Below are 72,089 nucleotides of genomic sequence, written 5' to 3' on the forward strand. Positions count from 1 at the left end.
GTTTTTATTGATACATGTATTCCAAAAATTTAAAATACTTTTCCTTTTTCTGTTCACTCTTGTTAAGTTTTTAGGGATAGAAGTAGGGGTCCAGCTCCCATCTAGTTTAAATATCTCCCATTCTCTCCATTTTTTACACTAATGAAGAACCTGTGGCAAGGGGAAAATCTAATGCTTAAAAATTAACCATCACAACATAATTAATTCCTCACTTTTTCATACCTTTAGGCATCAACAATTCAACACTCACAACCCTTACACCAATGCCTTTAGTAGTAAATGGCAAGGATTGGTCGGAATTAGTTCCAGAGACTCCACCAAAGTTTGGGAACTGTTGCCAGCAACACAATCACAAACTCACTTAACCAACCTGCTCTCTCCCTTTAGTCCCAAACTTAGAATCTCAACCACTTTAATTTGTTGCTCTTTCTATTTTATTTCTGTAAATTTTTTGAGATATGAGTTTGTGATTTTAAGCAAAAAAGAGAAAGTCTTTAATCAGTTTTTAACGATCAATATTTTTTTTTCTTTGTTGTTTCTACAAAAGTTTTCGAAGCTTTTGCAACAAACCCATTTGATTTTTTACCAATCTTAAGCTTATTCCCTACTCAAAATTTCAATCTTTAATTTTTTTCCCTTTAATTGTTGTTTTTGCATAACTTTTAAGCCATGAGTTTTGTGATATTAACTATTAAGTAGAAAAATGAATTGGGATTCATAACTCAAACCAGAAATTTTGGGAAACTTCTAGATTTGGGTCTCATCGTTAACCCCACACTTGCACATAAAATCACCTCCACAAACAAAAAGACAATGGGCTCCTACCACGACTTCAGCTCACTGGAGAGCAAACTCAGTTGGTGCATGGATGGTGGTTTTTCTAAGGAGCTTGTTGATAAGGGTTGAGAAAGAGAGGAGAAAATTATGCGAGTGTTGAACTGTTGATGCATGAATGTGTGAAAAAGTGAGGAATTAATTATGTTGTGGTGGTTAATTTTTAAGCGTTAGATATTTAAACGGGAAGGGACTTGAACCCCAAAAGTAAAAAATAAACTATATGTCATTGGCCGCAGTAGCCTATTGGCACCCAGGTACCCTTGTGACCTGTTGCTCGGGGGTTCTAGCCCCCGCAATCACCTAGCAAAAAAAAAAATAAACTATATTATTTTCATGAAAAGAAAAGAAAAGAAAAGAAAAGAAAAAGACATTAAATAAATGATACTCCCTAAAATATATAGTTTTGGTTGTATTGTCTTTAGTAAATTATGATGGCAAAAGCTTAGTGAAAATGGAAAAAATAACAAAAATGATTGACATTTTGGATTTTAAGAACAAAAATATAATTTTGTTTTAAAAATTTAGAGAGAAAAAGAGAATGTAAAGAGAATAAAATATATTTGCTAAATTGTTTCAAGAAGTTATTATGATGGAAATTGGAAACAATTTTAGAAATTATTTTGGAAGTTTGTTATTTATTTATTTTTTGATAGGATAGAAGTTTGTTATTTATTTATTTTAGATACAATAAAATTTCAACTTATATGGGTCATAAAACTAAAACACATTAACTAGTTTTTGATATATGAATGTGAGTTTGAAACCGAAGTCTTTAACTTTTTATTGACCTCTCTAGAGTTTGCCACGTCATTATCGTTTTTTTTTTAAATAAAATTATTTTTGTTTAGTCCAAACTTAACAAGGAGTAAAACTTTATCTCTTTAACAAGTCCAACTTAAACTCAAACTCATCATTATCATTTTTTTTAAACAAAATTATTTTTGTTGAGTCTAAACTTAATAAGAAGTGAAACTCTATCTCTCTAACAAGTCCAACTTAAAGTCAAATTCAACCGTTGATAATTTATCTTAAAATTTGCGAGGTTAATCATGAACATTATAAAAGGAAGGCAAATTCCAATATATTTTTTTGGGTAAACTACGTAATTGGTCCCTATCCTATACATTATATTTCAATTTGATCCCTAACCTTTCAATTGTGCCAATTTGGTCCCTAACCTTTTAGCATCGTGTCAATTTAGTCCCTAACGACATCTTTTGAATGAAAATTTATGACGTGTCTAATGGTCAAAACAAAAAATTAGCTTACGTTGATAAGACAATAAACTTAAATTTTATTTTGGCCGTTTGTCATGTTAGCAATTTTCATCTAAGATATAACATTAGGGACTAGATTGACACGACATTGAAAGGTTAGGAATCAAATTGACATAATTGAAAGGTTATGGACCAAATTGAAATATGGTGTAAAGGTTAGGGACCAAATATGTCGTTTAGCCAATTTTTTTTAAAGCCAAGTAGAGGTATGAGCTCTTCTTCTGTTATTTTCTTCTCCTCTATTTTGTTAACAAAAAAAAAAAAATTATTTTATGGTTTTTCATGTATTTTTTAAAAAGTAATTTTCATGCATAAATCACTAAATTCTCTTTAGCCATTTTTGAATGTAACCCATTTTTCTCTTATATATCTCTATTGTTTAGTCATATATATTTTGTTTTATTTCAATAAATTCTAAGCAGTGAATCATCTGATTTTTTAAATATTTTTTGGTCTTTTAGAAGTTTTAAATATGAATTTTGAGTTATTTTTTTGTAGTATTTGAAACTATTTGACAATTTTTTTTGTAAGTCATTGCACGTTTTAGTAATGGCTTATTTATCAAATTGTAATACAAATTAAAGTCATATAAGAGCAAATTATGCAATAGTGTAGTTTATAGGAAAAAATTGCAAATTAACACTAACCCTAAACAATTTCGTTAATTAGCAACGTTTCCAAATTATTTAGGAAATTAACATATTGAGCCTAAGAAACTCAATTTTACTCTTAGAACTCGAGCGTAAGAGATTCGATTTCTTTGTTTTTCCGCCTAGTTGCAATTTTTTCCTTTGCTTTGCTTTCCTTCTTCCTTCATTCTTTTTTTTTTCTTTCTCCATCTTTTTGCTCCTGCCATCCAACTACTCTTCTCCTTTCTTAAACATCCAGCATGTTCTTCTTCTTCCACTCTCCTTTCTCAAAATTCCAAAACCCCAAGAACAAAACCCAAAACAAAAACTGATCCTTTCAAGCCCCAAGAACAAAACCCAATCAAAAACCCCAAAATTGATCGAATCAGCAACGAGTATCACCGGAGTAGCGGTGAGCATCTACGCAACTTGGGTTTATGATTGGGTTTTCTAGGTTTTTGTTTCGACTTTACTTTCTTAAGCTTGCTTGGGTTTGTCTTAGGTTTTGATTTATGGTTTTTCTTTTGTGGAACTTGAGTTCAATCTAAATTTTCATAGAAATTGAGTTTTTGATACTCGAGTTACTACATAAACTCGAGTCTAGATATTATTTTCCTAAATAGTTTGTAAACGATACTAACTAATAAAATTGTTTGAAAATTAGTGTTATTTTGAAAAAAATATCTTAATTTTTATCTCATAAATAGTAAGGTTTCCATGCATAGCATTGTTAGTGTAAAAAAAGAAAAAAAAAAAAAAAAAGAAGAAGATGTTACTTGTTAGTATTATATTATTTCATTGAGAGGGAAATTGTTGGTGCTGTAAAAATTACAAGCGAAGCTCTGGGAACCAAAAAAAAAAAAAAAAAAAAAAAAAAAAAAAACAAATAGTATATATTTGTAGTCAGGTTGGGTCTGTTGCTATTTTACAACACAACACAAGAGATGCTTGGAGTCCCGCCGATTTCCAGTTTCCAATAAAAAGTAAAAAATCTCTCTCTCAGTCCCTCCATTTTCATGCTTCTATTACAGTATACATTGTATTGTGAAGAAGAAGAAGAAGAAGAAGAATAAAGAAAGAAAGATGAGCACTGTGGATAAGATGCTAATCAAAGGCATCCGGAGTTTCGACCCGGAGAACAAGCTCGTTATCACCTTCTTCAAACCCTTAACCCTAATCGTCGGCCCCAACGGAGCTGGCAAAACAGTAATTTTTTTTTTCACTTTCTCAATCCATTATAAAATAATTTTTTTTTGTTAATAAATAAATTAATTAATGTGCTGCAGACTATTATAGAGTGCTTAAAGCTTTCGTGCACAGGAGAATTGCCTCCCAATGCGCGTTCAGGGCACAGTTTCATACATGACCCCAAGGTATAAGAAGAAGGTGTAAGAATAGTGGAGTAATAATAATAATAAAAAAATTTGTGTTTTGATTGAGATGAGATTGTAGGTCGCGGGGGAAACAGAGACAAAAGGACAGATTAAGCTCCGATTCAAGACTGCAGCTGGCAAGGATGTGGTGTGCATAAGGTCGTTTCAGCTGACGCAGAAGGCCTCCAAGATGGAGTATAAGGCCATCGAGAGTGTTCTTCAAACAATTAATCCTCACTCTGGTGAAAAAGTTTGCCTTAGCTATCGATGTGCTGACATGGACCGAGAGATCCCTGCTTTAATGGGCGTCTCTAAGGCTGTTCTCGAAAATGTCATTTTTGTACACCAAGATGAAGCTAATTGGCCTTTGCAAGACCCTTCCACACTTAAAAAGAAGTTTGACGATATCTTCTCCGCTACCCGGTATTTTACGTCCTATGCACTATTATCTTTTACTTTAGCCTCTACTCAATTTTTACACTAATCTAAATGTTGGGCAAATTATTATCAAATTAAGGTTTTGAAGTTTTCAGGGTGCATATTGCAAAAATCCCCCTACAGATTAAAGAGTATTTCAAATAGCCTGTTTCCATGATTTTGAGTTCCTTGACCAAAAATGCTCTCTGTTATAACCTTCATGTATGCTATATTCAATTTGTCATTGCAATTTTTCTTTCTGTATTTTTTTTAATATGTTGGTGCTAATGTCTTGAAGTAAGTTATAATACTTGGTCATGTACTATGAAGCAGATATACAAAGGCATTGGAGGTCATAAAAAAACTTCACAAGGATCAGGCTCAAGAAATAAAGACCTACAAACTCAAATTGGAGAATCTTCAAACTTTGAAAGATGCTGCATATAAGGTTTTTTCCTCTTATCCCCCTTGTACTGAGATAATTTTATACGTGCACACACACACATATATATACTTGTGTGTGGTCAGCTGAGCTTCCTGAGGAAGAGATTGTAGTCACATTGATTTATTCAGTTTTACTTTTTTTTTTTTTTTTTTTTTGGGAAGGGGGGGGGGGGGGGTGTGTTTGGCAAGGTGGCTTCTAGAAGCGTCTTGAAGTGCTAATGCACTGTCTTTTTGACTTGCTTGAGTTGTTACGAAACTTGATTCGTATTTCAGTTGTACCAATTATACATGAAAATTTTGATGACATGCTATCTACCTAGACTTATTTAATAGAGTTATTTCATTGATTCCTACAGCTTCGGGAAAGCATTGCTCAAGATCAAGAGAAAGAAGAATCTGTGAAAATTCAAATGCAGGAATTGGAGGGAAGCATCCAAAACGTGGATGCCAAAGTTCACCACACTGAAACAACTCTGAAAGATTTGCGGAAACTACAGGAACAGATAGCAAACAAGACTGTTGAAAGAAGCACTTTGTTTAAGGAGCAGCAGAAACAGTATGCTGCTCTTGCTGAGGAGAATGAAGGTTTGAATTTTTAGCAAAATCAGGATATTCTGTCTCATTCTTGCATTTTTTTTTTCTTTGTTGGGTGTTCTCATATTTTTTCATCTTGTTTTGGTCAGACACTGATGAAGAGTTGAATGAATGGAAAACCAAGTTTGAAGAAAGGATTGCACTTTTGGAATCTAAAATAAGCAAGTTGGAGAGGGAAATGAATGACACAGAGACTAAAAGTTCTTTTCTTAAGCAGGCAATTAATGAATATATCTGGGAGATTAGCAAGCTTCAAACTGAAGCTGAAGTAAGTGAAACTATGCATATTTTGACAGTCAAAAAGTCTTACAAATTCATGTGGATCATTTTCCTAATAATCTCTTTTGCTTTTGGCTTCAGGCTCATATGTCCTTGAAGTTCGAACGAGATACCACCATCCAAAAACTTTTTGCAAGGCATAATCTAGGGTCTATTCTAGATATCCCCTTCAGCAATGAAGTTTCTTTGAGCCTCATAAATCGAATAAGATCAAGGTTGATGGATCTTGAGAAGGATATGGAGGATAAAAAGGTGAATTTTTTGGCTAGATGTATCTTTATTCATAGAAATGAACATGAGAAGTGCTATGATCACAATATTTTCACAACAAATAATAGGTGCTACACTGTTATTGGTTCTAATTTGAACCCATAATTGAAATTACTTTTTATTTCCACCAGTAACAGCTAATAACAACCTGCCGCTTAGGGCATGTTTGGTAACTGTTTTTTCTCCTTATTTTTTTTCCAAAAACAATTTTCTATTTTTGAGACTAAAAAACTTGTTTGGCAACCCAAAATAGACAGAAACAAAAACTGGTCTCAAAACTCAATTTGTGAAGGAAATTGAAAACATGCAAAAGACTGTTTTCAATTTCTAATTTTCAAAAGTTAATGAAAACATGTATTTAATTTAATGAATCTATCTCATTTAATGAGTTAGCATTAAAATTCAAATCCTAGTAACAACATATTTAGTAATTTCTATTTTTTTTTTCAAAAAACTATATTTTTAATTTCAACTAACCAAACATATTTTTGATTTCAAAAATACAAGAAAATTGTTTTTTCATTATATTCCCAAAAACAAGTTTTTGAAAATAGAAAACAAAAACTGTTACCAAACATAACTTTAGAATTTGTTGTAAAAATGTTGTGGACATAACATTTCTCAATGTATTTATATTAAATATATGTTCTCAATATTCTGTTGTTAAATCAGACTATCAGAGATGAGAATTTTTTTTTTTTTTCAAAATCCAAAATATATGAGCTTTCTCTCAACCATTTGTAGTAGCATTGATTGCAAGGGATGCTTTTTCAGATATCAAATGAAAATGAACTTAAGACAGCATGGACCTGTTATATGGATGCAAATGACCGTTGGAAAAATGTTGAGGCTCAGAAGCAGGCTAAATTAGAGATCAAGGTTTGTGGTTACAAAGTATGCATTTCATAAATTTTCCAATTGTCAATTCCTTCATGTTTCATGTAGGTTTTTCAATCATGATCCATGCAGAGTGGCATCTTGAAACGCATAGAAGAGAAGGATAATGAGCGTGATTCGTTCGAACTTCAAAACTCTCACGTTAATCTTTCTCACATTGATGAAAGAGAAAAGAACATGGTGAGGGTGACCCTGCTCGCCAGTCTTGTTTGGAATTCACAGCCTTAGTCTTAGCGAACACATTATGCTATATTTAAGTAACTTTAATCTTAATTGCGCAGCGTATTGAGGTTGAGAGAAAAACAAACCAGCTTGCTGAAAGAGAATTTGAATCAAACATACGTCAAAAGCAAAGTGATCTATATAGCATAGAGCAAAAGATAAAGGCTGTTAATCGAGAAAAAGACATTATGGCTGCTGATTCTGAGGATAGAGTGAAACTGTCTCTAAAGAAGGCAGAGTTGGAGAATCACAAGAAGAAACACAAAAAAATGTAAATCAGATCTCTCTTCTTTTCTTTGCTTTAGTTTTTAGTTAGCACGTATTCTTGTGTTTTGAAGCTGATGGTGTTTTGTTTCTAATTTATTTAAAGAGTTGATGAGTACAAGGACAGAATTAGAGGAGTACTGAAAGGGAGGCTTCCACCTGACAAGGATTTGAAAAAAGAAATCACTCAAGTCCTAAGGTTGTTCTATCTATTTCTTTTATTTGTAATATGACTACTCTAGAAGATGATATCTCTGCAATCAGTCCTTTGATAATTTAAAGCTGGCCTTTTGAATATATTATTCAGATCAGTATCACATAAGGTTCCTGCAGATGACTAAAATTATACTTATAACGTTTCTGTTTTCAGCGTTATTTTCCATGCTATTTTTTAAGATCCTTAAATGTGAGCATGCTGCATAATTCAAGATGGCATTTCTTTGTGTTGTTTTCTTTTTTCCTTCCCTCCAAATTGATTTCATATAGCGAGGAATATTGTGACATTTTAGTTTTAGCTTATATATCAAGGTAAAGAGCTTTAATGCTTGATAGTCTAGTCCATTAGTCTTATTTCTCAGATTTTCCTCTATATTACTCTGTTTTTATTCTGCCAGTGTTACTAAAATGCCTGTGCGACCCCCCTGATCTCCCCCCCCATGAAGCTCGACCCCCCTCCTCCCCCACCCCATCCTCATCCTCTCCACCCCACCCTCTCCCTCTCCCTCTCCCTCAACCGTCACCATCTTTTTTTCCTCTTTTGGCACCCCCACATTTTCCTTCCTCTCCCCTATGCTTCCCTCCACAGTTCGGGTTTTTCCCATATCCTTATCCCCCTCCTCCACCACTACCTTCCCCCTCCCCTACACCTTAGGGGTCTAACAATGCTTTGCCTAAACAGCCTGTACCTGCACCTTTAACCAAACTAAATTCTCCCTCCTTAGAAACCTCACAAAACATCCCTCCTAAACCTCAATCCTTTGACCTTGGGGGCAGCAAGAGGTCGTTTCACATTGATGCTAAACTTTTTTCTTTTTCTTTTGATGAGGGGCAGTCTAATTTGTATGCTATACATGAGACATGTCGGAATGTTAAGAGCTCTATTTGGGTTGGACGTAGGGGCATGGAGTGGATACTTACTTGTCTAGCAAACATACGAGATTGGGTGCCTGGTCATGTTGTACTTTGTAAGAGATTCAAGGAAAATGGGAAGTTGATAGAGTTCTGTGGGAGATCAAACAAAGCTGGTCTTTTTGTTGTTATTGCAGTATATTTTGGAGGGTCTAGGAGTGGTTGTATAATGATACCAACAAACTCCAATCGTGCTGGTTGGTCTTTGTTTCAGAAAGAGCTAAGGATTTTTTGCTTTGGTGCAAAACTGGTATCTATGGCCAAAGTATCATCCAATAATAGTGGTGGTGGTGGTGGGCAGTTTGCTGATGGTGGTCGGAGTGAGAAGTTTTTATCTGTTTATGGTAATCAGCAAAAGATCAGGAATTTTGAAAAAACTAGAACTATTTTGGGGTAGAACGTGATTCATGGAAAACCTATAGAAAATGTCCAGTTATAAAAGGCAATGTTTTAGCTTTTAATGCAGACCCATGCAGGCTTTTCAATTTAAGTTGACTCCTGCTACTTTTGCTTTGAGAGTGTGCAAGCCTGAGAATGGGAGACGTTCTGTGACTTGGCTGGGTGATAAGGAGCTCAGCTGGCCCAAGGTTTTAAGTGATGGGCCAGAAGTCACAAAACAAACAGGTGGGCTTGTTAAAGCCCAACCCGAGGTGCAAGTGTATTCTCAAAAGAAGGGCAGTTTGGTCAAGCCCAACTAATTTCTAGTGAAGTTTGATTCTCAGTCATCGTGAGTAGTAGGCGAGAGCTCGAGAGGAAGATGGGGTGGAGATCTCGAGTTGCCAGTGTTAGTAATGGTGTCGGAACTGGAACGTGGTGCCTTTGACCTCACCGTCGACCCTGTGCATGTTGTCTCGGTGGTCTCACCGTCGGTAAAAGCAATGGGTGCGACGGAGATTGCCAAGCCTGGGTTCATCGGAGAGGAGATCCAGACTCCGATGGTTGGGGAGTTCAGTGGAGGGAGGTTGACGAGGCCGAGGGGGCCTGGGAAGGTTGTTTCTTCGCCTCAATGGCATCAGGGAGCAACCCAAAGTCATTTTTCTCCTCTGTTGGGTTTGGTAGCAAGATGAACTTCTGTTTTGGGGAGATAGAAAATTCTATGGAGGTGTCAGGGGAGAAGGGAGAAAAATGGAGCAATTCGTCGAGAGATTTGGATGGGGATGAACTAGCACAGGATGGAAATGAGTTGGCACAGGATGGGTCTAAGCACGTTCTGCTTCAGTGGAAGCATAGTGAAGTTAATTCTAGAGCTTTTTCTCAAGGGGAGGAAGAGAGTGGCTTATTGGAGTGTTCACCTTTATCTAAATGGGATCCCAAGGAACATAAGGAGTTGGAAGTGATCTAGGAAGTGGATGAGGGAGAGGTTCGGGGGTCAGAGGTAAAAAACTCGAAATGGGTATGTAGCTTGATGAAAAGTTTTTGTAGAATAGTGGGTTTTCCTATTGTTAAGCATGAAGATCAATGCCTGGCTTTGTTTCGTCTCCTTGAACAAGACTGCATTGATGTTGTAAATGTTGGGACTTCTAAAGATATTGTGAGCTCAAGGCAAAAAGGGCTTAGGGAACTTAAAGGCTTGATTTCTTCAGTCAATTATGACGGGGTAGCATCTAAGGGGAGGAATAGAGATTCCTCAATAGGCATGGGGGCGATTACCTGTGTTAGATGAGTTTACGGCTTTTATCTTGGAATGTTAGGGGATTAAACAATCCTCAGAAGCGGGAAGTATGTAAAAATCTTCTCAAGGAGTAGAGTTGTGATATTGTTTGCTATCAAGAAACTAAGCTGGCTTCTATAAACTCTTCTATTGTTCGAAGCCTTTGGGGTAGTTCATTCCTAGACTGGGCTGCTCTAGATGTAGTCAACATTGCAGGGGGGGGGGGTGTTACTGGTTTGGGACAAGAAAGCTTATGAAAAAGTTGATTGTGCTATTGGTCAGTTTTCTGTTAATGTTTTACTGAAGGGGGTTGTAGATGATTTTGTATGGGCATGTTCAGGAGTGTATGGTCCTAATGATGATAGTTAGCAGGGTGCTCTGTGGGAGGAGCTTACAAGGATGCACTCTAGGTGGAATACGGCATGGTGTGTGATTGGGGATTTCAATATCATTCGATATCTAAGTGAGAGACTTGGTTGTGATGCCTTTAGCCCGGCTATGTTTGCTTTTTTAGACTTCATTGAGGCTAACTATCTTGTGGACTTACCTTTTGAAGGGGCATCATTTACTTGGTTTAGAGATTCAAGGATAGATTGTATGTCAAGAATTGATAGAACCTTGGCATTGGTGGATTGGGTAGATCATTTTGGGAACGTGTCTCAAAGGGTACTCCCTCGTGTTGTTTCTAACCATTGCCCTCTTTTGGTGGTGGCCAGTAGTGTTAATAAAGGTCGTAGTGCCTTTAAATTTGAGAATATGTGGTTGAAAGAAGAGGGTTTTGTAGAGAGGGGATCTGGCCTTTAGGAAGAAATGTCTTTTATCTGAATTGTTGGGTTTGAATGCTAGGGAGGACTTGTCAGGCCTCTCTCAGGAGGAACAAACTAGGCGAAGTCAGATTAAAAGTGAGGTTGCACATCTTGCCTCTTTGGAGATCTCTTGGAGACAAAAGTCCCGAATTTTATTTGTGAAGGAGGGGGACAATAATACTTGTTTTTTTCATCGGGTTGCTAACTCCCATAGAAGAACTAACCATATTCGGGGAATAGAGGTGGATGGTGTTCTCTATGAGGATGAGGAAGAGGTGAGGTCTAAGGTGGTTCAGTTTTATCAGAGTCTGATACTAGGCGCCCTTCTATGGATGGTTTAGAGTTTGCTAGAATTGAGGAAGATGAGCGGCTTGCTCTAGAGAGGGGTTTTTCAAAGGAGGAAGTAGTTAAGGTTCTTCAAGAGATGGAGGATGATAAAGCCCTAGGTCCTGATGGTTTCACTATGGCATTTTTTCAAAAAATGCTGGAGTGTAGTGGAAACAGATGTTATGGCATTTTTTGATCATTTCCATAGGAGCTTAGAGTTTGAACGGTCTCTGAATGCTTCTTTTCTTTCTTTGATTCCCAAGAAGAATAATGCTTTGAATATCAAAGGTTTTCGGCCTATCAACTTAGTGTGCAGTGTGTATAAGCTTAGTCGTAGAATTCTTTTGTTGGTGGCAAGCAGATTTTGGACTCGGTGCTTATTGCTAACAAATGTTTAGACAGTAGATTGAAGGGTCGTGCTCCAGGGGTAGTGTGTAAGTTAGACATTGAGAAAGCATATGATTATGTGAATTGGGACTCTTTGTTTTATCTGTTGAAGAGGATGGGTTTTGGGGGTAGATGGAGGAGTTGGTTGAAGACTTGTGTCACTACTGTTCGATTCTCAGTTTTGGTTAATGGATCTCCTGCTGGTTTCTTTGGTAGCTCTAGAGGTCTAAGACAAGGTGACCCATTGTCTCCCTTTCTTTTGATCATTGAGGTCTTAAGTCGTATCTTGAAGAAAACTGAGGAAGGTGGTCTCATTCAGGGTTTTCATGTGGGTCCTAATAATTCTACTGGTATTCGTATTTCTCACATATTATTGGCCGATGATACTATTCTTTTTTGCGATGCTTCTAGAGAGCAGATTTTTTCCATTAGGCTGGTTTTGACTTGTTTTCAAGCTTTTACTGGTTTGAAGGTGAATGTGGAGAAAAGTGAAATTGTCTCCATTGGGGAGGTGAGCAACATTCAGACCTTGGCTAATATTCTTTAGTGCAGGGTGGGCAGTTTGCCTATGATTTACTTGGGTATGCCACTGGGAACTTTGTATAAAATAGCTTCTATTTGGAATCTGATTCTTGAGAGGTTGGAAAAGAAGCTTTCAGGCTAGAAGCGGCTTTACTTGTCAAAGGGTGGTAGACTCACTTTGTTGAAAAGTACCCTTTCAAGCCATCCGACTTATTACCTTTCCCTTTTTACTATCCCTAAAGTTGTGGTGACTAGATTGGAATGTATTAAGAGGAATTTTTTGTGGGGTTATTCAGTTGAGTGTTTCAAATATCTATTGGTGGCTTGGGAAAAGGTTTGTTTACCGCGCGAGTTGGGTGGTTTGGGAATTTGGAATTTGGCGTCTTTTAATCAGGCCTTATTAGGGAAATGGCTTTGGAGGTATGGCCATGAAATCACTCATCTATGGCGGAGGGTTATAGCCATGAAATATAGGGAGGGGAAAGGGGGTCGGTGCACTAGAGTCTGCAGAAGGGCTCATGGTTGTGGTTTATGGCGGAGTATTAGTGAAGGGTGGGAAAGTTTTGCTAAGCATTTGTCTTTTGTGGTGGGGGATGGTTCTTGTATTCTTTTTTGGCATGATAAATGGACTAGGGATGTCCCTCTTAAAATTCTTTATCCCCAGCTATTTTTGTGTTCAGCCAATAAAGAAGCTTATGTTTATGAAGTGTTAAGCCTTCTAGTGGGTGATAATGACAGAGTGTGGAGTTTAGCTTTTTTAGGGATTTCAATGATTGGGAGTTAGTGGCTTCATACTCCCTACTTCAATTCATCCAAACCCGGATTCCTAGGAGTGATGGGTGTGATAGGCTTCGTTGGGGTCTTAATGGAAGTGGGAAGTTTGACATTCGGTCTTTTTATCATAAGATTCGAAATGCAGCTCGTTCCACTTTCCCTTGGAAGGGCATTTGGAAAGTCAAGATTCCTAAAAGGGTGACATTTTTTATGTGGAAGTAGCTCATGGTTAGATTCTAACTTTGGATAACCTTATGCTTTGTGGTTGTCCTTTGGCGAATCGTTGTTGTATGTGCTGTTGTAATGTGGAATTTGTGGATCACTTGTTACGTTTTTGTCCGATAGCTCATTCTTTGTGGACGTATATGCTTTGGCTGTTTGGGATTGATTGGGTCATGCCAGGTTCAGTAGCGGACTTATTATTTTGTTGGTACTATTGGCTTGGGAAGCATAGTTCCGATATTTGGAATTTGGTTCTAGGCTGTTTAATGTGGACTATTTGGACTGAACAAAATTGGCGTTCTTTTGAGGATAAGGGGAAAACTGTGGTTCAATTATTAGATTTATGCCAACGGACCCTCTTTGATTGGTCTCGTGTTGGGGTCTCTCTGATTGTTTTACCCTTATGGAATTCCTTTTGTCTATTAGTATTTCGTAGTGGCTGCTTGTGTCTTTTTGTTCACTACCGTGAACTCTTTGTATTCTCTTGTTTTTCCCCTTTTAATAATATTTTCTTCTTACTTATCAAAAAAAAAAAAAAAAAAAAAAATGCCTGTATTCATAGGTCTTTTCCCAGGCCTAATAATTAACCAAGGTTACTGTTGTTCCTATCAGTTGACAATATTTAGTCACTTCAGGAATGTGTTTGAAATATGACTTTTCAGATGTTTCTAACAATAGTTAGGTAATCAACTTTTTGATATATTTTGATTAGCTTTGAACCTCTGAAGGAGAGGATTATGTCTTTGAGTTTCCATTTTTCTTTTTACTTTCTTGTGGCTGTGTATGAATAATCTTAAGATTTTCATTCTATTAGAACTTTGGAGATTTTGTTTGGTTTAATCATTTGTTGATCTTCTAAACTGTTAAACCAAGTTAAACCTTGAATCAATTTGGAAATAGGAAAATAACATGAATAGTGAGAGAGTTGCATTGTAACCGATGTAGATTGCTAAAGTTTAAGACGGGCCAAGTTTCCTTAGCTCAAAGCATATGCTTGCATTATTGACCAGTTCATGAATGCTGGTTGTTTATCTCATGCAACCTTCTGGGCTTGGCCTTTTTGATGTGCCCTTGGGACGGTCAAGGTGAGATGTCAAATCAATGATCTATTATAGACCTGTTCAATATGTTTGTGTCTGCAGACATGAGTATAAGGTATAAACTTTTTATAATTGACCTTTTTGCTTTTAGGTTGTTTATCTAATCAATGATCTATTATTGACCTTTTTGCTTCAATGCAATCTTTTTATAATGGTGAAAAATCAAGAAGGATGGAGGTTGTTATATTCTCCTGAAGTGGGGTTAACTACCCTAACACACATTATTTGTAATAATCATTTTAGTAGATTTACCCCTAATATGTATGTACTACTATATGAGAAAATATCACATAGTAGTCAAAAGGTACAATCAAAGGAAGAACAAAACAGAAAAATTAATTACAAGAGAGGAGAAAACTTATAAACAATGGATGGGAATCACCAAATGTGAGTCCCCAAGCCTGAGATAGAACCACTGAATAAAGCAAAGCAACTGGTCTCCTAAATTGTCCACATCCTCAAATGTGCGTCTATTACGCTCCCTCCATAAACACCATATCGGACGTAACGGTACTAAGTTCCAAATGTTTGACGAGTGCTTACCTAACCAATTCCTCCAACCAAAAAGGTCTAGCGCTGTTCTTCGTAAGAACCAAGAGACCCCAAAAGATCAAAAGACAAAAAACCACAATTGATAAGCCTTCTCACAATGAAACAATAAATGATCAACTTTCTCCCCACAACATTGGCACATACAACACCGGTCAACAAAGATGAAACCCTTCCTCCTTAAATTACCACCGATGAGTATCTTTACCCAAGCCACAGTCCAAACAAAAAAAGAAACTCGCTTAGGTGCCTTAACTCACCAAATACCTTTCCAAGGAAAGATGACAGATGGGGAAATTCGTAGTGCTTTATAATGAAAGCGAATGTGAAAACCCCCGTTCTTCTTTAGCTTCCATCTCACTCGGTCCCCATTTTTTTTTTTGAAGGGGTATTGGACTCCAAGATATGAGGGAAATCCGCCACTGAACCCAACTCCCAATCATTCAAATCCCAAGAGAACTGCACATCCCAATTTGAGCTCCTGTAAAAACATATGGGATTGTAGTAACTCCATTTTCTACCCTTTTTTGAACAAGAATCCAAGATGAAGTGAAGTATGGATGTGAGTAGGGGGTGGGGGCTGGTTTTCCAACTCAATGTATGCTTCTTGCAGGGTGAGTTTGTGGAAGTATATTAGCTGAGGTTGGCCTACGTTGTCAAGATATCTCTGGTATGACATAAGGGATGGATCTAGAGTGAAGTTTTGGCAAGCTTGATGGTGTGGGGATAATTCTCTTGCTATGTGCTTTCCTGAGTTATTTATTTAGGATTTGTCGTGAAAAGAAGGCTAGTGTGGCTGATCTTATGCAATATGCTAATGGAATCCTTCATTGGGATGTAAATTTCATAAGGGCTGTGCAGGATTGGGAGTTGGAGTCTTTATCACATTTCATGGATATGATTTATGATGTTTTAGTTAGAGGCAATGGGGAGGATAAAATGTGTTGGAAACCAGATAAGAAAAAGGGATTTACATGGGTGGGTACTACCGGGTTCTACTTGGCAATTGTGATAAATCTTTCCCTTGGAAATGATTTGGAAATCCAAGATTCCTTCTAAAGTTGCTTTCTTTGTTTGGATTGCAGCTTCGGAGAATATCTTGATGATTGATAATTTATGGAGAAAGAATGTGTATGTATTGGATTGGTGCTATATGTGTAAACGTAATGGGGAATCAATAGACCACCTTTTACTTCACTGCCCTTGGGTAGCAGAGCTGTGGTCTATGGTGTTGGATTTATTTGGAGTTTATTGGGTGATGTAGAAGATAGTTGTAGAGTTGTTAGCTTGTTGGCCAAGTCCTTTTTAGCATCATTGCAATGGTATGTATGGATGGCTGCCCCACATTGTTTGATTTGGTGTCTGTGGAAGGAGAGGAATAATATGAGTTTTGAAGATACTAAAAGAATTATGCCTAATCTTAAATCATTTTTCTTTAGAACTTTGTTGGATTGGATGTCAGTTTTGTATAGTCAGTCCTTATGGTCTGTTATTGATTTGATAGATTTATGTAATTTGCATGATTGATTGAATGGCCTATTGTATACTTCTTGTATACTAGGGTGACTCTATTTTTTGATATCAATGAAATTTTACATTACTTATAAAAAATAATCCATTTTGATAATCCGTCTATATATGCTTAGTTCGCTCACGAAACACGATTTGAAGCAATATGGATTGCTACCTAGTTGTCACAATACATATTTATAGGTAACTGCACATCAAACCTTAATTCCTTAAGTTGGTGTTTTAATCCACATAGGCTCATATGATGTATGAGTCATGGCTCTCTTTTGCATTACCAAGAAATAACTCTCAACTTCTCACTCTTTACATGATTAAGTGATGCAGGAAGCGAGAAGCCAATGTTAATTTAATTTATTTTTAAGTGCTAGGAGCAATTTTCTAATTTTATGGTTTTTAGATACAGGTCGATTGGGTCTTAAATTAAAGTTAGACTCTTTTATTGTGTTTTATTTGTGAGTTTAGTTATATAGTTTGGGCTAGATATCAAAGCCCAATGAGTCCAAGTCTTGTTAGGGTAGGTATTAGTCATCTGGGTCAGGCATTAGCCATCTATTTATATGGATGTAATGCTTTCTATTAAATAGAGGAAAAGAACAGATTTTCAAATTTTTAGAGGCTATGATGATTTGTTTGAGGTTTGTGTGATATACCTTCTTTGAGGTCTGATGCCTAGAAGTTTATTCTTTTTATTTTCCATTTTTAAATTCCCAGCAACTTAAAACCTTGCACACACACATGATTTGCTATCTTTTAAATGCAAAAATCTGAAACTTCATAACCCTAAACTACCCCAATTAGTCCATAAAGAGCCAAAACACTGTTGATGAGTTACTGTTCACAAGCTTGGAACAACAACCCAAATCTCAATTTTCCCCCTTTGTTTCATCCCCAAATCTTACTATTCCTTTTCAACCCCCCCCCCCCCCCCCCCCAAATACCCCATATGTTTTGTTGTCACATGTGGAAAAAAGATCTTATGTATCAGATGTATGTAGCATCTCTCTCACAGTGTGTGGGCCCCACACATTGTGAGAGAGATACTACGTACGTTTGATAGATAAGATACCATCTCCATCATGTGATGGAGGGTTGTTTGCTCATAGGTTAGAGCGCAGAGGCACCTCTAAACTTTTTGGGTGTTTATTTCTCTTGTTTTTATCCTTTTTGTTTTTCAATATGCATTGGTACTTCTCTTCAAGTTGATATTGTTCCTGTGCAGGTCTATTGGAATGGAGTTTGATGACTTGAATACAAAATCCCGTGAAGCTGAGAAGGAGGTGAATATGCTGCAAATTAAAATAGAAGAAGTTAATAATAATTTGTCCAAATATCGCAAGGATATGGAATGTAAGTATTACTCACAGCTTGAGAAAGTTATACATTTCAGATCTTTTTAGGGTACTACTAGTCTTGTAGTAGGTGTTGTGTTGTGCCAAAGAATCTGGTAGGACGGTGTACTTATCTGGTAATGGCTTAGCAAACTTTTGTCACCCATATTAATGAACAAATAGGTTATATAACACTTTGCTTTCTTTTCTTATACATCCTGGGCATATAATCTTATAAACAAAGTCACTCTGCTTGTTGAATTGTATGGAATATGATTATTGAAAAGGTGGAGAGGAGCTTTGTAGGATGGAAGAAACTTTATCTTTCGAAAGGGGGGGAGGATCACTGTTATCAAGAGCAAGGTAGTCAAAGGCGAAAGGCGCCCTTAAGGCGCCAAGGCCTTATATCGCCCGAGGTGACGAGGCGCTAGCCCGAGTGAAGCGAGGCGCCAAATTCTAAAAAATTAGTCTCCATCCAAATATCAATAGTCAACTAAGTCTAGATAATTATCAAATATCAACTAAGTTTAAATATAAACATAAATCACCATTTAAAAATTAGTCTCCATCCAAATATCAACTAAATCTGAATATTAAACCAAAATATTGTTCATAATTTCATATTAGAAAGAAGAAAACTCCTAACAAAACATTGAAGATTGAACTTCATGACTATCCATGACAAAACAAAAGCATTTGATGATTAAACATTCTGCCTATTAGCCTATTTAATATCCTGAATGTGGTTGTTATTTTAATCTAAAGGTCATCATCAGAGTCTTCACTCAATTTTCCATCACTTTCAAAGCCACTTGAACCAGATTTATAACCATCAACATTCTCTTCCTTGGTCTCATCAGAATCAGAATCAGCATCTTCCTCTTCAATATTTGGTTGTGATGTTGAGGCCTTTGAGCTTGCCCTTGATTTGTTTGGAATCTAGTATTCTTCCTTGGTTCTCCAAAACCAGCAGCTCTTGCCACTACACCCCATGTCAAACCATCATCATCATCATCAAAAACCAACTCATCTTCAACATTCATAGATGGTTCAGCACCCATTTCCCCCAACAACTGTTCATTACTTTCATCTATATCATCTAAGGAGATGGGATCAATAACATCACGCTTATCATATCGTGCCTTCATCTTTTGATTATACTTCACAAAGACCAGATCATTTAGTCATTTTTGTGCAAGTCTATTCCTTTTTTTTGTGTGAATCTACAACCATTTATGAAAACTAAGTATTAGACTATGGTGAATAATTAAACCATTGTAATTTTCTATGAAATAAAGTAGTTCATCAAAGGATAAGATCTACTTATTATACTTCAAAACTCACCTGCTCAAACACACTCCAATTGCGCTCACAACCACATGCACTACAAGTCAAGCTCAAGATTCTTATAGCTAACTGTTGCAAATTCGGAGTTGAGCTCCCATACAAACTCCACCATTCAGCTATGTTAAAAAAATAAGTATGAGTAATGATATATGATATATCATAGAAGTTAGATTTTTTTTTTTTTTTTTTTTTTTTTGTAAAAAGTGCCACTGTACTAGTCATTATAAGTTAGATATAAATGCTTTCTTACCTGGAGCCCTTGTCTTTCTTGATCTTTTAGCCAATTCAATGCCAAAGAGTCCTTCAGCTTTCTTATAGATGGGTAGCTCAGCCATGATCTTGTCCTGAATTTCAGCAGTAGGAACTAGTCTTTGTATGCAAGCATACAATCCTGCTGTAATTTCATGATTTGTTGCTATGTTATCATCAAAATAGAAGTACTCAGGATTCAAGAAATGACCCACTGCATGCAAAGGCTGATGTAATTGACATTCCCATCTCTCATCAATGATTTTAAAAATATTTGAATACCTTTCTTCATTCTCATTAAAAACTTTTATAATAGCTTCTTTAGCCCTATCCATTGCCTCATATATGTAACCCATAGCTGGTTTTCTCTCATTATCAACAAGGCGAAGAACTCGAACAAGAGGGCCCATAACTCTAAGAATGTAAACTATAGTATTCCAAAAAGAAGGCATCAAAATCGATTCTACTACTCGTTTAACATTTGCTTCCTTTGCCCATCTACTACGAACCCACTCCTCAGAAGTAAACATGGCTCTTAGGTTATGCTTTTGCTTATAAATGGATTTTATTGTAAGATATGAAGTGCAAAACCTAGTTTTTCCAGCCCTAACCAGCTCTCTTTGTTTTGTGTATTCTCTCATCATATTTAAGACACCCCCATGGTTGTAGATATATCCAGTCAATTGAATGACCCTTTCTAAAGTTTTTGCAATTCTAGGAATTTTCCCAATGTCCTCCAATACCCTAACCAGCTCTCTTTGTTTTGTGTATTCTCTCATCATATTTAAGACACTCCCATGGTTGTAGATATATCCAGTCAATTGAATGACCCTTTCTAAAGTTTTTGCAATTCTAGGAATTTTCCCAATGTCCTCCAATATAAGGTCAATGCAATGTGCAGCATATGGAGTCCAATACAAAATTGGCCTTTTTGCTTCCAACAAATTCTCAGCCAACACATAATTAAATCCATTCCCCGATACTACTTGGACTACATTAGCCTCCCCAATTTGTTCTACAAATGTATCAAGTAATTCAAAAGTTTTTTCCCCAGTTTTCATAAAGGATGATGCATCAATTGACTTCACAAACATGGTTCCAGATGGGCAATTCACCAAAAAGTTAATCAAGGTTCTATTGGTTCTACTAGTCCACCCATCAGACATAATAGAACAGCCATATTTCTTCCAATCTTGCTTGTGATCACTCAATAACTCATTTGTGTAAGCCACCTCCTTTTTGAGAATTGGAACTCTTAACTCATGGTAACTAGGAGGCTTCATATGTGGACCATACTGCCCAATAGTTTCAATTGTCCATTTAAATTCATCTAAGCGAGCAACATTGAATGGTATACCGGCTAGATAAAATAGCTGGCCAATATACTAACAAGCTTGTGCTCTTTTCTCTTTGTCAAGTTTATCATTGATGTTAGTTTGCTTCATCTTATCCTGTTTTCTAAGTGCAACCACTTTTTCTGGCTTTAATCTTACAAAAGAATCCATAGGACCTTTCAACTTCTTAGACTTTGGCATTAATTTCACAGTTCTCACTTGGGTGCTACTGCCAACCCCTCTCTTACTAGAGCATGATTTTTTCCCTTTTTGGATAACTTCTACTTCCTTTACCTCATCATCATCTACATCCTCAATTTCAATCATATTATCTATATCATCAAAATCAGGCATCTTGTCATAGTTCTCCTTGTCACTCTTCTTCTCTGCCATATACTGTGCAAGCTCTTCTCTAACATGATCAGGACATTTTAAACACTTTGTACTGTTTTTAAAATTCCCTACTTGATGCTGCTTTGCTCTATGTATCCCTCCCTTTGTGACTTTATTACAAAAGAGGCAAGTCACTGCATTTTTGTCTTCAACATTAGCTAAATAATTATATTTCCATCCCGGATCTTTTCTCCTCCCATTATCTGAAGCCATTCTACATATTAAAAATAAAAAAAAACCCAATACAATACATTTAATAGGATTCTACATTAAGCTAGCTATGTATCATTTACTATGGTTTAAGCTCTAAAAATTGAGTGAAGTAATGAGTTCGAGAAAAGGGAAAGTTGCTGGAGACAGAGAGGAGAAAGTTGCTGGAGACAGAGAGTCCAACAGAGAAGAGAAAAGGGGGAAAAAAAATAGAGAAAAAATAGAGAGGAGAGTTTTATATGCTCTGAAAAGGGGGAAAAAAACAGAGTCCAACAGAGAAGATAAAAGGGGGAAAAAAAACAGAGAAAAAACAGAGAGGAGAGAGTTTTATATGCTCTGAAAAGAGGGAAAAAAACAGAGTCCAACAGAGAAGAGAAACGGGGGAAAAAAACAGAGAGGAGAGAGTTTTATATGCTTTGAAAGGGGGAAAAAAACAGAGTCCAACAGAGATGAGAAACGGGGGAAAAAAATAGAGAAAAAACAGAGAGGAGAGAGTTTTATATGCTCTGAAAAGAGGGGAAAAAACAGAGTCCAGCAGAGATGAGAAACGGGAGAAAAAAACAGTCCAGTAGAGATGAGAAAAGGGGGAAAAAAAGTAGAAAAGAAATAGAGAGGAGAGTTTTATATGCTTTGAAAGTGTGGACAACGACAAACTTACCAAAGCAGTGTCGCTGTGAGAGAGAACTCAGGAAAAGAAAAAGTGTAAAAAAAAACTAAAAGAATAGGAAAATATTACTTGATGTTGGTTCACTGCCGGCAGCCACTGGCCCACTCTCTTCCAAACCCTAGAAGAAGATGAAACACTTTGCTCTGATGTTGGTTGACTACTGCTTTACTCTTTTTTTTTTTTGCTGAATGACTGCTGTTTTGCTAAAGTCAAGTGTTTTCAAAAGTTCTTTGTTTTATCTCTTTTTTTATCTTTTTTTATGCTTTTTTTTTTATATTAATTTATTTGATATAGTGGGAGACAGCTCATCCCCACTGAGGTAATAGTTTAAAACCAACCATACACCTCTTTAAATTTACAAAACATGCCATTACAGCCCTTAAAAACACAAATTTGCCTCAGGCGCTCGCCTCTTGCCTAACAAAATACATCTAGGCGAGCGCCTAGGCTCCAGAGGCAAGCGCCTCACTAAAGGCGCCTCGCCTCAGTGCCTTTGAGGCGCTTTTCTGGCGCCTCGCCTCGCCTGGGCGCCTAGGTGAGCGCCCAGAACGCCTTTGACTACACTGATCAAGAGTACTCTATCTTCTCTTCCTATGTACTTTACATCATTCTTCAGTATGCCCGTTCATATTTCCCATAGATTAGATAATCTGCAAAGAGATTTTCTTAAGGGGATGAGGGATGAAATATCACTGAGTTGACTGGAAGGTAGTTTGCTCACCTTTGAAGGAAGGTGGTTAGGGGATTCGAAAGCATAGTTCGTCTAGTTAAGCTTTTGATAGGGATGTGGTTGTAGAGATTTGCAATAGAAAGAGAGCACTTGTGGAGACCTATTATAAGTATGAAGAATCATGTGCGTGTGTGTGTGCTGTTGGGGAGGGGAGGGGAGGGGGGGGGGGGTGGTTTGGATGACGGAGGTGCCTAGGAGCTCACATGGGGTAATGGAAGATCATCTGACGAGGGTGGGATTTTTAGCAGATTTCTCAAATTTTTAATTAGGGATGGAATTAAGGTCAAGTTTGGCACAATCCATGGTGTGGTGATTTTAATAGTGACAGGTTCCCTTATTTGTTTACATTGGCTGTGGATAAGGATGCCTTTGTTGGCAGATGGAGTTGGAATCCTTTCTTTGTCAATCTATTCAAGATTGGGAGACGGAAGTCGTGGATGGTTTCTGATGGAGGAAAAATGGTGAAAAGGAAAGATGTTTTAGAAAGCTAAGTTGCTTAGATAAAAGAAAGAATGAACTAGCTCTTCAAGAGACACACTCTTGGAATAATACCTCATAGGTAGATTTCTTGGATTCAAATTCCACTAGTTATAATGAGGGCAGCTTGCTTATTTATAGTTACATAAGCAAACTATTGAGTTAGTTACAAGAACCCACCATGTGGCTGCCATGTGATTGGCCAAAGCCTAACTTACTTCTCTAACTAACTAATAGGCTATTGCACTTATCACTAACAACCTATCAGCTAACCAATTTTCTGTTTCAGGTGATAAAAGCTATTAAAAGTAAAAGGAAACTACTTATTATACAACATAAGCTAGTAATAGCTAGCTTTAAAAATGAACTGTATTAGGACTGTCCCTTTTTGGAACATACTTGTCCTCAAGTGTGGCTAGTTGTAAGCTGATTTGGTGCATGATAGGGCAGCAAGTGATCCAAATTGAAACTGTTGGAGATGTGCATATGATCTGGTAGTTCCACTGATCTACATTCTCATTAGTTGCTGTATTAAGCTGCTGCATTTTAGACATTAAGATCTGTTGCTGCTTTGTGTCAAGGCTGCAAGTGTAAGCAGCCATGTAGATGCTCTTGCATCCAACCTTCTTCATTCTGACCATTGGTTTGGGACTAGCTTTCCCCTTCTTTGGCTGCAATGTGTAACGATCTCCTTTCTTGTATAACCTTGATGTGTTGATCCTTCCACCCGAAATGGTTTGATATGGACATAATCTTTCACACCCAAGTAAGAGATGGCAAACATCCATGGTTGCCACATTACAAAGAACTCTTGAAAGTCATTAATTAAGAACACTAAGAACTTTCAATCTCTAACTTCACCTCCTTTCTTGAAGCAAGATAGCTTTTGTGGTTGGGGCTGGTCTTGATTCTTTGATTGAAGATTGTTAAAAACTTCTTGTGACACCATATCCTTGTAACTACTTCTTCTAAGCCACTCGTCATCCTCCATTTCTTTTTTAGGAACTTGCAAGACTTTTGTTGCTAATGATAAATCCTTTTCTTCCTCTATATGTGCACCTACTTCTTCTTCCATGTATTGATCATATACGGGTTCTTGAATACATTCCCCTCCTCTATTGTCTTCAACTATCAATACACTATCACACATTTCTTCTTCTTCTTCATATATTTGGAATTCTTCATCTTCTTGGTCTTTACAAACTTCAATCATCAAAGCTTTACTCTTGCCTTGAGCATTAACTCCCCCTTTCTTGCAATTTGTGGCCTTGTGCCTAGCTTCTCCACACTTGTAGCACTTAAATTTAAAACGTTGTGCTGCTTTAGGGACTGGTTTGGCTGCACCAGAAGTTGAAGGCAGACCTACATTGTCAATCTTGAAAGGCTGTGCACTATTAGTAGTTGGCATTCATTGAGTACTGACTTGGGTACTTCTGCTACCACTATAAGCTGGGAACTACACAAAACCTCTTCTTGCAAGTTGCTTCTCAAACATCGAGGCTCTATTGTAAGCTTCAAAGATAGTCCACAGTTGGTGCAAAGATAAGGCATCTTGAATTGATGGTTTAAGACCACTCAAGAACCTTGCAACCATCTGCTCTTCACTCTCATTCAGGCCTACTTGAGTTACCAGTTGATAAAATGCCTCTGTATACTCTTCCACCCTGCCATGTTGCTTCAAATTATGCAGTTGTTTGTACAAGGACTGCATATAATTGAAAGGCAGAAACTGGTTTATCATTTTCTGCTTCATCTCGCACCAATCTTGGATCTTTCTTTTACCCCTCCTAACTCATTGAACTTGGAGTTGTTTCCACCAGGCTGAAGCTCTCCCTCTTAGCTTGATAGAGATCAATTTCACCTTCTTGGAATCTGGTACCTCATGGAAATCAAAGATTCTTTCCACTTGGTTAAGCCAATCCATGAATTCTTCATGATTCAAGCTACCATAGAACTCAATTAACTCAATCTTGAAGTTTGATTCCCATTTTGGTAGAACTTTTGAGGGTATTGAATAGCCTACTCAACTAATTTGTTTCGGTAAACTTACTCATATTTCTTGTGTTTGGTTGCAACCTTGATAATGAGTTGAAAAACATTTTTATTGGTGTTTTTGGTATGCTCAATAAATTCTTGTAATTCCAAATAGCTTAACATGAATACAATGTAGCCGAAGTACTTGCTCTTGTGCGTGAACATAAGGTGCTTAGCCCGTTAGGGGTGAATACCCTTGGATTACCTGACAACTGGTTTTGGCGGGTGGGTCAGTTGCTCGTAGGTTTTATTGACTAGAGGCGAGTCCAAAGGACTCTTCTTTAGGAAGGTTCCTTATGCTGTAAAAAAAAGATCTAAAAGCCTACTTAGATTAGTTTTTGAATAAAGTATTTAACCATAATTACTAACTAACGATCTAAACAAGCAATTCAACACCACATAAAGTCCCTAACTAACATGAAAGTTTAAAATTTCGTAACTTATGTAAACTTACTCATTTTTCTTGTGTTTGGTTGCAACCTTGATAATGAGTTGAAAAACATTTTTATTGGTGTTTTTGGTATGCTCAATAATATTCTTGTAATTCCAAATAGCTTAACACGAATACAATGTAGCCGAAGTACTTGCTCCTGTGTGTGAACATAAAGTGCTTAGCCCGTCTGGTGGGTCAGTTGCCCATTGGTTTTATTGGCTAGAGGCGAGTCCAAAGGGCTCTTCTTTAGGGATGTTCCTTATGATATAGAAAAAAAAAAATCTAAAAGCCTACTTAGATTAGTTTTTGAATAAAGTATTTAACCATAATTACTAACTAACGATCTAAACAAGCAATTCAACACCACATAAAGTCCCTAACTAACATGAAATTTTAAAATTTTGTAACTTCTGTGATAATTACAATGTAAATATCACATCTTCAACAGAATCACAGTCAAACACCTAATCCTCCACAATTGAAAAGCGATGAGGGTTTTAGAACTTTGAGACATAGAATTACATAAATCGAACTTAGTGATGGATTGAGCCTAGGTGCAAAGCACAAGCGCATGCTTGATTGAAGTAAGCCTCCATTTTTCATATATGATATTATAATGACCTGTTATAGAAGTCATAAGATATTATGAGTTTTTTTTTTTTTTTTTAATAAACTCAAAATAGTAATATATTTTGCCTATCGGCTAGAATGAATAGTGCAATTGCAAAAAGTTTGCAAAATAAAATTTTACATAAATTATTTCAATTTCTTAAAATTTTGACATAATAAATTTGAAAACAATTATTAATGAACAATATGATGATAATTTAGTGATTAATAGTTTAAAGATAACATTTTATCTAATGCTTTTTATGTTCTATAAAATTCATAGTTGTGATAGCTATGATCAAAGAAAGTATATCGTCAAGTTGAAATATATCCAAAACCCAAAACGCAAAGTCCAAAAACCACAATATTGTAAATGATCCTTATTCATGTCTTTTCATATGTAAACAAAAAATTGTTTGTGTAATATAACACCTTAAGAATAGTGTTTGTATAATAAATCAATGTCTATCTCATTTACTTAAAGATCAAACAATTAATTTTATTAATTCAAATATTTTTTAGCAAAAAAAAAAAAAAAAAGCGCACTTAAGTGTGCCTTGTGCTTCTTCAAGAAGCACTAGGAAAGTGTGCTTGAGGTGTGCCTCATATAATAAGATTCGCTTTGGCCAAGCAAAGTGCTTAGACCTTGGTACTTTGAGCTTTTAAGTACACTATTAACAAAACTTTTTTGCAATACATACAGGCCCTGAGACTTTGTTAGGGAAATGGGCTATGAGACCTGAGACTTAAATCACATCTGGTTCAATGGGGTACAGTTTTAATGTTAAATATTTTTACTTATATAAAAAAAAAGGGCTACCGTTTATGATCTTGTTTGTTGTGGAGGGCTAGGTTTAAGAAATCTAAGGAGATTTAATCAATCTTTCTTAGGGAAATGGCTTTGGAGATACAGGACGGAGAGGGAGTCGCTATATAGAAAGGTTATAGAGACGAAATAAGGGAATGAATGGGGAGAATGGTGCACCAAAGCTGTTTCGAGTCCCTATTATATGAGTCTTTGGAGATCTATAAGACAGGAATGTGAGACTTTTTCCAAAAACCTTCAGCTTGAGGTTGGTAATGGCACAAGAATTAAATTTTGGCATGATGTATGGTGTCGTGATTGTCCACTCAAGGAGATTTATGGAGTTATTTGGCTTCAGTAGTGTTAAAGACTCCTCTATTGCTTATGTTTTATGACTCTCTAATGGGGTACCCCATTGGGATGTTCGCTTATCTAGACTGGTCCAAGATTGGGAGTTGGAGTCTTTGATATCTTTTATGGTTCTTATCTATTCCAAGTCTGTTAAGGGTGAGGGAATGGATAGAATTTGTTGGAAACCTGCCAAGAGTCGGGGGTTTGAGGTGCGTGGTTATTACTTTTTTCCTATCTTCGACTAATGGCATGTTGTTCATGTGTAAGATGGTGTGGTGCTTGAAGGTCCCATCTAGGGTAGCTTTCTTCTCTTGGACTACTGCTTTGGGGAAGATCTTATCTATAGATAATCTCCGGAAGAGAGGTATGTTGATCTTGGATTGGTGCTACATGTGCAAAAAATGTAGGGAGACTGTGAAACCCGACTCCTACATCGTCCTATAGCTTGGGACCTGTGGACTTTGGTGTTTTGTTTATTTGGCTTCCATTGGGTTATGCCAATGAGAGAGTCATTGATATGTTTGCAACTTGGCAGGGGTCTTTCGGAAAGCATAGAAAGTTTACTTTTTGGCAGGCTGTGCCACATTGCATTATGTGGTGTCTTTGGCAAGAATGGAATTCCAGAAGTTTTGAGGGATGTGAATGGAATATCTTAGAAATTAAAGCCTTCTTTCTCTATACTTTGTTAGATTGGAGTGCTGCTTTTCTCTCTCCACCTTGTTTTTCTCTCTTACATTTGTTTGATCATTGTACTTTGAATTGATTATATTTCTCTCTTAGTACACCAGCTTATCAAAAAAAAAAAACATTGGGCCCTAAGGATTGACAAAGGTTAGAACTTTTTTGAAGCAAAGCTTGGCCTTAGTGTAAATGCGGAAAACATTTTTCGCTGAAACTATGTTGTTTTTCATTGACCAATGACTTTTTTTTCATAGACTACCAAACATTGGAAACTCAATAAAACTCTTCTAGAAAGCGTTTTCTATCAAAACAAACGGAGTGTTAAGCAAATTGTTTAGTTTGAAATTAAAGCCTTCTTTCTCTGTACCTTGTTAGATTGGAGTGTTGCTTTTCTCTTTCCACCTTGTTTTTCTCTATTAGATTGGTTTGATCATTGTACCTTGAATTGATTGTACTTATCTCTTAGTACACTGCCGGCGTACAAGGTTTATTTTATTTCTACTAAAATATTTTTGTTACTTATCCAAAAAAAAAAAAAAAAAAAAAAATATTGGCCTTGAGGATTGAAAAAGGTATTAGAACTTTTTTGAAGCAAAGCTTGGCCTTAGCGTAAATGCGGAAAACATTTTTCGTTGAAATTGTGTTGTTTTTCATTGACCAATGGCTTTACTTTCATAGACTACCAAACATTGGAAACTCGATAAAACTCTTCCAGAAAACGTTTTCTATCAAAACAAATGGAGTGTTAATCAAATTGTTTAGTTTGATATTAAAGCCTTCTTTCTCCGTACTTTGTTAGATTGGAGTGCTACTTTTCTTTCCACCATGTTTTTCTCTCTTACATTGGTTTGATCATTGTACTTTGAATTGATTGTACTTCTCTCTTAGTACACCACCAGAGTACTAGGTTTTTTTTATTTATTTTTTATTTATTTTTTAATTTCTAATAAATTTTTTTCGTTACTTATAAAAAAAAAAAAAAAATTCGGGCCTCAAGGATTGACAAAGGTATTAGGACTTTTTTGAAGCAAAGCTTGGCCTTAGCGTAAATGCAGAAAACATTTTTCGCTGAAACTCTGTAGTTTTCCATTGACTTTATTTTCATAGACTACCAAACATTGGAAACTTAAACTCTTCCAAAAAACGTTTTCTATCAAAACAAATGGAGTGTTAAGCAAATTGTTTCGTTTGAAATTAAAGCCTTCTTTCTCCGTACTTTGTTAGATTGGAGTGCTGCTTTTCTCTTTCCACCTTGTTTTCCTCTTTGACATTGGTTTGATCATTGTACTTTGAATTGATTGTACTTCTCTCTTAGTACATTGCTGGTGTACTAGGTTTGTTTTATTTCTAATAAAATTCTTTCGTTACTTATCAAAAAAAAAAAAAAAAAATACAGTCTTCGAGGATTGACAAAGGTATTAGAATTTTGGAGCAAAGCTTGGCCTTAGTGTAAATGCGGGAATCATTTTTCGCTGAAACTGTGTAGTTTTTCATTGACCAATGGCTTTACTTTCATAGACTACCAAACATTGGAAACTCAATCAAACTCTTCCAGAAAACGTTTTCTATCAAAACAAATGGAGTGTTAAGAAAATTGTTTAATTTGAGATTGTAATACTTGGTCATTTTGCTATCCATTTCCTCTTTGAATAAAATTATGTTTACTTGTCATTAAAAAAAATCTATTTGTTTTAGCTATTGTTTAGTTACTTCAGTTATGATAGTTCAAATGCTGGTTTCGGTCCCTGTTTCAGAGTTCTCTGATACAGATAAATTTCATACATGCCTAATGTTACAGATAACATGTAAGTAGAACAGGCGTTAAGGCATTTATAATTATGGTTTGACTTTCTTCATATCAAGAACCTCAGAATTGTAAGAGACACTGAATGAGTAAATGTCATCTAATTTATCTTATTATGTGCAGCAGCAAGTATTTTTCTGATTATCTTTTGATGCTAGCCAACTTTCTCTTGCTTCCTCCCCCCCACTTGTTATGCAAAGTAGCTCACTGGGTCAAAATGATTTGCTCTATAGTGCTTCGTATTTGATTTTCGTGCAGCAAGGAAGAGATTTATTGAATCCAAACTTCAGTCCTTGGATCAACAATCTCTAATTGATTCTTATCTCAAAGTCTTGGAGTCAGCTAAAGAGAAAAGTGATGTCCAGAAAAGGTTCCTGACATTTGCTTCACAGACTATATCAATTGATGCATATCTGAATGAATATGTTTATGCATCACTTTTGTGGTTATAGAGGTGCTAATGGTATTCTGCTGCATCCCCTGCAGCAAATACAACATTGCAGATGGTATGCGGCAAATGTTTGATCCCTTCGAAAGGGTTGCCCGTGCTCATCATGTTTGCCCTTGTTGCGAGCGCCCTTTCTCTGCAGAAGAGGAAGATGATTTTGTTAAAAAGGTTGGTCTATTTCATCATTCAAAATTTTAAAGTAGGTTAATCATTGGACTATAGCACACACTAGTTTGTTTGTTTGTTTTATTTTTTATTTTTTGGGAATGTTTGGAGTTGCACTAGGATGCCCAATAAATTTGGTGGCTTATATTTTCTTGTGAATTACAGCAACGACTGAAGGCAGCAAGTTCTGCTGAGCATATGAAAGTGCTGGCTGTGGATTCCTCAAGTGCTGACTCTCATTTTCAGCAGTTGGACAAGCTCCGCATGGTTTATGAAGAATATGTTAAAATTGGAATGGAAACAATTCCTAATGCTGAGAAAGATTTGCATGAGCTGACTCAAGAGCTGGATCAAAAGTCTCAGGCCCTTGATGATGTAATTATCAATTCTGGTACATTTTGCTTTTAATTTTCTCTCCAATTGAGTATTGCCAACTTTTGAGGGAAGCATGTGATGTACACTGTTCACTATAATTCAACCTCCAAACAATGAAGTTCTATGTGTAATACTGTGTTTTCCCTTACAGCATAGACATAAAATATGGTAGTAAGTGGGAAGGATGATGCTTGTATGTAGTTAATGGGTCATATGACGTGAGCCTTTGGAAGACTATAAGGAGAGGCTGGGGTACATTTCTTTTGAAACAAACTGAAAAAAGTAGAGGCACTACAAGGAGTAAAGTAGTTGATTGAGGCTCTTGCATCATGTTTTAAGATGATAACAAAGATCATGTCAAGTTCAAGAAGAAATAAAATTAAGGGATGATTTGATTTGAGATAGAGGCACTACAAGGAGTAAAAGTAGTTGATGAGGCTGTGAGAAATGATATGATTGCTTTTGATCAAACAGATGACACACCCCTTAATAGAGCAGAATGGTGTGAAAGTATTTCTGCCACCAGCACAAAAGTAATGGAGATCTGAAGAATTGACTGTATTTGTAGTAGCTTTAAGTTTTTTGTTATCATTTTACTAGAACCATATCAATTTCATCAAACAAAGAGAGAGTACAATCAAAGCTGAAAACGAAGTAACAAACTTCTTCCTCTTTTTTGTAACTTGCCTTAGGAGTGTCTCATGGATGAGGTTTCCTTACATTGATTTAATATGTTGTTAATTGTTTTTCTTAAGCAATTCTCTCTCTTTCCCTACTTAAGGCCGGAAAGATTATAAGTGGTAGTATCCGTGCGTGAGAACAAATGGGGAAGGTCGAAAGTGGATCAGGAAGCCCCCGCCCGCTATTTGACCTTTCTATTATTATTGAAGCTTGTTTATTTTGCTAAATCGAAAAATCTTTTCTTATAACAGTTAAGTTTTTCATCACCAACCATGGCTGTTATCTGTTGTAGGTCATAGGTATTTTAGCTCAAGTAAAGGCTGATAAGGACTCAATTGAGGCCTTGGTGCAACCTGTTGAAACTGCTGACAGGCTTTTCCTAGAAATTCAAACTTGGCAAAAGCAAGTTGATGATTTGGAGTATAAGCTTGATTTTCGAGGCCAAGGTGTGAGAACTGTGGAAGAAATACAGTTGGAGCTGAATACACTGCAAAGCACAAAGTATTTGACCTGAATTTATCCACCTTTTGTTTTATTTCACCAATTTTTGATTATGAAGCATTTGTAAGCGCATTTATTTTGCAAATCACGTGACGTGAAATTAGATTTTGTTACTTTGTCCTTATTTTTTCTTAATTTTTACAATATTTAGCTGTACAGTTGCTTTTTAATTGGTGAAAATATATGATTGGTCCCTAAAATTTCCTTTTTAGTCCTCAAAAAATTTGTAAACATACTAAGTGTCCTTCCATAACCTTTCCATTATAATGGAGTGCCATGTGGCTTTTTCAAATTTTGCTGCGTAATAAAAAATTATAACTGCAAGGTTACTGAAGGGCTAATTTGGTATGTTTACAATAGAGACCAACTGTATATTTTTTTTTCCGTTTTAAAATGTATGAATTATTGACTCTTGTTGATTGCAATACCTATTACTTTTGTTTTAATTTGATTTGTTTGGCTATTTTAATTGTCGGCAATCAGGGATGGTTTGCATAATGAACTGGAGAAGTTAAGGGATGAGCAGAGGTACATGGAAAATGATTTATCCAACATTCAGATACGGTGGCATACTCTAAGGGAGGAGAAAGTCAAAGCAGCCAATACATTGCGTGATGTTAGAAAGGCAGAAGAAGAATTAGAGCGTTTGACAGAGGAAAAAAGTCAAGTTGATCTTGATGAGAAGGTTGTTTGTCCATCTAAAATATCTATTGGTATTACCAATATCTTGCTTTTCTCTATGTATTCTTCTCATGTGAAATGGTAATTGCTTTCACATATCATGAAATACATGTGTAACTAGCTTGCCTACTTTTGATATTTTCATAAATATTTGATTGCTGAGAATAAATATAATATTGTAGGTAAATAATAGTACTATAGTGAAAAATTACTATTTGAGGAGAAATCAGTTTTGCTGCTCTTTATGCATTTTCAGATGATAATTTTATGCAGTTTGTAGTGCATATACTATATTTTTTTCCCTCCCAGGGTTTCTATCTTGTTTTAATAACAATACGGTCTTTTCATTACCCACATGTATTGTAGTTGATGCCAACCCTTTACAATCAATAGGTGATCAGAGGTTCTACATTTGTAGTTGTATGCACTGCTGACAGCCTGACACTTTCTCTCTGCATAAGCTATTATTAGATATTGGTAATTTTGGTCCTGATATTTTTGTTTTATTGAACTCCATTCTCCTCTGGATTGAAGAAACTGATGCTGTTTCGGATCACTCTTATTTTATTTGTTTTTAAATAATTTGAGGCACGTAGGTGGGCTTGGTCTTTAATTTGTTGGGCTTTGACAGGGAAGCTGAATAATCATTCTTATTTTGAAAATTGAAGTAATATTCCAACATGCTTGAAAAAAAAAGGTGAAAATACCATTTTGGAGTCACTGTTAATTTGGTAGTAGTTAATTTGGTCTATGTTATTTTTAACTTGTAATCAATTTCCGTTAGTGAGTTGACAATAGGGACCAAATTACTGCAAGTTGAAAATACGAGGGACGAAATTGGTTGTTACCAAAATGGTAATTTTTTCTTGATAAAAAAATGAAAAAAGGGAGAACTATAGAAGCACATATAATCCATTAGAGCATTAGCATCAGGTGTGCTAAATGCTAAATTTTTAGCATTTAGCACTCCAAACATCAAAAAACTCACCTACATCAGATGTTTCAAATCTAAAAAAATTTAGCTTTGAGCTATAGTGATGTTCTAGCTTTGAGATGGTACGGTCATATGTTCTAAATTTTTAAATATTTTTTATTCATCTCTCTCTCCTCTCTACTGACTCTCTCTCTCTCTGGTTGCCTCTGACTTCTCTCTCTCTATCCCCACTGCCACAGAAAAACAATCACAGACCCACCTTCAACAATGCCTATGCCAATCACCACCAATCATAGACCCATCTTCAACAACACCTCTGCCAATCTCCACCAATCACAACAAACAAAATAACTGGCAAAACCCACCAAGCACCACCTTCAACCACAAAATCCACAAAACCCAATCACCAGCCAAACTCATCTATCACAGAAAACAAATCCAACAGAAAAACCCACAAAGCCAAACCCATCACCGGCTAAACCCACATTTAAGCTCGTGCTGTCAAGCACCACCTTCAACCACCAAATCCACCAACCCAATCATCGGCCAAACCCACCAATCATTGGCCGCTGATAAAAACCATCCACCACCATCAATGAACCTAGGAGAGAGGCAATCCTAGCACTTCACCACCATAGCAAACCCAAAAAATCCAGCCGATCGGTCATCGTCATCCTAAAATTGTGACCCCACAACCCAATTTCAACCCAAATAGAGAGATGAGAGATTGAGAGAAAGGTGAGAGAGAGAGAGAGAGGAGTGGATTTAGCTCATGCAATGTAGAAGGATTTTTGTGTGGCTGTTTTGAGAGAGAGAGAGAGAGAGAGAGAGAGGGAGAGAATGAAATAGAATTGAAAATTAAAAAGATGTAATGTAGAATGAGTTGTAAAATGGTGTGTCAAAGAGAGGAAGAGAGTGAAAGAGAGACTGAAATTAATAAAAAAATAAACAGAAGTGAAAATTAAAAGATGTGAAGTAGAGTGATTTGTAAAATGGTATGTTATAGTAAATGAAGTAACTTTTTGATTTGTCAAATGCTAAATTTTTTAGAAGAGCTAATGCTAGTGCTCTTATAATGGAGAAAGAGATTGAAGAGTTTAGTTGTCATGAAATCAATGACTTTTTGTTGACAAATAACCTAATAAATGAAACTGAAAAACTAATTTGGAAGGACATAGTGAGATGAGAAAATACTTGTGGTCTTGATGGAAAAAATAAATCTGTTGCTTCCTCCCATTCCCTTCCCCCCTTCCCTGTGCAAAAAACTCACTCAGTTGTTACTTGTTTTTGGCTTCAAGCACCACTATCAACATTAGAAGATGTTTTGTGGAATTAAGGTTGTTTTGGCGAAGTGATTTTAGGGCACAAAATTTAATTACCCTCACACACATAAATATTATGTACATATGTGATTAAATGATATTACTGTTTTGCCCATGACTTATACAAGTAAGAACAGTTTGCTTCTCAAGTAATCTAGTTTCCCCAAGAAAAGTGCAATATTTGGTAATAGATTTCCTGAGGGTAATTCTTCCCAATCTGAATGTGCAAGTGCTTCCATTCATAAGTGAGTTCTTTTTATTGTTGTCTTATCATAGAACTTGCAATTATTTAGTTTGTGATGTGATTGATTATGGGATACATCAGTTATCTGTGTCTAATTTTCCATTTCAATAAGTTTGGTCAAGTAGGTGGTGCTGTGCATCTTCAGATATAAGAGAACCTAACCAAATGCTTAATGTTGTATATCTCTTAGGGCCACAAGATTTGGAAACCTTGGACTCTTTGCTCTACCTTGTTTACTGTGTGCAGTTTTCTTGAAAAGAAAGTTTTATCATTATTGTATTGATATGCACAATGCAATGATCTTTTTGTTACTCTCAGCATTTGACGGAGGCTCTTGGCCCTTTATCCAAGGAGAAAGATAAATTTCTGAGTGACTACAATGAATTGAAAGCTAAGCTTAATCGCGAATATGAGGGGCAGTCTGAGCAAAAAAGAAATTACCAGCAGGAAGTCGAGAGTCTTCTCAAAATTAATTCTAAAATTAAAGAGTAAGTTTTTGAGCCCGAGATTTGATGTGTAAGGTCTCCAATGCGTTGATCTTGATCATCATATTGTTCTAACAGGTATCATGATTTAAAGAAAGGAGATAGGCTGAAAGAACTGCAAGAAAAGAAATCTCTATCAGAATCTCAGCTCCAAAGTTGTGATATTAGGAAGCAGGAAATTTTAGCTGAACTAAACAAAAGTAAAGACTTGATGAGGAATCAAGATCAATTAAGACGAAACATTGAGGACAACTTGAATTACAGGAAAACAAAGGCCGAAGTAGATGAACTTACCCGTGACATTGAATCACTGGAAGAAAGAATATTGAAGATTGGTGGGGTTTCAACATTTGAAGCTGAACTTGGAAAGCTTGCCCAGGAAAGAGAGAGACTTCTTTCAGAGGTATTTATATATACTACAGACACCTTATTGTATATTTGCCTTCCAATTTAAGTAGCATGGCCGATTCATTGATGTTTGGTGTCTGTTTTAAACATGGAGACGTGCCCCCTCCCTCTCCTTTTTAACTATAGAGCAGAAACTAGTATTTGATATGATGTAAAGTCAATAAATCATGCAAAGCTGTTGTAGAATTATTTGTATGGTTATGCTATCTTCTTCTTCTTCTTCTTCTTCTTTATTTATATACTTTTTATTTTTTTAATGATGGGTAATGAATATTTGTATTAAGATCCAAAATATAAAGTACAACCATTCTCTAGTTCGGTGAGTATACTAATACTATATCTATTTCCTCCTAAAGCCCTAAGAACTCTCAAAAAATACAAAGAGTATGACATCTACAATATCCTTTGGTCTTCCCAGCCCGCATCTACTACCAGCGAATGAAAAAAGGAGTTGACAAACATCAATTTGGCCCTCACAATCGACAACTCCTACCCTTGAAAGTTCTTTGATTTCTCTCTCCACAAATTCCTTGGGTGTATTGATTTGTTTTTCACCCACTAAGATTTTAAAATACCTAATGTAATCTTCCCTTTTATTTTATTTTATTATATAAGTAATGAGATTTTTTAATTAAAATATAAAAAAAAAAGTTGCCCTAGTATACAGGAAGTATACACTAGGGACAAGAACAATCAAAAACACTAATTACAAGCATCCATCAAAGAAAAAACCAAAAAAATAGAATGACTGCCTACTATAAATGACTAGTCTGATAAAGTTTTGAGGAAGAAAAGTTTAAGGTCAGGAATTGTTCTTTTAGAATCCTCAAAATTTCGGTTATTTCTTTCTCGCCAAATGCACCACATCAAGCAATGAGGAACGACCATCTATAACACCATTCTGATCGCCCAAACTTCCCTTGCCAACATGCTAAAAGATCAACAATCATCTTCAACATTACCTAATGAATGCCAAACAAGGTGAACACCATAGACCACAGTTCCGTAGCAATAGGACAATGGATAAGAAGATGATCTACTGATTCCCCATTGCTTTTACACATAAAACACCAATCTCAAATCCAAATCTTCCCCTTAAGTAAAATATCAATTGTCAACATCTTCCCCAAAGCTACAGTTAAAAAAAAAAAAAAAGTAACTCTAGAAGGAACCTTAGGCTTCCAGATAGACTTCCAAGGGAAGGATTGATCACTACTTCCAGTCAAAACCCGGTAATACAAACTAACCTTAAAACCCCTTTTCTTAGCAAGCATGCAGCAAATTTTATCCTCACCCCCTCAATGGGATTCCATAAATACTATCCATGAAATTGGATAAAGACTTCAATTCCCAATCTTGAATAGCTCTAATAAAACTCAAATCCCAAAACAGAACTCCATTGGAGAACTTCATAGGATCAACACAAGCCTCCTTATTTCAATTTATTGTGAATAATTCCAGAAAACACATTTTTAAGAGGGTATCCCCACACCACACATCCTGCCAGAATTTAACTGTAGACCCAACCCCCACCTTAAATTGAATGTATTGAGAGAATGTAGGCCAGCCACAACTAATGGACTTCCACAGGATTAGAACACCAACCTCCCCTTTCACAACCATATTTAATCCTTGTTGCTCTCCTCCACAATTCCTCTCGTTTAGTTCCAAATATCCATAACCATTTTCCTAGAAAAACTTCATTAAAATATCTTAAATTTCTAATTTCCAAACTCCCAGATTGAAAAGGAGCACAAATCGAAGCCCATTTTACCAAGTGAATTTTTGATTCATCCCCCAAACTACTCCAAAGAAAATTCTATTGAAGTTGTTCAATTTGGTTTGCAACATCCACCAGGATAGGAAAAAGAGAGGAAATAAGTAGACTGATTAGATAATGTACTCTTAATTAGGGTAACTTTACCACCTTTATACAAGTGTTTCCATCCCACTAATCTCCTTTCCACCTTTTCAATAATTGGATTCCAAATTATCTCCTCTTTGGATTTAGCACCCAAAGGAAGGCTTAAATATTACATCGGGGGTGAACCTTGCTTGCTCCCTAATGCATCAACCAACTCCACTAATTTGGAACCACACCCACAGGGCCTAATTCTGATTTGCCCATGTTAATTTTCAGCCTTGAGACTATTTCAAACCATAAAAGCATCAGTCGAAGAAGCAAAATCTGATCAAGAACAACATCACATAAAACCAAGGCATCATCCGGAAAGAGAAGATGAGTCTCCTGCAAGGAGTTACCCATAGAAGCCACACTAACGCCAAACAGGAGACCATCCCTCACTGCCTTATCCAACATTTTACTAAAAGCATCCATGACATTGACAAACAACAATGTGGAAAAAGGATCACCTTGTCTTATGCCCCTAGAGCTCTCAAAGAACCCACAAGGAACTCCCTTGATGAGGATTGAGAATTTGACTGTAGAGATGCAGAAAAAAAACCACCTCCATTTATCAGGAAAGCCACAACGCTCTATCATGTAAATAAGAAAGCCTTAGTTCACATGATCATACGCCTTCTCCATATCCAACTTACACAAAGCCCCAGGAACTCCTAATTTTAGCTTGCTATCCAAGCATTCGTTAGCGATAAAATCTGCCTTTCTCTAACAAAGGCATTCTGAGATTAAAAAAATAATGTCCCCATGCACCATTTTCAGCTTGTTAGCTAAGACTTTAGAAATGATTTTGCATATACCCCAATCAGACTAACAGGCTGAAAATATTTCACCTTCACTGCATCCAAATTTTTAGGAATGAAGGAAAAAAAAAGTGGCATTCAAACTTTTCTCCAATTGAGCATTATCAAAAAAGTACTGAAAGACTGCCAGAAGATTGGCTTTAAAAATGTCCCAACAAGTTTGAAAGAAGGCCATAGGAATTGTCAAGTCCAGGAGCTTTGTAGCCATTGAAATCCTTAACCACTCCAAAACTCTCTGCTTCATCAAACAGCTGCTCCAACCAACCAGCTTTATCCCTAGAGATCTTGGGAAAATTCAGCACATGGGGGCAATGGGCCTTATCTTCAGTGTATAGATTTTTATAAAACGGAAGAATACTGTCTTCAATAACTTCCTGATCTTTGAGTTAGCCATCTGGTGAGAAATTTGTGTATTGTTGTCCCCTTCCTTCAAAGATATCACCCTTGCCATTTGTCTCCAACTAGTCTCTTCCAATAGAGTGGTCTTTTCAATTTCCATACTAATCCTCTCCTTTTCCAGTTTCTCATCTTCAGATAAAGAAGAATTATCATCTATAGAATCCAGAGCATTCAAATCATTCCACCATTTCATTTTTTATTTATTTATAGTTACATTCTGAAACTCTGTTTCATTCCACCTTTTTAAATTTACCTTTAAAGCATTCAACTTCATAGCCAACCTTAGGAGTACCATAAAAAAGATAAGAATCCCATCAAGACTTTACCTTCCCCACAAAACCATCCACTTGAAGCCGCATTTTTTTGAAATGAAAAGGGCTTCGTCCCTTTTGAACTTCGTCACTCCCCAACAAAATTGGAAAGTGGTATGATAAGAACAACCATATTTTTAAATAAATATTGGGATAAAAATCTTCCCACTTCAGCGAAAAGAGAAAATGTTCTATCCTAGATCCGGACATAGAATTGGACCATGTATATTTGCCATCCTCCAAAGGAATATCCATTAACCCATGAATAGAAATGAAATCTGAGAAATCTTGCATACCTTGAGTGAAGTTTTCAGCCCCCAATTGCTCAGAAGGAAAATGAATTGCATTGAAATCACCACCCATACACCATGGCAAATTCCACCAACTATAAAGACCCAGCAACTCCTCCCACATTGAGCTTCTCTCCCTATCCACATTAGGACCATAAACATCAGAAACAGCCCATTCAAAATTATCCCCCCACATTTTTGAATCTATAGGAAACCGAAAATTTCCCCACCGTTTCTTCCAACTTCTCTGCTACCCTCCTATCCCATATAACCAAAATCCCACCCGAAGCACCCATAGAACTCAAGTAAACCCAATCAACATAATGACAACCCCAAAGACTTCTAATAAAACCGTTGATGATCAACTCCATCTTGGTCTCTTGCAGACAAATGATATCAACCCGCCATATTCTAAAAAAATTCCTAATTTGAAGCCTTTTATCCCTTTCATTTAACCCCCTCACATTCCAAGAGACTATCTTTAGATTCATTAAGACGCAAATAAAGCCCTTTCCCAATTGGAGCTGTGAGACTTAACAGAGGAGGAATCATAATTAACAAAACTAAATAAACTCCTCAACTCCTGTAAACCCTTCCCTCCTCCCTTTGATTTATTTTGAGCATTCTCAGCAGCCCTTTGCCTCAATTTTTCTTCAACAACCAAGAGGATATTAGTTGCTAGTTCTTCCAAACCTTCAACTGGAGTCTCTAAAAAAGTATCAAACTCCTGGAACTTACTTCTAACCCAAGGTGACAGGTGAGATTTTTTTTCAGACTCACCATCTTCCAAAGAAACAGAAGAAGTCTCTACATCCTCGGCCTCAAAAGGATTTGATATAGCCAAGGGAGTCACTTTCAGGGGTTCTGAATAATCCTCACATGGTTGAGCTCAACCATCTCATCACCTTCCTTAGACCAATTCACGGAATCTACATCCTCTAAGAGAATTTCCTTGAATCTTCAATAACCTTAAAACTCTTCATCAGAAACTAAAACCCTAGAGAAATCTGCCCGCTGTGTCCCAATCTCAATTGGCACCACCACTCTTCTCCCATCACAGAGTTCCAAAATCCACTTGTTTGAAGCTCCCCATGATCTACTCGCGTTGACGGCATGATCAAATAAAAGCTTCTGGATTTGTTGTTGAAATTCTGTCAAATCACCTGCGGTGTTAGTATTGGGCTCCAAGACCACCAGTGCAAGGCAGTGCCGATACCAACGGAATGGTACTTTAGTCCTGCAAGATAAGCTTGGCATCCTGTGGGTTCTCAACCTCCACAGAGATGGGCTCCATGATGACCGAGAGAGCCTTGGAATTCTAAGTAGAAGCTGTGTTTGGTATATCGGGGAGTGACTAAATTAACCTTTGGATATGGCTTGTGAGCTGAGTGCTTGGGCTGATAGTGGCGGGGCCTCCAGACTAAAATAGGTAGAGGTATTTACTTAATTACCTTTTGTGGGTTGGCATGGATTAGTTTTGAGATATGGGCTTCATTATTGAGGCCCATTTCATCCGCTGTTTTTTATTTTTATTTTTTTAAATGCCTTAAAAATGCCTCCCTTTGCCAATCAAATACAACAAAAGTTTGAGACATAATGGAAAATGGGATAAGATGCAAGAAGCTGGTGAAATTAGGTGGGCTGCAGCCTGACTATAAATCTCAAGTCTTGGTGAATGTCTTTTAATATGCATTTTTGGGCAGTAACAGGGGAAGGGCAGAGGGAGAAAGTGAGACTGGGAGGTCGGAATTAGGGGGTAGCTTCTGTGGAGTATTGTGTCAAGTCCCTTCTTCCTCTGGGCACAGCTTTCACTACTGGAACTGCTATTTCTGATGTGTCCTACGGCTGAGAATCTTTGGTGCTATAGGGCTTTATCTAGATGAAAAAGAAATATACTCTTTGGAAGGAAGCTGAACCTAGGCAATGTACATTGCATTTAGCTAAAATAAAAATGTTTGAAACCAGTGTTTGGTAGTTTGTTAGTTCTCTAGTATCTTATTTGGATTTAGATTCAGCCTCTGTTTTATTAATTTGAGGTTATTTTAATCATTTCTGTAGTTACTGGACATAGGCATGGCATTTCAAATTCCTTGTCTTTTTTTATTTTATTGGTGAGTTACACATGCACTTGTGTTGGAGAAAACTCGTTCAGCCACGAGGATGAGAATGATGATATAGGAGATGAAAACTCCTTTCATGGTGTTGGACCTACAAAACGTGAAGTGCAAGGTAGATTAGAGGATCTGTTGGTGTGTGCAATTAGGTTGAAGGATGAAAATTTGAAAGAGTTTGTTCTATAGTTTAGGATTTTCCACCAACCTTTGATGTCTACTTTGATGATGATAGTTTATAGGTGAATACTTCAGTTCATATAAAAGAAACTATTCAAGAGAGTGATGCACACTAAGCGTTTGATGCAACTTTTGAAAGTGTTATTTTGGACATAGAAGGTTTGCATACACATGTTGATTTGAATAACATGATAGTACCACGCAGGACAACGAAAACAAAATTGAAACAACAATACAATAAAGGCATATGACCTAGGAGTTAGCACCTAGGCCTTGCTTGGAGTCAGCACCAAGCAGGGAAACCACTAGGAGTCAGCACCTAGGGTGGACCTGGAATCAGCACTATACCAGAGAAAGAGACCAAACGGTCATTTTTTCATTCATCAAAATATCAACTAATTCCTCACGGAGTACAATAGGTTGCTAAACCCTAGTTCTAATTGGCTAGGAAATCCTAATTGGCTTATTACAAAAATAACCTTGATTCCAAATTAAAATACTAATAGCTTAATAAACTACTAGGACCTAAAACATAAAAATACAATTGACTTGCAAACATAAATAATACTAAATAATAATCTTCTTGCGTCTCTCGCATCATTCTCCTTTGGTTGAAAAAAACTCGACCTCGAGTTCTAAAGCATTGAAGGATTAGGATGCTAAACTTGACCTCGAGTTCTAAAGTATTGAAAGATTAGGATGCTGACAAGTAACACTTGCTTCAAGTCTGGAATCACCTTAGGGAGCACAGAGAAAAGAAAAACCTTGAATTCCACCATGTCAAACTCTTCTGGAATAACAAAATCAATGTGTGGAGTCAACACAATCTTATCTTGAACCATTGGAAGCACTATGTTATCCACTTTCTCCACTTTAGCAAACTATTCGTCTTCATGCACCATGAAGGCTGATCAAAAGCAGATTCATTAGCTTCCAATATTACATCATGTGCACCCTCTAACATAATATTCTCTTTAGAAACCATCTCTACACCTTGCTGCTCTTCAATAGATTCGTTTCCTTGCATGCATGTTAAAGCAACACTTGTCGAGGCATGTATGTCTTTGTCAACATTAGGCTTTGGTGTTACCATGTGCACTCTCTAACATAATACTCTCTTTAGAAACCATCTCTACACCTTGCTGCTCTTCAATAGATTCGTTTCCTTGCATGCATGTTAAAGCAACACTTGTCGAGGCATGTATGTCTTTGTCAACATTAGGCTTTGTTGTTACTTGAGGTTTCTCCACTACCAAGATATCATCATCAATGTTGTCTTCTATGGGGGCAGCAATAATTTCATCGTGACCAATTATCCTTGGTTTCCCAATTGAATCAGTTTGAGTTTTCATTTGCTTCATTTGAGCAATCATGTCTTGAACACCTTTCGTGAGCTTTTCAGATAATTTCTTTAATTCCTTGGTATTTTGTTCAAAAGTGCACCGAGGACATGAAATGGGATGGTGATTCATTGTATTTGCTTCAACTTGAAAAGTACTGCATTGAGATTGTGGTAGATACTTAGCTCAGAAGTACGATGACAAATACTCATCACAAAACTTTTCTTTCATATCTTCCCACACGCTAATGGCAGGTTCATACTTTCGATGGCGGAAATATTCAAGATCTTCCCAAAACATTTGTGCTCCACCTTTTAACTTCAACTTTGCATACCTGACTTTTTTGTTATCCACAAAATTTGCTTGCTCAAAGAATTGCTCCATCCCATTCATCCAGTTAACAAAATCCTGTGGATTAGTTTTACAACCATCAAAATAAGGTGCTTCTAATATTACCATAGCTCACTGGGCAAAAAGATTTTGCCAACTTGACTTGCTAAGTATGGCCCACTAAAGAAGGCACTGCCGTGGCCTTACCAAGTAAAACCTGACGGTTGGAACACTAGTGATGAGTGGGCTTGGTGGGGCCGATGGTTTGTCAATTAAAGGCAAAAGGCTATATTGATTGATTTCTTTATTTTAAACCGGAGCCAAGGGTTTGGGTATAAAGCTAGACTTGGGGTCTTGTTAATGAAATGGGTTTGGTCAAGGGCTTGTGTGACTGTGTACAATGAGTTTGTTGTTTTGACTGCGTCAAGTAGTTTAATGGGTTTCAATTTGATTTCTTTATTTCAGACGGACCGGGCCAAGTTGTTCTTAGTGGGAAAACAATGTGGGGTTGCAAATTAAAAAATGATCGGGAAGAGTTTGAATAGAAAATAAGGTGCTGGGGTTTTAAATTAAATAAAAGGCTAGTTATTGTTACTTGTGAGATGGAAGGGATTGCGGAGGCATGGTGCTGGGCAATTGAGGGTCATGGTGGTGCAATACCAAGAAGAGGATGGTGGTGGGGCTCACTATGGTGCGATTTGACAGACGTGGGATGAGCGTTGGCTTTCTAATGGGTGGTGGCGTGTGAAGAAACTTCTTGAAAGAACTTGACCAGATCTGGCTGTGGGGTTTGTTGGTTGTTGGGTCTAAGAGCTTGGGTTGATGGGTAACCTTCTGGTGGTAGAAAAAAATAAGGTGAATGGATTTTTTTTTTTTTTTTTTTGGTAATATTTTTCTGGTTCTAGATTGACTGCGACGATGCTTCAAACAAATCGATGTTTGCTCTGATACCAAAACTGATGTAGGACAACCAAAACAAAACTAAAACAACAATAAAATAAAGGGATATGACCTAGGAGTCAGCACCTAGGCCTTGCTTGGAGTCAGCACCAAGCGGGAAAACCATTAGGAGTCAGCACCTAGGGTGGGTCTGGAGTCAGCACCAGACCAAAGAAAGAGACCAAGTGGTCATTTTTTCATTTATCAAAATATCAACTAACTCCTCATGGAGTACAATAGGTTGCTTATAAAAAATTGCTAAACCCTAGTTCTAATTGGCTAGGAAACCCTAATTTCCTTATTACAAAAATAACCTTACTTCTAAATTAAAATATTAATAGCCTAATAAACTACTAGGACCTAAAACATAAAATACAATTGACTTGCAAACATAAATAGTGCTAAATAATAATCTTCTTGCATCTCCCGCATCACATGGCATTTCAAAGGCCTTGTCTTTTTTATTTTATTGGTGAGTTACCCATGCACTTGTGTTGGAGAAAACTTGTTCAGCCACGGGGATGAGAATGATGATATAGAAGATGAAAACTCCTTTCATGGTGCTGGACCTGCAGAATGTGAAGTGCAAGGTAGGTTAGAGGATCGGTTAGTGTGTGCAATTAGGTTGAAGGATGAAAATTTGAAAGAGTTTGTTCTAGGGCTAAAAGTGTACTCTAGTCTTTTTTTTTTTTTTTTTTACTAAAATACACTTTTGGTCCCTAAATGTGAAAGACATTAAGTTCTAATTGCTTGGGGAGAGAAAGAAAGAAGTGGAGAAAAAGGTGACTAATTGCCATTACTAAGAAAGTTATGGTTGCAAGTGCTCACATTCTAAAACACATTGAAGGCCAATAGCTGAAGAGTGATTTGAATGTGGTTTCTATCTTATACACCTTTTTTATGCTTTTAAGTTCACTTATTAAAATTTTGTTTTGAAGCAGTCCTTTACTTATATGAAAAGAATTAACACCTTGGTAATTTTCATGGCAGTTAAACAGGTGTCATGGAACGACGTCCGTTTACCAAAGTAATATTTCAAAAAACAAAATTGATCTTAAACAGGCACAATACAAGGACATTGACAAGCGGTACTTTGATCAGCTAATCCAGCTTAAGGTGGTATATGTTTTTTAGGTTTTCTCCTTTGCTACTCATTCCATTGTATTATTAACCTGAACTTTATTTTGACAGACAACAGAGATGGCAAACAAGGACCTGGACAGATACTACAATGCGCTTGACAAGTAAGATTCTTGGATAAATACTACTATTCATATGTTTCTTTATATCACCCGCTATAATTTAATCAAGGTTTAAAGTCTTCCTAAATTTATTCAGTTATGTTTGATTATGGGCAACCCCTTAAACCAATGCATTATGCTATTATTTTAAAAGAATTTATCTTTGTGTTATACTCGTGGTAAAACGCTTACCCATTTGGGATAAGCTACATATATTGTTTTTACATTCTGCTTTATGCAGTGCATATCTCTTTTAAATCAAGTACGTGAATTGACCCAATTTTTTTTTTTCCTTTTCTTTTTGAGGGTGGGGGGAGGCAGTGGATAAGTAATAAGCAATTTACTTATAAAAAAAAGTAGTAAGCAATTTAGTTGAAAAGAGGGGAACCTCATACATGGTTTATACATAAAGTTCAAAAAAATTTCAAATATCGGCATTTTTGTCCCACTTCCTAGGCCCATATCTGTTCAGGTTTGAGGGGAAAGCTTACATTTGATTCATGTTTTAGAGTGTGGTATGCTTAATATGCAATGTCGCTTCTGCAAATGATGGTTCACCTAGGTATTGTAGTCTTATTGTTTATGAGATACTTACCTTTAGTCTTTGTGACTTCCTTTCTAGTAAATTCTTCTATTATGTACGTGCAAGGCCCAAATTTGTCATAACTTGTTTGGCAGGCCAAGACATGATGGGCTGTAGTTTGTGGCATGCTAAATAAACACTGTTGTCATACTTTAAAGCTTCAACCTTTAGGACAACTGGTAATCCAACAGAATCATAAGACATTATATTTCTCTCTGTAATGATCCATGCTCCTTTTGCCCTCCAATGCCTTCACTTAATTATACCTGCTTTAGCCAATGAGCTCAAGCTCAAATGCCACACCCTCATCGAAGAACAATTTGAAGGGTGAAGTTGTCTGGTTAAGACCCAGAATGTGTGTATTACTTATTAGTCAGCAACAACAAAGCCTTGGTCTCAAATTTTTTGGGGTTGGCTATGCATCTTCATAAGATTAATTAGGGTTGACCACATGTATTTTTTTTGCCATTCTATTCCATTTGAAATTATACTCTTATGTAACTTCCATAATTGAAATGTTCTTTTCAACAATTTCTACTAATGATGTCGCGGAAGCTTAAAGAAAGCACATACGATGCTTTCTTTGATGGAATAGAAACTAAACTGTTAGTTTCTGGTAGTAAATCTCGAATTTACGAGGAGTCCCTTGAATCCATCAGGTGATAGATCTATAATTTACCAGAGAAAAGAATAGACAAAGTTTGAATTTTATTAAGGATTTTTCTAATGTGTGCCCTAAGGGCACACAATAATTTTCATTTTTGGAAAAAATTTTCTCGAGAATTGAAAAAGTATTGACAGCTTTTTCAATTCCTGAGAAATTGTTTCCAAAAATGGATAGCTTAATGTGTGCCCTAAGGGCACACATTAACCAGACCCTTTTATTAATAATAATCACTTAAAAACATTTAAGACTTAGCGGTTTATTTAAAGGTCTAGTAAAACTTGACAGACAAAAAAATATATTCTAAAATAAATTCTAATTAATACCTAACTATAATGGGAATCAAATTTGACCTAAAAGGCATTAAAAGCTTGTCCTTGAGTTAATAGTTGAGATTTGAAATCTTTCTCTCGAAATAAACATATACTTTGAATGCTTTAGTAACTTGATTCAATTTTGAAACTTGTATCCTTTGTATAGTGTAGCATAAAATTTCTTCTCATTTGCCTTCAATTTATTTGCAACATCAATCAACAAAGTGTTGATGATAAAATCAAAATTCTTTACTCCAAGAAAATCAATAGATTGGGTAGTCATCTTCAGCAAACCAACTGGAACATGGTGATTGTGGGTGATGGACTCATCCTCATCTCAATTGGACCTTCCCCAATATTCTCAATAACTACTATCTCTTGATTTCTATCATTATCCATAATCAACTAAATCTTCTTTTCTTTGACCTCTTCATCAAAATTTTGGAAAGTGCTATCTTTAAGCTTCAGTTCAACAACTTCAAAATTTTCTTTAGAAATTGGTTGCATCTTGTCAACCCTCAAACACTTTTCTTATCTTGAAACATGGACTTGGTTGTAATAATTTTTGTTTTGTGGTTGCCCTTTCCTGTTTTGAACATATTGTTTTTCATACGAATATATAGATCTATAGTCAACACTTGTATAATCTAGTATATCATAATAGTCATGAGGAAACCATAAATAAATCAATACATTTTACATTCTTTGCCAAGAGTGAATTGGATGCTTACCTTGACACTTTCTATCGATTTGAATGTCTTCCCACCATTCCTCTGCTTCACCGTCTAATTTATTAAACACAAGCCATACTTTTTCTTCATAACATATCTTCCAAAAATTAAAATACTCTTCCAAATCAAGAAGCCAATCAATAAAATCCAACTTAACCATCTCCATCAAAGAATAGAATTTTCTTGTAGTTAGGAGTGCGTCTTTGAATATATTGATCATTATTGTTGTGAGATGATTTCCTAGCAAGAAGAGTAGAAATCCCTGGCCAGATTACGCCCATAATTTGTTGTCTCTCTTCAGGAAATTGGTGGAACTCAGCCCTAGTGAAGATTGTTTCTTCAACTTCGTCGTTGTCATTGTGGTGGTTACCATCACACCATTAGCCATCAAACTAGGGTAAGTCAAGGTTCTGATAACAACTAATGTCGTGGAAGCCTGAAGAAAGCATACATGATGCTCTCTTTGATGGAACAGAAACTAACAGATTAGTTTATGGTAGTAAACCTCAAATCCATGAGGAGTCATTTGAATTTACAAGGTGATAGATCTTGAATCACTAGAGAGAACAATAGATAGTCTGAATTTTATTAATAATAATCTCTTAAAAACGTATACAAACTTAGAGGCCTATTTAAAGGCTCCGTAAAACTTGAAAGATAAGAAAATATATTCTAAAATAAATCCTAATTAATACCTAACCATAATGAGAACGAAATTTGACCTAAAAAACGTTAAAAGCACCTAAAAACAAGGAAGTAAATACCCTAAACCTAAAATAATGAAATTACATAAAAATACCAAAATTAATAAATTACAAAAATTAAATAGCGGATTTCATCCTACATCAACTAATGTTAGTTTTGGTCTTCCTCTACCATTTTCCTTCCCTCAACTTGAATTAACCCACTCTTTCTCATTAGTGTATTAATCGCTCTCCTTTGAACATTATGAAACCATCTCAAGCGGCTCTACCTCAACTTTTTATCAATAGGGCCACTTGTATCTTCAAGCAAAGTTCCTTGTTTCAAATCCAATATTTCTATGTATTTCCACTAGTTCATCTTAACATTCTCATTTCAACTACTATTATTTTATGAATATGTTGGTCTAACATTCAATACCATAGAGCATGGTTTGTCTTATAAACTTATTAGCTATTCTGAGATGACATAATACTGCTGATGTACTTCTCCACTTCATACACCGTGCTCTTATTCTATGATTTATATCCTCATCGATCTCTCCAATTTTATGAGTTATCACTCTTTAATATTTCTTGACCATCGAGTCTTACTGCCCCTTCATTTTTGTTCCTATTTTTACTTGACTTACATTCCATGTATTCTTGTAAATCCTACTTAATCAAAAGCCTTTAGAGTTTAGAGCATCTTGCCAAATTTCTAATTTGAAATTAACACCACCTCTAGTTTCATACTATGGACAAAGGTTGTGGAGCCATTTTTTTCAACCCATTATGTGGCAATTTATAAGACTATTTATGTATATTACAAATCACATGACTCATTTAAAAAGTTATGTAACCAAAACTACACATGAATAGTCTCTTTAATTGCCACATCATAGGTTGGAGCAAGATACCTCCATATCAATTTGGAACCAAACTTTTTCCCAAAAAATAGATCTGCAAAAAAAAGCATACACCAATGGACTTCTTGAATTGATTTAGTGAGCTCATCCATCATTATTGTTGATGCAAACCTATAGTAATAAGGAACTCATTTGTGATGCCTCCACTTGTTCTTACACTAGTTATTGCTCCATTATACATATCCCTAATCAACTTAATATACTTTAGAGGAACTGCTTTCTTTTTTTAAAACTCAACACATAACCTCTCTAGGATCCTATCTTATGCTATTTTTAGGTCAATTAAAACCATATGAAGATCTTTCCAGGTCTCTATTTCTTTTCGTCTATATTGCTATGGTTGCTATGGAATTTATCGTATGGTAACTAAGACAATTGCTTTTCCATCTCTCTTTAAATTTACAAGTGAATTTAACTCCACTATAGAGAGACCTAGAAAGATATGGTTGAATTTTAAGATATAGTAAAGAGGTTCAAGCAGCAATTAGATAAAAGAGAGAATTATATAGGGGTGACAGTTCGTGTTGGCGTGTCGGGTTCGTGTCGTGTCAACTCTTAAGTATTCAACTATATAGGTCAACACTAACCCGACATGTTTGTTAAATGGGTCAAGATTCCTCAACCCTAACACGATCCATTTATTAAACGGGTTAGTCGTGTCGACCTGTTTATCAAATTTTTTCAAAATGAAAAAAAAAAAAAAATTTATGAAAAAACAAAGAAATAAATATTTTTAATATAAAATTCAAAACTAACAAGTAATTGCATTACAAATAATCATTCAAAACTAAAGCATATCTAAATATTACAAATAATCAATCACAATATGTCAAAGAAAATAAACCACAACAACTAATAAGTTTATGTACCTTGGGTTTGATTGGTATATTAGTAAAATATCATTTAATTAAACGGGTCAAATGGGTTCCATATGTTGAACACTAGCACAACTCATTTATTAAACGGGTCAATCATGTCAATCTGAATATGACATTAACCCATTAAGTTTCAACCCATAACCTACTAATTTCGTGTCATGTCATGTTGGTTTCACGGATCGTGTCCAATTTTGCCACCCCTAGAATTATAGCAGCCTACCTGTCCAAAAGGCTAAATCTAAGGCATATGATAAATTCTATAGCAATTTGGGGATGAAGGAGAGAGAAAAGATCTAAGTGTTAGTAAATTTACTATCTTTAAATTCTATAGCAATAGAGAACAGATTGTCTATATTGCAGTTATTGCTATAGAATTTATCACATTCCCATCTCTCTTTAATTGCTGCAATCATCTATATTTTTCCAATAGACATCTCTATATTCTTAATTATCTAATAACTTGGTTTTTTATTTTTTATTTTTCCATGGATGGAATTCTCTCGGGCCATATTCGGCAGAGGCATTGTTTAAATTACTCAGCATTACCTGATGTTGAAAAATAGTGGATTAGACAAGGCACTGTTTTATTCAACCAAAAAAAGAAAAAGAAAAGAAAAGACATTGTTTTATGGTTCTTATTACTGGTACAAAACTGATGATGAAAGTTCTCTTATGAATGTTGACAATGTTTTGATAATCATTTCTCTTCATCCATATCCTTTCAGAGCACTTATGCGCTTCCACACAATGAAAATGGAGGAAATAAATAAAATTATAAGAGAATTGTGGCAGCAAACTTACAGAGGACAAGATATAGATTACATAAGTATCCATTCAGATTCTGAAGGTGCTGGGACTCGTTCTTACAGCTACAAGGTATGGAAATTATTTTCAACTGTTCTTTCTTTCCTTCTCTTATCATTATTATTATTATAGCTTTGCCAACGAGTTTTAGCTCAAATGTGCCTCCTTTCTATGTAAGAGCAAGGTGGAGTGAAATTTTCTGGGTTCAAGATCACCCATTGTGTAATTTGTAACATTTTATTATTCATCAATAACTTTTCTTTTGTTTTTGTTGCATTTTTTTTTTTTTTAATACAGGTTCTCATGCAGACTGGTGATGCAGAGTTAGAAATGAGGGGAAGGTGTAGTGCTGGGCAGAAGGTGAGTGATCGTTAAATGCGTACTTTGTATTCTACTGCCTCTTTCTTTTACAAGGAATTGGAAAATAATTGTTTAGTTCAGGTTCTTGCATCCCTGATCATACGGTTGGCATTAGCTGAAACTTTCTGCCTCAACTGTGGTATACTAGCACTAGATGAACCGACCACAAACTTAGATGGCCCAAATGCTGAGAGTCTAGCTGCAGCTCTTCTGAGGTATGAATTTACTTATCTTCACTTGAGAGTCCATTACAGAATGAAGGCCTGCATTTACCCATCTTCTGTCCTCTTTCTTCAGAATTATGGAGGACAGAAAGGGCCAGGAAAATTTTCAGCTGATAGTGATTACTCATGATGAGCGTTTTGCTCAACTAATCGGTCAACGACAGCATGCAGAAAAATATTATCGGGTCGCAAAGGATGACCAGTAAGATCATAATTTTTTCTTGCTTGATCTGATTTTTCTTCTGCTTTTTATTTTTATATTTTCGACTTAAATTCAATTTATACACTCAGACTCAGTCCAATCACCCTAGCTTGTCCCGCTCTTTTTTTCAGTCAGCACAGTATAATTGAAGCCCAGGAGATATTTGATTGAGGATTCTCCAAATGTGTCTTATGCATACTATCATTTATTGGGATGTAGCTGCTGCATATTTAAAGTTCTCTACAGAATGGGCACAATCCCAGAATATGTAAGCTTGTATAGTAAAAAATTAATTATCATGCACTAATGATGTGATGTGGGCTTTACAAAAGGCAACGTTAAACAAGGAATTTTGGCTGCATGCATTTTTATTCGTTTGGATTAGTTGGAAATCATGATGATGTTGAGGGCAAGAGAATTCAATTACAGCTAGTTGAAGCTTGAGGATTTACTCTCTCCTTTCTTGTGGTATTAATTAACCAAACCACAAGCTGAAGGCAAGAGGACCAAGATGCTTAAAGTATTGCATCCATTTAGTTTCAATGTAAGATGAATGTCTATACTTTACAGGACTTGAGAAACATCATATTGCGGCTGAACGTTGCTTTGCAAATGACCAGTATTTATCATTTAAATTATATACTAAACCACCTCCCACCTGATCCATGAATGGAGGACCAAGGTTCATCTAAAAAACAAGTTTGCAAAGTGAACCTTCCATTTTTTTTTTTTTTTTTTTTTAATGAGCTATACCCACTGAACACCCTCGAACAGATTACTATAATTTGCCCCATCTATGGGTCAATCTACTTTTTTCACAAATTTAAAGAACGGAGACCCTTTTTTTTTTTTTTTTTTTGGTCTACATATTTGTCATTTCTTACCTTAATATCAAAAAAGAAAAAGAAAAAGAAAAAAGAGCCACCTGATCTTTGGCTTTGGTTAAATCGTAATGATATTTCAGTTTTACACAAGTGCCCAACTTCCTGAATACTCATCTAACCCCTAAAAATCGGTCCCTAAATACATTCTTCTTTTACAAAGATACCTTTATTCACACGAATGGTGGATTCTATAATAAGTTTAATTGTGGGCCAAAATAGCCAAATACCACTGTGACCGAAATATGTAGTGATTTATCATTGGTTGCAAAATAATTAGCAATCTACCACTATTTTGAAACTTGAATTCCTAAAGCTCGAGTTCTCGAGTTTTAAGAAAAACAATTTAAAAAAAAAAAAAAAAAAAAAAAAAAAAAGGGTGACTTTCTTTAAAAATTTGGGGGTGTTTGGTTGAGGTATTTAAATAACAATTTTCATTGTTTAAACAACACAAATTTGGGGGTGTTTGGTTGGCAAAGCAAGCTTGGAGAATTCTTACTAATCCGAGCTCCCTTATTGCCCGTGTTCTCAAGGCAAGATATTTTCCCACCGGTGACATCCTTAGTGCAACACTTGGTTCCTCACCATCCTACTCTTGGAGGAGCATTTTCAATAGCCTTAGGGTTATTAGAAAAGGTACCCGGTGGCGTGTGGGCAATGGAAAACAAATTCACATATGGGATGACAAATGGCTTCCTACCCCTTCCACACACAAAGTCATCTCCCCTCTCGTTAGCCTCCCAACTTATCCGATGGTGTCCTCTCTCATTGATCCGGCCACAAAATGGTGGAGAGTTGAAATGATTAGAGCCGCCTTCCTCCCCTTTAAAGCTGATGCAATTCTAAAAATTCCCCTTAGCCACAGTCTACCTGATGACAAACTAATTTGGATGGGGAACAACCGGGGTGAATTCACTGTAAAAAGTGCGTACCATGCCGCCCATGGCTTGGTTGAAGCAAAGGAAGAAGTGGAAAGTTCAGCAGGAGACCCATTCAAGCCTCTTTGGAAGAACCTATGGCGCCTCAAACTTCCTGCAAAGGTTAAAATCTTTACTTGGAGGGCCTGTGTCAACGGGCTGCCAACAAGGGAAAAGGTTTGCACTCGAGGCATCACTACTAGCAACGATTGTCCAATCTGTGGTAAGGAATTAGAAACCATCCATCATGCTTTGCTCCATTGTGAATTTGCTAATCTGGTTTGGAATTGTTGGTTTGAGTTACTGCAGATAATCCAAAGGAATAAATGGACATTCCATGATCCGGCCATATACATCTTAGCCCACAAACCATCCCCTGACTTGGAGCTGTTCCTCACTGTTGCATGGGCAATTTGGTTCAACAGAAACAAGGTCACCCATGATGATAAGTGCTCTTCCCCCTCCCAGATTTGGCAGATGGCTAAAAACTCAACTGAGGAACTCAAAGACGCTGTAACTATAGATTTATTCACTCCTAGACCCTCTCACTTGTCCTGCTGGTCTCCTCCTCCACCCAGTTTCTTTAAAGTCAATGTTGATAGGTCTTCATTTGATCTTGAAGAGTCGTCCAGCATAGGAGTCATCATTAGGGACTACAAAGGCCAAATCGTTGCTGCCTACTGTAAGCCTCTTCAGTCCCATTACTCGGCTGATCTGGTGGAGGTGTTTGCAGTGGAGCAAGGTATTTTGCTTGCTCAAGAGTTACAACTCTCTCGGGTTATGTTTAAAGGCGATACTCTCACAGTGATCAACGCCATCAACGACTCTGCCTTTGGAACCCTGTACGGGCATATTATTCAGGACATTTCTCATGCTCAATCATCTTTTGTTTACTGCTCCTTCAAGCACCTCAATCGGGCTTTTAACTGTGCAGCCCACGACCTGGCCCAATTTGCCCGTAGTAATAGGTCTGTCCATTAGTGGAAAGGGGTTACCCCTTCTTTTCTTGATCCATTTGTACAAGCTGATATGCTGCACTAATCTGCCTGATAGGTTTTCTATTGTATCTCCTTTTATTTGCAATGCAATCTTATATTTCCCCTTCAAAAAAAAAAAAAAAAAAAAAATATATATATATATATATATATATATATATATATATATTTCACAATACTATTTTATCCACACATATTTTTAAAAAACTTAAACAATGTTTATTAGAATAACATTACCAAACGGGTTCTTGAACAAATGAGGACAGATTTTTTGCAACATATCTTCAGGGAGAATGTGTGGCGTGGAGTGGTATCCAACATATCTTTAGAGAGAGAGAGAGAGAGAGAGAGAGAGAGAGAGAGGATGGTAGTATTGCTGTATTGCAGAGAGAAATATGACTTATGGAAGAGTAATGAAAGCAAGTAAGGGATAGGTGGGATAGTAACATTAATGATACAAACAAATTGACAAAATGGTGGGTGGTAATGTGGTATTATATATATATATATATATCAATTAAAAAGAATATACTAGGAAATTGCCTGTGGGACAAGTGAGCGTGTGACGTAGGTGGAATTGAATAAGTACTGAAGTGTAACTTTCTTTTTTAGAAAAAAAAGTAATAGTTACAGTTTAAGCTTGTCTAGTAATAGACAGTGGTAGTGATTGAGAGTCAATTGGAACTTGCTACGGCTACAGCAGCTACGGCTACACTGCAACACTACACAACAAGGAACTCCATTATGGTGAAATCGACTTTCAAACATGGAGCTCATACTTACAAAACTCGAGTTTCACGTGGCATTACTAATTCTAAATTTCAGGTCAACGGGTGCCATCATAATAGTTTTTTATAAAATTTAATATTTTGAATCTCGAGTTTCACATACTCGAATTTTAAAAAAGTAATAAATTGCTAAATATTTTGCAAACAATAATAGAATACTAATTATTTTGACCAATGATGATATTTGACTATTTTTGCCACATTATTATCTAAGAAGGGTGTACTATACCATTGTACATAAAGAGTACTGAAAATTACTCTAGAAAAATATGCTAAAAAAGATGTTCCGCTCCTCACTCTAGAGCTTAATTTTGGACATCGGTGGCAAATATGATAACCAATTAGGCCAGGGACGTAGAAAGGAAGCAAAACGGGGATAAAACTTGTGGTAGTCATAAAAAAAAAAAAAAAAAAAAAAAAAAAAAAAAAAAAAAAAAAAAAAGAACTTGTGTTAGTCCTCTTGCTAAATTTTTTTAATTGATTCTATCGTACTTCCCATCTCACAGGTCTTCGGTTCTAAGTTCTAACTTATGTTGACGTTATAACCGGCGATTTGTTTAATTTCGTAACTTCGTTTTTATTTACATGTGCTTTGAGTAATTAAGAATGAAATATGGTCATACTTTCTTCATTTCTTGTACATCCATATGCATCCTTTAATATTAGTAATTTAGAAGCTGTCAATTAGCACGGGCTGGATTCTCTCCATTTCAAACTGAAATAGTGTCCTTGATGGTTCAAAGTTAAATAATTTTAGGGTCCAGACCTTGCCAACTCATATATAATTTAATTATGGCTAAAGGAAACCAAGGTTATGAGTTGCCAAAATCCAGACACTAAATTTATTCACTTTTGAATCATGACCTTTTAAACGGACACACATCTTTGAAATCCTATCATATGATGTTAGCAGAAAACACATCAATTGCATAGAAAACTTCAATAAGGCACATTCTAAAAAACTAGTTCGTGACAATTGGATTGGTGAAGTACAAACGTAACTCTTTAATGCAAGGGGAACAATGTAGCCCACGGCCGTTCTCGCAAAAACCATAATCTCATTTTGGCAGGGAAAAAGAGAAGAAAATCTACAGAAACTGCAATTTCATTGTTTATTAGAAGTGCGAACGAGAGCACACGATTTGCTAAAATAAAAAATATGGAAATAAAAAGCACAACTTGTTATTGAGAGGATAGATATCAAACTCTCATAACACAGACCAAAAAAAAAAAAAAAACCTTTGGAAATGAAACAGCTAACCTACGATAAAATGCCAAAACAAAGCTTTTCTTTTCACCACATTTTTTGTGGACATTAGGTAACTCCAAGAGAGTTTATGATGTAAGGACTCAGAATCTTATGGTTTTAGCAGTGAATAAGCTCCATATTTCTAATCCTGGTACTTCATCTCAGACATCAGGAAGCCAGGCATGTCAAAGGAGGATGAAAACTTCTCAACATCGGCCTTGAGGGCTTCAATGTCCTTGTTGTTCACCAGGCCCTTGTTGAAGTCCTTCAATAGCTTTCCATGCTCCTTTTGGATGCTCAAGGTGACACAAACAGCTCGGTGAAGGAACTCACCTATCTGCTCAAAGTCCTTCTCAACCAACCCTCTTGAAGTCATGGCCGGGGTACCTGTCAAAAACACTCACCATTACTTATTTAGTCATGACAGATAAAGAAAATCAGTTCTTTAAATTATCAACAACTGAAAGGTATAGTAATCAAGCTGGATATCTAGAAGTTTAGCAAATTCAAGTACCAGAAAATTACAATACAATAATTGTTTGTTTTCATGAACAATGTATTCCACCTTAAATCTTTCTACCAGGTGGAAAGCAATCACTGATATAAATTGTCACATGCTTCTAAGGAAAAGGTGACTTTGATAGAGAGATTGAAGAATATTATTTTATTTCAACACAATATAAGACACTAAACTAAACTATCATACAAGTCAAGCTCTCTAAAAATCATTCTCACGAGATGCTTATACAACCATTTAAAGATGAGTAACTTAGACATCTCATTCAGAGAATGACAACCTAATATCACGTTTTATGAAGGCCTCTGCTTTCTTTCAGATGTAATTAGAAAAAGATGCTAATTATTTAAATCAGTTTTATTTATATGGTTGTACTTACCAATTCGTACTCCTCCAGGAGCCAAGGCGCTGCTGTCACCAAACACGGCATTCTTGTTCACAGTAATATTGCACAAGTCACAGAGCTTCTCAACCTTATTGCCTGCATCAAGAAATTAGAATTGCATTAGTGGAATCAATGCAATGCCCAAAACAGTTAGTTACTTTAACTAAGTGATTGAGTCATTTGTTATACCAGTCAAGCCAAGAGGGCGAAGATCCCAGAGAACAAGGTGGTTCTCAGTTCCTCCAGTGACAAGCTTGTATCCCTTGCCCACGAGGTAGTTTCCAAGGGCAACTGCATTGGCCTTAACTTGTTTGGCATAGGCCTTGAAGCCAGGTGTCATGGCCTGTTTTAGAGCAACAGCAAGTGCACCAATCTGGTGATTGTGAGGACCACCCTGAAGGGATGGGAAGACAGCAAAGTTGATCTTGTCTTCAAAATCGTAAACTGCATCCTCTGGCTGGCCCTTCTTGGCTGGCTTTGGCCCCTTCCTGTAGAAGATCATACCAGCCCTGGGACCCCTCAAGCTCTTGTGGGTTGTGGTTGTCACTATGTCACAGTACTCAAAGGGGTTTGCAGCTTCCTACACCCAACAACAAATGTAATTATTTGGATCTTTAAAAATAAACCCAATAACGGATTTGCAATCCAGAGATGCTTTTCTTTGCATGTAAGATCTGAACAACGAAATTTTGAGGCAGTCTTAAAGTACGGAAGATTAAAAATAGATATTCTGAGACTCAATTGTGATTGAAGTTACAACTTTTGTTTTGTTTTTTTTATTTTTTTGTTTTATTTAAACCTAATCCTAAGACTCCATGATACTTTTCTTTAGCAGAGAAGAATTGGTTTTTGGACCCAGATCTCTTATTAGACAAAACAAGGAAAAATTTACTGGATGAGCTACCAAGTTACAATTTGATGTAGATCTATGTAAAAGAAAAAGAAAGATATATATAGATATACCTGAGCAGCAACAAGACCACTAATGTGAGCCATGTCACAAAGCAAAAGGGCTCCACATTTGTCAGCAATAGAACGGAACCTAGCATAATCCCAGTCCCTTGGATATGCACTCCCACCACAAATGATCAACCTTGGCCTGAAATCCAAGGCCTTCTCCTCTAACTTATCATAATCGATATACCCAGTTGTGGAATTCACTTTATAAGGCAAACTCTCGAAGTAAATGGAGGTAGCAGAGATCTTCTTCCCACCAGAGGTGTAATACCCGTGTGTCAAATGACCCCCAGATGGAAGATCCAAACCCATGATACGATCATGTGGTTGAAGCACAGCGGTGTAGGCAGCGAAGTTAGCTGGTGAACCTGAATATGGCTGCACATTGACACCCCATTGGGTTGGGTCGAGACGGTAGGTTTGGAGGGCTCGAGATCGGCAGAGATTCTCGATCTCGTCGATGAATTCGTTACCTCCGTAGTATCGGTTACCGGGCATGCCTTCTGAGTATTTGTTGGTCAGGGCACTGCCTAAGGCTTCAATAACAGCGAAGGAGGTGAAGTTCTCGGAAGCGATGAGCTCGATGCCACGGCATTGACGACGCTTCTCCTTCTCGATTAGATCGTGGATATCTGGGTCCACTGCTTTCAGAGGTGTGTTTCCCCAAGCGTTCACGGGATCCATTTTTATGGACTGACTCTGATCTGAGGAGGACAAACAGAGAGAGAAGAGCAGAAATGAAATTCAATTCAATGAAGTGCTGCGAGTTCTGGGTTGAATCTGTAGGGCCTATTTGAAGGAGTTTATTTGGTTACCAAATTACTACAATACCCTTCCTTAAAAATCTTCTTCTTTTATATTATGTTCCTCCAAAAAAAAATCTTCTTTTTATTTATTTATTTATTTATACTATTTTCTTGGTGGGTAGGTGGTGGCCCTGTAGTGTAATCCACACCTCACAATGTTTCTAGCTTACCTATCTATTTTTCCTTTTCTTTCTTTTTTATTTTTTATTTTTATTTTTTCCAAGGGTTCGTCTGGCTTTGGCCCGCAATTTCACAGGTAAGAAATTGTTTTTTTTTTTTTTTTAATACTATTTTAGCTCCTATATTTTGAGTTCGCGGTTAATTTATATTGGTGAAGACTGTTGATCAGTCCTGCCAATCACAATGAGTCTCTTAATATGGAACTATCATGAGCTTGGGAACCCACGTACGAGAGAGATATTGAAGAATACATCTGGGCAAAAGATTTCTCTGTCATGTTTTTAGCCGAGACATGGGCAGATGATACAAGGCTATATCAAGCTTTACGTAATTTTGATTTCAAAAATAGATGGACTGTTCCTAGTAGTAGTTGTGGAGGTGGATTAGTTCTGTTGTGGAAGGATAACATATGTCTCTCGGTTGAAGATTCATCAAAGTATTGCATTGATGCACTTATACAAAAAAAAAAAAAAAATACTCCTTAAGAGCGGTGTTTTACAGGTTTCTATAGGGAACCTATCACTACAAAAAAGGCAAGGTTAAAATTCGAACCCTAAATGATCAACCATGCATTCCCTGGTTGTGTGTAGGGGATTTTGAACGTGATTACATGACAAGATGAATTGGGAGGCACCATGCGTGGACATAACCAAATGCAGCTATTTCAGGATGTCCTTGATGATTGTGAATTCATGGACTTGGGCTTCATTGGTCCTAAATTCACATGGAGTAAAAATTTTGATAGTGGCCATTCGGTTTGGGAAAGGTTAGACCATGGTTTAGCTACCAATTCTTGGTTTTTGAGGTTCCTTGGCACATGGGTTTATCATCTTCCTTGTCTATCATTAGACCATTGCCCTCTTCTAATTAATCCAACTGGAATTAAAACTCTAACCAATAAGAAAACATTCCGTTTTGAGTGGATGTTGCTATCCAATAGCCGGTGTGGGGAAGTGGTAGAAGTAGCATGGTGCTCTTGTGCCTCTTGGGGTTCGGACAGTGCAATAATTGGAAAGATTGATAAATGTGGCAAGGATTTGACTTGGTGGAATCAAAATGTCTTTGGCAACATTTGTAAATAACTCAACAAAAAGTGGCAGTTGCTAATTGAGGAGGCCGTAACAATGAGTAGTGGTAGTAATCAACGAATCAAAGAGCTGAAAATTGAGATCAACATTTTGCTAGACTGAGAAACTAGAATGTGGAATCAACATTCTTGTCTTCTCTGGCTTAGCAAAGGTGATGGCAATACCAAATTCTTCTATAGTTGAGCTTCTCTCAGGTTCAGGAAGAATGTGATCATGGGCATCAACAATTCTCATGGCCATTGGAGAGTCAACCTGGATGATATAGCTAGAGTACTCTTGGATTTTATTTAGAGCTCTTTAACTCATCCAACCGACCCTATCCCCACCAGTATTGGATCAGATCCCTCATGTTATATCTGATGACATGAATTAGCAGTTGATTTGCAATTTTGAGGAATGGGAAGTGGCAACAACTTCGAAGCAAAGGGCATTGATGAAGGCTTCTAAACCTCATGGAATGCTTCCTTTATCTTACCAGCATTTTTGGCCAATGGTTGAAGGTGATGTAACTCAATTGGTGTTGTCTTAGCTAAATTTAGGTATCTTGCCACTCCCAGTGAATCATACCTTTATAACTTTTATCCCTAAAAAGAAAAATCCTTAGTTTGTGTTTGAATATCACCCCATTAGTTTATGCAATGTTCTCTAAGAAATTTTCTCAAAAGTCCTAGCTAACAAGCTAAAATAATTTCTCCCATCTATTATAACTAAGCTTAAATCTACTTTTGATAAAGATCGTTGTATAACTAATAACATCCTAGTAGCCTTTGAAATCCTGCATTGCATGAAAAATTACAAATCAGGTTCTTCAGGTTTTGTGGCTCTAAAACTTGACATGAGTAAAGTCTATGATTAGGTTGAATGGGGTTTCTTGGAGAATTTAATGAGGAGAATGGCTTTTTGTGAAAGATGGATTGGGCTCATCATGGTTTGTGTGAGAACTATTACTTACTCTATCTTAGTGAATGGGGAGACAAAGGGTTTGATCTGTCCCTCAAGGGGCCTTAGACAAGGGGATCCTCTTTCCCCCTTCCTCTTCCTCCTATGTACTGAGGGCTTACATGGGTTCATTTAAAAAGTATCAAGCAATGGAGATATCACAATGTTCGGTCTTTGCAAGAGAGGCCTTAAATTGACCCATTTGTTTTTTTGCAGATGATAGCCTCCTTTTTTACAAAGCCACCTCGGCAGAATGTAGCAAGGTGATGAATCTTCTATCTGTGTATGAGGAAGTGTCTGGGAAAAAAGTAAACGGGGAAAAGATAGCTTTAATCTTCAGCAAAGCTGTTATGGAAGCTACCAGACAGATTATAAAAGGGATTTTGGGGGTTCGTGAAATCCAACACTATGAAAAATACTTGGGGTTGCCTTCTTTGATCGGAAAAGGAAAAAAAGCCAGCTTCAATTACATCAAGGAGAGAGTATGGAGGAAGTTACAGGGATGGGAGGGCAAACTCTTATCCCAAGCTGGGAGAGAGGTGCTCATTAAGTCTGTTATTCAAGCTATTCCAACTTACGTTATGGAATGTTTTAAATTGCCTTTAGGGTTGTGTAATGAAATTAAAGTGATAAGGAAGTTTTGGTGGGGTCAACATGGAGATAAACAGAAAATACATTGGCAAAAATGGGATGATTTGACCAAATCTAAAGTGGCGGGTGGAATGGGCTTTCGTGACTTAGCCTTATACAATGACTCTCTTTTAGCCAAGCAAGCATGGCGCTTATTGCAAGATAGAAGTTCTTTGTTTTATGAAGTCTTCAAAGCCCATTTCTTCCTAAACTGCACTATCATGGAGGCCTTCGATTGTAGAAGTGGCTCATATGCTTGGAAGAGCATGCTACTTGGTCGTGAAGTGATTAATCAAGGCACTTGTTGGAGAATAGGTAATGGTCATTCAGCCAAAATCTGGCAACACACATGGTTACCTATCAAGCATCCAACCAATGTGTCATCCCTAGTCTTAGATTGCTTGGAGGAAGTCACTGTGGACTTTTTGATTGATGCTCAGTCACAGACTTGGAACACCGGCATGATTGACGGGCTGTTTTTTCAACATGAAGCCGAGCTCATCAAGAGCAAACCACTATCATGACATTCCACTAAGGATGCTCTGTACTGGCTGTGGACACAGAATGGGAAACACTCTTGCAAATTTGGATATAGGTTCTTGAAGGATAAGTTTGATAGGGTTAGAGATAATAAAGCTCAGGCATGTGAGGGGAGTTTCTCGAAAAGCATTTGGGCTTTGCGGATCCCAAACAAAACCAGAAATTACATATGGAGGGCCTGCCACAATTCTATCCCTACAAAAGATAACTTGATGAGATGCCATATCACTGACAATGTGCTATGTGAATGCTGCTCCAGTGAGGTGGAATCTCTAATTCACGCATTATGGTCTTGCAGAGAGCTTGACATGGTCTGATCTTCCTTGGGTGAGTGGAGGTTTCGTCTCAACACTAGCTTTTTAAACTTCAAGGAACTGTTGTATTGGATCCTTAAAAACCATGCCAATCCGGAGCTCTTCGCAATGACAATTTGGGGAATCTGGCATCAAAGAAACTAGGTTCGACTCTGTATCCCCTACTGCACTTCTGACCAGCTTATACCTCAGGCCAAAGAAAAGCTGGATGAGTTCCTTGCAACCCTTCCACCAAAGCTACCAGTGATGCTAAGACCATGACTGGCTTGGAAGCCACCGAATCCAAGCATGTTCAAGACAAATTTCGACGGAGTCTTTAAGAATGAAAACAAGAGCGGCATAGGACTAGTTATTCAAGATCATCAAGGACTAGTAATTGCTTCCCTTGCCCAACAACTCCTATATGCGTTTCAACCACTTGAGATTGAGGCCATTGTTGTTGCCTGTGCCCTTGAGTTTGGTGTGGAAACTGGTATTGCTAAAGCTGTGCTTGAGGCAGATTCCGAACTTATCATTAAAGCTTTGAAGGCAGGTGGTCACACTATTGCTTCGGTGGAACTTCTCATTTAGGATGCCCTTGTTTTATCTTGTTTGTATTCAAAATTACTATACTCTCATTGCAGAAGAGATGGAAATAAACTCCATAGTTTAGCTAAACATTCCATTAATGTCTTAGACTATGTCGTGTGGATGGAGGATGTTCCACCACCTTTGTTTTCCACTTTCCAGAATGATTTAGTCAATTTGGCCGCATCTTAATAAAATATTTCAAGTTCCTTCTAAAAAAAAAAGTCTACATTATTCATATGTAAACTTATTCTCTATAGATTATGTAACACATGTGAATGTTAAAGTGTCACATAAATAACCTTTCACATAAGTGGAAAAAAGATGATAACTCCTTTTTTGAATTTAGACTAGAACGTTGTACTGATAACGTGTTAGAGCATTCACAGCAGATGTGGCAAAAATTATGCCATTTTGCCACACAAAAGACCTACTTTATTATTTTACCACATCATTTTACAACATCCCATTTATCAGATGTTTTATCATACAATTCTATACATTAAAATAATATTTACTACACATTAAAATAATATATTATCCCCTCCCCCCATTATCATCAACGGCACAACCACCGGCCACAAATATCCACTGCGGCAACAACACCTACAACCACCACTGGTCATCACCCCCACAGCCCACCACCACCACTACCACTGTCACTGACCATAGCCCACAACCCACCACCACCCAGATCAACTGAACCACCACTTGTCGCCTACAATTTAAAAAACAAACACAAATACCCACCATCACCACCACTACAACCCATCTCTACTGTAAACCAACCACCACAATTACTCACCAATATCAGATCAACCCAAATTGCAGCAAAAAAAAAAAAAAAAAAAAAAAACCCACAACTAGAGAGAGGTAGAGTGAAAGGCGGACAAAGAGGAGAGGGAAGAGGGTGAGATCGACGGCGGCCTCAAGGTGAGATCGGCCCATGAGTGAAATCGGCGAGATCGAGCGTGGCTGTGTGATATTGACGGCGACTGGGCGAGATCGGCGGTGGCGGCTTCAGAGGGTGAGAGAGATTGGCGTGCGCTTCCAAGAAGTTGTCCTCCAAGCCCTCGTCGGCGGAGCACACTGTCGTCGTTGGAGCTACGCCATCGTTGCTATCAGTGAACATCCCGAACTGGTCGAAGATCCTGAGAGATGAGTACAGAGATAATACAGGGAGAAGAGAGAGGGAACCGGTGAGAGAGAAGAGAAAAGAAAAAAATGAAGAGAGAGGAGAGAGAAAAGAGAATAAAAAACTATAAAATTTTTGCAACATCTGTCCGTACCGTCTCATATTTGAGACGATATTGTAGCCATGTTGCATAAATTTTGGAATTTGGAACATCTGATAAACCTCCATTTTTGTGTTTGGTGTGGCAAATGTGCCAAATATTTGGCATTTGGCACATTTACCACATCTACTATAGATGCTCTTATAGAATAAAAGTAAGTAGTGGAAAAAATAGAGAAAGCTAAAAGTGATTGTATATAGAACTTAAAGCTTAAGTGGTCATCCACTCTTTTTTATTTTTTATGGCCGAAATACATGTCCCCATGATACTAAGTGTGTCCATTATTTGCAACAAAAACTTCATGTATATATAGCAATATCAAGTCGGTTAGTCTAAAAAGAATTCGTGAAGTAATTCATTTATTGGGAGTTGTTGTGACATTTGAAGGCCAAAGAAAATTACTACTGAAGACCTCATAATAAAGGGTCGAGAAAATGATTTTTGGGAGTGTTTGGTTTGGGAAGAAAATGGGAAGAGTTTTGGTGGAGCCCAAGTGTTTTCTTCCTGAGCCCACCAAAAGGCAATCTCTCCAAATTATAGAGAAAACGCAAGCAAAAATGGGTTCTTAAATAGAATGATACAAATACCCCTACAAGAACAGTTGAGTCATGGTTAGGTCAAGGATGAGTCCGATCGAGTCAAGGTCAATTCATGACAAGTTTTAGGTTGACCCGATGCCATAAAACCCACAGATCTCCTCTGTACATCCCCCGATTGAACAGACCAACTGTTGGTCAAATTTTTTATCATTGTCTTCACTCGTGCCGCTTAACCTTTGCCAATGGTCCTCCATTAAGATCATCATGCTCTCTAGTCATCGAATTGAAGCTCCATTTTTTGGATCTTATGGTTCTTCATTAGATTTGCAAATGGTGTTTTTGAGTGTCATTTTTTTAAGAGGATTTTTTTTTGAGAAATATTGCGTGGGTTGTTTGTTTACTTGGTATGTGCGTGTTTTTATTTGGTGTGTGGGTTTTATTTTATTTTATTATATATATTTATAATATGTGCATAATTTTTTAATAAAAATTAATTAATTCTAGCCTTTTGTGAAAGTTTTTGTGTAAGGTTATTAGGGCAAACTTATACAAACCATGTTTTCCATCTTTCAACTTTTCTCCTTAACCAAACAAATGAGTTTTTCATCCATCCACTTTTCTATCCTCCTAACCAAACACACATGAGAGAACTAAATTTCTTCTATCCTTTACTTTTCCATCCTCTCATAGTTTCTATCCTCCCACTTTTCTATCTCTCCAACCAAACAACCCCTTAGTTTCAGCTAAAGGAAAAAAAGAAAAAAAGAAAAAATACAAACTTGCTTTTTCTCTTGTAGACTCAGGTTAAGAGACGTCGGTGTGGTTCTTCACTTTCCACATGTAGAGCTCTGCTTTTCTTTTCTTTATTTTTTCAAAAAAGAAAAAGAAAAAAAGAAGATATTGTATCCTACTTAAAGAATTCGTATAAGCTTGTGCAAAATTTCCTATCTACTTTAGTGTGATAATTTCAATTTTTTTTTTACATAACCACTTTTTAAAGAGCAATTCTAGGATGACAAAAACTTACACAACTTTTGCTACAACTCGTCATGTGTCGAGTTGTGAGTCCCACATGGACTTACCACTTTTTCATTTTTTTAGTTAATTACACCAAACTCCTGAAAATGTTTTCACAAAAAAATGTTTACAATTGAAAATATTTTACATTTGAAAACATGTTTAAATGAAATAAAGGTAGTGTCAATGCATCAATGTGTTTGAATTTAATTGTTAACCCTAATTTACCGCACCTAAGGAATTGTATGTAACTTTTACTTCTACTTTAAAATACACACACACACACAAGGGGGGGGGGGGGGGCTAGGAGGTAAAACTATCATATTGATTTTGAGCCAAATGAAAAGTGGGTTTTGTTGGTGGTGAGTACTATAGAAAAGTGATGGATTTACAGAGGAGAGGGATTAAGAGTGTTAGAAATGATTAGTGTAAATAAATAAATAAATAAAGAAGAAAAATAAGAAGAAGCAGGACGAAAAAGTTAGAGAGGGGTGGTAAAAAAAAAGAAAAAAGAAAAAGACAAAGATGAGATGTGAAAGTTACAGAAAGTGCACTGTGAAAGAGAAAAAAAGAGAAAAAGAAGATGATGTAGAGAAAGAGAAGTAATGGTAGAGAAGAGAAGAAATTGTACTAAGAATTGAGAAAAGGAAAAAAAAAAAAAGAATATTTTCAACAAAAACAACAATATTTATGTATCGCACACTTTTCCATAAGTGTCCTATGTTGTAGACTATGATTGACTATTTGTTCCCATAATTGTCCTATTGATGATCACCATTTTTTCTCCACTGTTCGTAGTCTACAACATAAGAAAACTGTGATAAAATATGTGTAAAAATGTGTGGTACTAGAATTATTGAGAAAAAAAAAAAGAAAAAAAAAAGAATAAACAAATATAAAGTGGAGCTACAAAGGGGTAGACATTCACGTGGAAGGTAGATTTGTTTGTAAATGCCATTACACATTTTATTATATTTACAAAAAATGCCTCATTTGATTTTTGGAAACAAAGATATGAGATGTTGAGGAATGGAAAATGACAAAACAAGTGCAAAGTTGGGATTTTGGGAGCTAAATTTGGCTGACGTGTTGGAGGTGGGGAAAGGGGTGTTGGGTTAAGATAGATTGACCATAGTTAATTAATTCAATTACCCAAGTTGATTAATTAGGTCAAATTACATGCAAATCATGGAGACACCAAAAAATCACCAAATAAACTAAATGCAGAAAAATTAAATTGATACGGTGATTTGTTTACAAATGGGAAAAACCTTTCACAAGGCAAAAACCCCCACCGAGTGAATTTAAGGTCACCACTTCCAAGAATCTACTAATCAATAATCAAGCGGTTATAAGTATGAGGAATCTTACCACTACTCTAGCCTATCCTGAAATACCAATCTACAGTTGAAACTTTGCTCCAATTCCTAATTGGACTTGATCTTGTAGTAGCCTTCTTTCCTTTGTTGCACAAATCTCTAATATTTGACCAACTCCTTTGCACAGATCCTAGTACGTGACTAACTTCAGCAACTTGATTGATTGTTGTTGGCTGCAAAGTTCTTCACTTCATAAACGGTGAAGATTAAGATGCACTTGGTTATAAAACCCTAAGGCGTACAAATGCAGTAGCTTCACATAGAGTATATGAGTTTTAGGTATCTGTTTTCATCAATGATGACTTTTAAAATAGTCCTTACATATGACTAGGGTTGTGAGAAAAGAAACCCTAATCATCCAAGTCATCATGGGCCAAATTTCAGATTTGGAAATTTTGAAATCGTAGATCTCGATAGATTGAGCTTGTGTCGAGCTTTTCCATTAAACTTTGATAGTAGCATCTATCGAGCTTCTGTTGAGACTTAATGAAATAGTTTTTTTTTTCACTTGTTTCTTGGATCAACCTGTCTTTAATGATACCACTTGACATGTTTGAACAATATACTTCTTTATATATTAATCCCAACTTAGATCTACCTAATTACAAGTAAAGTGCGTTTTGTTAAAAGATTAGCCAATTACATAGAAAATATGACCCTAACACTGGGGGAGGGGGGAAGCTTTGTTCTTGGAGGGGCTAGCTCTTTGGAAAATTGATTGGGTTCTATTTTTACCTATTATTGGAGTTTTTTTAAAATAAATTTGGGGAGCCAACTCACTACATGGCTCCACCCCTACACACACACAAAACTTTTTTTTTTTTTTTTTAAGGTTGTTTCCTTCATGAAAAATATATATATATATATATATATATATATATATATATATATATATATATATATATATATATATATATATATATCTGAATAAGTCTCTTATTTCAACGAGGTTTTTTTTCCTTAGGAATTTTGTAAATTTTAAAAAGTGAAATTCTTGGGTATAGGAAAAAGAAAATGTTTCAGAATTCAATTTGGTTCTTGAACTATTTAGTGTGTTAATTTAGTCCTTGAAATTTGAAAATAATTTCTACCAAAAAAGAAATTTGAAAACAATTCGTTGTTAAGTTTGTTTACACTTGCCTTTTAGAAATCAAGTCATTTCCATGAATTGATTTTATAAATCAAAAGGTTTATTTATCATTAACTTTGAATCCTTACTAATATAAGATCAAAGAGTTTGAAAGAGACGATTTTCACGATTTTGACAATTGATTTTGATTACTAGTGTAGGTAAAGTCTTAAAAAATGAGAAATGTATTATTTTTGTACTAAAAATGTTGATAAGATGTGGAATGAAATGACTCAAGGAAATCACTAGCAACATTTATGTTTATATCTTAAAAAAACTAGTCAAGTTACGATTGGGACTCCTTATAATCTCTAATATTACTAATAAACACTCAATGTGAGACCCAACATAAACTCACACAACACATATTTATTCAGTCAAATCCACCTAATATGGGTCATCATAATAAGATATGAATAAAAACCATGAAGCAACAACATGGGAGTTTCCAGTTATCCATTATTCCTAATAGGATTTGTTCATATATTTTGAAGCATAATGTGTGTCATCATCTCATACCCCTGCGCAGCAGCGGGTGGGGAGGGGGGGGGGGTAATTTTGAAATTTTCTTTAAGAACCAAGATACCCAAAAACACTTTTCCAAATTTGACTTGCTTTTAGAATTTATCCAAAATTTAAAATTACAAGACCCATTTGAGTTGTTGAACTAAGGAACCCTAGCACAAAATTATAGGCAAACCATAAAGACCAAAAAAAAAATGTTTAACTTTGACGAGGTTTGGCTATGGTCAAAACAAATTTTCCTTTTTTTTTGGGGGGGGAGGGGGGGGGGGGGGAATGCTTTAAATGAAAAATTCTATCAATTTATGGCAAAACCCTAGAGTTGAACAAGTGATCTGAGTAGTACCTCTTTCTATGTCTTATGACTCCGTCTATCATGTAGGCGAGATGTGCAAATCACTTGAATTCTCCCTATCATGGTTTGAGCTCATTATTTGCAATGAAATCGAGAGTACATTGATGTCTTTAACTTAAAGGCTTGAAAGGAGCTTCCACCTAGTTATAGATCCGTGAACTATTTTAACTCCACAATGAAGGTCTACACACCATACTAAGTTTGGAGTTAGGGTATGGTCTTGGGAAAAAGGTTAGGCACCCCAGACCGTATGAATGTACACATACACATGCACCTTAACCCTAGATTCTACATAAGACAAGAAACAAAGGGAGAAGGGCATAAATTTAATCATCTAAACATTATGGTCAACCAATCATGTGAGAATCAATCCAGTATGTGAGTATCATTCAGGCATGTGACAATCTAGAGCACGCCAATATTCAAGTTTGTGAGCATTCAAGCATGTGAATACTTATGCATGTGAGCATCCAAGCATGTCAATAATTAATTTTTATTTGAGAGATTCTTAATTGAATTGAAATCTTCATTAAATCTTAAGTATCTTCCCAAATTAGACCTAATATTAAGAGTTAAATGTACTCTTAACTTTTATGAAAGTGCTCCTTTTAGGAAACATCTCATCAAAAAATTACACATTATTACTCTTTGATATCAACTTATTTTAAATTCAAATCTTAGAGTATGTTTGGTTGGGGTAAAAACTAGGGGGATAGAAAATGACCGGGGGAGGGAGGGAGGAGGAGGGAGGTGTGTTTAGTAGGGAGGGGAAAAATGGGGGGGGGGGGGGGGGGGAATGGTAGGGCCCGATAGTTTTCTCTCTAGGCCCACCGAAACTCAATCTCCCCATATTGGGGAGAAAATACGAGTAAAAACAAGAAGCAAAAGCTTCTTTGTACTTTGGACAAAATTACCCCAAGCAACAACAATCATCTTTTGAATATTTTGCTTCTTTGTTTTTTTTTTTGGTCTTTTTCTAATATTCAGTCTCATTTGTTTCTATTTTTAGAAAACAGTTTTGGGTTCTTTAACTTCTTGTGCTATTTCATCTTTTAATTATTTTTTTTTTCTTTTAAAAATGAAGTGCCCATTCATAAGGAAAAATCTTTTATGCGTCGGACATATGAGACCCATGTCTCACTGACATGTGAATCCCATGCGTGGGACCCACATGTCAGTAAGACATAGGTCTTATACATCCGGCGCATGAGATACTTTCTCCATTTATACACAATTTTTTAATACAAGTATAGTGTGTTACATTTTGTTTTATCTAATAGGGACATGATAGTATATTTATACAAGCTCTATTTTCTAACATCTCATTTTTCTTTTTAACCAAACAAAAGAGTTTTTCATCCCTCAACTTTCTACCCCCCAACCAAACAAAAGTGTTTTATATAGGATGACCATACGAGCAAGATTACTCCTCACTTTAACTTGATCATATTGGTAAGGATTTAAACTCATCGTTCTATCTACCTTATTTGGTTGTTTAATTAATACTTGTTGTCACATATCTCTTATATTTTTAAACATCAGCCATGAACATCTGCCTAAATGACTACGCAAATGACTTGTGCCTTGTTTAAAATCACCCAAGTAAAGCTTGCCACAATGATGACATTGAGTTTTAGATTTCCCATTAACTTTCTTCCTAGTAAAATGATT

The 72,089-nt window shown here is 36.4% G+C and overlaps 3 protein-coding genes across 4 annotated transcripts; 1 reads left to right on the top strand and 2 right to left on the bottom strand.

The window, feature by feature from the left end:
- The first annotated feature begins 3,653 nt into the window (after nucleotides 1-3,653).
- On the top strand, nucleotides 3,654-53,042 carry LOC126688406 (DNA repair protein RAD50). 2 transcript variants are annotated; one of them, XM_050383081.1, is made up of 26 exons: nucleotides 3,659-3,949; nucleotides 4,030-4,116; nucleotides 4,196-4,539; nucleotides 4,867-4,981; nucleotides 5,334-5,562; nucleotides 5,661-5,839; nucleotides 5,932-6,102; nucleotides 6,895-6,999; nucleotides 7,090-7,197; nucleotides 7,299-7,510; nucleotides 7,610-7,702; nucleotides 17,719-17,846; nucleotides 30,210-30,321; nucleotides 30,438-30,567; nucleotides 30,730-30,939; nucleotides 31,913-32,121; nucleotides 32,605-32,806; nucleotides 35,621-35,790; nucleotides 35,866-36,190; nucleotides 45,810-45,935; nucleotides 46,011-46,063; nucleotides 51,565-51,715; nucleotides 51,941-52,003; nucleotides 52,085-52,218; nucleotides 52,301-52,429; nucleotides 52,561-53,042. In XM_050383081.1, exons 1-26 carry the CDS (start codon nucleotides 3,827-3,829, stop codon nucleotides 52,598-52,600), a joined length of 3,948 nt encoding a protein of 1,315 aa, XP_050239038.1. In that variant the 5' UTR covers nucleotides 3,659-3,826; the 3' UTR covers nucleotides 52,601-53,042. The 2 variants fall into 2 exon arrangements, with proteins under 2 accessions (XP_050239039.1, XP_050239038.1); XM_050383082.1 differs by lacking the exons at nucleotides 45,810-45,935; nucleotides 46,011-46,063; nucleotides 51,565-51,715; ... (2 more) ...; nucleotides 52,301-52,429; nucleotides 52,561-53,042 and adding an exon at nucleotides 44,346-44,630 and having other exon boundaries at nucleotides 3,654-3,949.
- Nucleotides 19,093-19,823, bottom strand: LOC126688407 (uncharacterized). Its single transcript, XM_050383083.1, has 2 exons — nucleotides 19,425-19,823; nucleotides 19,093-19,290 (listed from the first exon to the last, which is right to left on the bottom strand). Exons 1-2 carry the CDS (start codon nucleotides 19,777-19,779, stop codon nucleotides 19,154-19,156), a joined length of 492 nt encoding a protein of 163 aa, XP_050239040.1. The 5' UTR covers nucleotides 19,780-19,823; the 3' UTR covers nucleotides 19,093-19,153.
- Nucleotides 53,043-57,099: 4,057 nt separating the features above from the next.
- On the bottom strand, nucleotides 57,100-59,885 carry LOC126688408 (serine hydroxymethyltransferase 4). Its single transcript, XM_050383085.1, has 4 exons — nucleotides 59,125-59,885; nucleotides 58,351-58,741; nucleotides 58,156-58,257; nucleotides 57,100-57,646 (listed from the first exon to the last, which is right to left on the bottom strand). The coding sequence occupies exons 1-4, from the start codon at nucleotides 59,800-59,802 to the stop codon at nucleotides 57,402-57,404; spliced, it is 1,416 nt and encodes a 471-aa protein (XP_050239042.1). The 5' UTR covers nucleotides 59,803-59,885; the 3' UTR covers nucleotides 57,100-57,401.
- Between the last annotated feature and the right edge of the window lie 12,204 nt (nucleotides 59,886-72,089).

The sequence above is a fragment of the Quercus robur genome, chromosome 6, assembly GCF_932294415.1.
Source record: "Quercus robur chromosome 6, dhQueRobu3.1, whole genome shotgun sequence".
NCBI lineage: Eukaryota > Viridiplantae > Streptophyta > Magnoliopsida > Fagales > Fagaceae > Quercus > Quercus robur.

Bases quoted from the DNA above. Each gene is read 5' to 3' on its own strand.
- LOC126688407 (XM_050383083.1), bottom strand. From the start codon at position 19,779: ATGGGTTACATATATGAGGCAATGGATAGGGCTAAAGAAGCTATTATA. The intron at 19,291-19,424 runs GTAAGAAAGCAT...TTTTTAACATAG, and splicing joins AAGAAAGACAAGGGCTCCAG to CTGAATGGTGGAGTTTGTAT.
- LOC126688406 (XM_050383081.1), top strand. From the start codon at position 3,827: ATGAGCACTGTGGATAAGATGCTAATCAAAGGCATCCGGAGTTTCGAC. The intron at 7,198-7,298 runs GTGAGGGTGACC...TTAATTGCGCAG, and splicing joins ATGAAAGAGAAAAGAACATG to CGTATTGAGGTTGAGAGAAA. The intron at 45,936-46,010 runs GTGGTATATGTT...TTATTTTGACAG, and splicing joins ATCAGCTAATCCAGCTTAAG to ACAACAGAGATGGCAAACAA.
- LOC126688408 (XM_050383085.1), bottom strand. From the start codon at position 59,802: ATGGATCCCGTGAACGCTTGGGGAAACACACCTCTGAAAGCAGTGGAC. The intron at 58,742-59,124 runs GTATATCTATAT...TGTTGGGTGTAG, and splicing joins GTGGTCTTGTTGCTGCTCAG to GAAGCTGCAAACCCCTTTGA. The intron at 58,258-58,350 runs GTATAACAAATG...TTCTTGATGCAG, and splicing joins TCGCCCTCTTGGCTTGACTG to GCAATAAGGTTGAGAAGCTC.